Below are 72,089 nucleotides of genomic sequence, written 5' to 3' on the forward strand. Positions count from 1 at the left end.
TATTTCGTAATAACTTGCTACGTTACAGACGCAATGCCGTGCAAAGGGGCCTGGGTTCGATTCCTGACTCTCCGCTCAGGGACTGATTGTTGTGTTGTCCTCATCATCATCATCACATCATCATCGACTCGCAAGTCCCCGAAGTGGCGTCAAATCAAAAGACTTGCACCAGGCGACCGGTCTACCCGACGGGAGGCCCTAGCCACATGACATTTCATTTCATGACGTAAGAAATGCAACGAAGAACGGAATAATCGCCTGGACGAAGAATGCATTCTAAGCAAGAGGATGTTTCCATGACTGCCGACGCTACATAAATTACGGCGTCAGCACCAACGGGCTGACGCTGACGTCACAATGCATCGGCTACCAACAGATAAGTTGCAACGCCAAGCGTTCTCCCCCTATAAAGACTCAGCGCATTTCAAACTGCTTCAGCTGTAATTACTTTGTCTTTTGTAACTAGCACCTCCCTATATTTCCTTTCCTCAAAAATAAAGCTAGTTTCTAGAAAGCGTGTTCGTGAATCAGTGTTGATATTTGTTTATATTGTTTAGCCAATCCTTTAACAGTAATTGTTACTATTATTTTCTCTGTCATATTCATTTGTTTTGTTGTAGTTGTTACTACATGTGTGTTACGGATTATTTTGAAGTGTGTATTTCACGTAAGTGGGCAGTGTTATCTTAGGCGCATTTAAGTGTTTTGGATATGATATTTGCAGGTCTGCACAAGTTGCGGTGTCCGCCATTAAATTCCTGGCGGCGACCAATGACAGCAAAGCATGCTACCGGCGGAAAGTTTAATTTTTACAGCTGTCAACTGCGTAAACTGTTTTTACATTTAATAGGACATCGCATTACGGCATTCTCATTACCAAATGTGAGATTATTTAACTCTTTCAGTTACAACTGAACAAAATTATAGCCATTTCCTTAATTATTTACGAATTTATTTGCTGGACTTTTCGTGTTATATGTTCTTTTGATGTTTGTTGCTATACTGTAACTTGGTTACTTTCGCTAAGTTCACATATGGCTAGGTAACACAGTACGTTGTGGCTTCATTTCGTTACACTACTGAGTCACTTTCCTCACAACGTCCTCGCAATGGTAACAGGTTCGGTCAGCTGCTAGCTCATGCCCGGCTTCCACCAGGTTGCCCCACTTCTGGCCACACGAACTCGCAGCTCATACCCGTATGTGACGCTCCTTGTTTTCCATTTCTCGGTACAGACTCCCTCACGTCTCCGACCAAGGGCGCCCGCAGTGGCCGTGCTGTCGATGGACCACCACACTTCAGGCGACCTCTGGGCAGCGAGTGACCAGCAGTCTCTGGACACGCCTTTTGTAGTGGCCAGATATTCAACGTGCTGTAATTTTCGGCACAGTCTTTATGCTTCCACGACCAGCGTCAATTATTTTGTGCTAACAACTTTCAATGTTTGCAAGAACTACTGGAAAGATAACTTGGAAAATGTCAGTAATTTATTTTTTCCTGATTTAGATGGTTTTGTATCGATCCCTTGTTGTCATATCATGGGTTATAATAGTGTTTTATTACAGACTAGTTTTCTAATCTCTCCCTGTCCATTTTCTCCACCTCCCTCGCTCTTTCCATCTATTTATTCCCCCCCACCCCCACCCCACCCCTCCACCGTCTCCCCATCCATCTCCTCCTTCCCCTTCTGTCCATCCCTTCTCCTACTTTTCCTCTTCATCTTCTTTTGCCTCTCTCCCAGTCTCGTCTTTTCCCCATCTTTCTGTCTATCTCCATCTTCCACCTCTCTCTTGTCCATCTCCTCCTCATCGCTATGTGTTTATCTCCCCCTCCTCCTCTCTATCCATATCCTTCTGCCCACTCACTATCTCCTCGTCCCCCTCCCCCATTCTCTGACCATCTCCTCGTCTGTCATCAATGGAAATAAAATGATTGTTCTATGAACATAATTCTATTCGTAACTAATTAGTTCAAAACACATTGTCTGCTTTAGAAACGGCGACCGTATCCTTTCATTATTTCATCAGTAAATATTATTCAACTATAATCCTAGTTAACAGATCAAACCTGAACTGTACAATTATAATTCCTTCAAGTCTTTACTTAGTACATAAACTGCCCTGCAGTTGATTAGTTGTACACTTTCCCATATCGCTGTGGTCGAAATATTTCGGAAATTATGCCTTTCCGATTCATAAGTACATCTATTCACAAACAAAGTTAAATACGCCAAAATGAAACGATAGAGATCCACATTCTGTATGCACTTGGTGGTTCTGTATGTTAAAAAAAGTTCTGTACTGACATTTGGTGACTAAGACAGATGTCTGTTGTTGTACGGTATATGTGAGTTGAGAGAGGCTGCATACAAAGATATTGTCCAAAGGAAACAACTAACTGAGCCCACTTGTGAATATCAGCTAAACTGGAGGGACAAACCTGCAGGTGTAGATAGGCGGGTGGGGAATATGAGAAACTGACAATGTGACGTATTGGTGGGAGAGAGGGAGAGAGGTGATGGAGATTAATTGCTGGAACATATAAAACGAAACAAGCGTTTCTTTCGGGGAACAACTGGTCCTGAATCAAAGGCAATACAATCCGATTAGTTAAAAGGAATTCCCCGCTTTTCACAGAACAAAACGAGCCATGAGGGTTGTCACTGGGGGCTTATAACTCGATGAATGCTTGACAACCAGAGTGGATTCTCTCTCACCCTCCCCATCCACATGCAGGACACTGAATGTCAAGTGCTCTTCTGTACTCTGTGTTACTGCTGCCAGAAAAATTTCCCACTCTGTGTTCAGTGCTTCCGAACTTTTAATTTGGAAAACGAATGAAGGGCGCTCAAGGGAAATCGCATTTTACTGACAGTTAAGCGTATGAGCTTTTCAAACGAGCTTTTCCGTGAAGCCGTTTCATGTTTATAGGTTGTCTCTTTTGGGTAACAAATAAACACCCTAACGTGCTTCGCTATAATCTAAAGGGAAAAAAACTTGTATATTAACGTCAAATTAATGAAGTTTTTGGGTACGTAATGGTAGTTCAATTGAACGGAGATAAGGAAGGAAATAGGCCGCTATATCAAATATGCTACATTTCAATCATCCCTGACGCGATTTGGGAAAGCTACAGTAAACTACAAATCGGAATACCCGCACCAAGGTATGGTTCCCTGTAGTAACATTCCAGAATTAAACCACTGAACCACTTCACTTGGTTTTATTGTGAAAACAGCGTCTATGAGCAGACCGAAACGATCTACTTAGTCATTCAAGGACCATACTGGTGCTTAAACAGAATATGACGGAGAGAAGACTGAAATACTGCAATAGGTCTTTGGAGAATGTTTCACAGCAGAAGATCATAATGCGGTTCCTTCTTTCAAGCACGAAAGCCGAAATAGCTGATATTGAGATAAGTGATCGCACAACAGAAAATCACCTGAAATCGTCTAATTGTGGAAATTCACAAGCACCGGATGAGACACGTGAGACATTCTAGTCGATGGAACGCTGGAGAAACAAAGGGTACCAAGGTTTTTGGAAAAAAAATACGAGTACGTCATTCGTGTTTTCAGTAAGGGTTGAAGCACTGCTGTTGCATCCTCTCATATTTGACGTTAATTTGATCTAACCTTTTTGGTGTTAAATGAAATAAAATACGTCGGTTTGCACTGAGAGGAAATACCTGTTGTTCAGATCATAACAAACTATGTACCACGAACCAGCTGTCTGCATCGGGAAGCAGAAATCTAACAGGGGTTCGTGACTCAACAGAATCGCAGACCTACCTTTTGGTCCTGCATTTTCGATGTCCATCTGCACATCCTCGACCTGTTAACTTACCTGAGCTTATCTACAGTGCAGCTGCTAGTATATTGCGCTCCAACATATGAACTCTGATGATGAACTATTCTAAGACAACACACTCATAAAAGGATCAAACCTGGTAAAATTTTCAAACATTGTTAAGGATCAACATCTTTCAATGTTGCAAGTGTATCCCCGTTACATTAACTACACAGTGTTATAAGTTCTTTTTTCAGAATTCAAAGAGCTCACGCGACCGCAACTCCTTCCCCTCAGCAGGATACAACCAGTACCAAGTAAAAAGTTATTCACGTATGAATTAACAGTTCTGAGCAGCCATAGCTTGGTGGTAAGGTCTTATGGCACCAAACTGCTGAGGTCATCGGTCCCTAAGCCTACACACTACTTAATCTAACTCAAACTAACTTACGCTAAGGACAAAACATACACCCATGCCCGAGGGAGGACTCGAACCTCCGTCGGAAGAGGGGGTTGGGGGGGGGGGAGCCGCACGGACCATGACAAGGTTCCCTAGATCCTAGAACCTAGACTGCGCGGCTACCCCGCTCGGCTATGCCATACCTCTGCTATGCTGTGCGGCGTATGATTTATGGTGCCTACCTCGTGGGACAGCTTAGGAATTGCTGACAATTACTAATCTGATATTCTCCAGGTCACACGAATAATCTTAACTCACCAACGGGACGAGGTAGCCAATACTGGAATAGTCATTACATCTTACTTACCGACATGTGTTGGAATGTTGGAATATTGCCTGGCTTTGATCATTATCTACCTTCGTGTAATTATGTGTAGATTGTCACAAATCCAAATATACTTCGTCAACACCAATAAAATTCGCTGGCTACGCTACTCCACTTGATTAGACGTTGTTAATTCAACATGAGCGAAAATAAAGCTTAGTATGCCACAGAGATGGAGCTGACGTTGGCCAGACGTCCGAACTCTTCCAACATCAGCAGTGTTTTCCCTACCAATGGCGCGTCACCCCCACAGCTACCCGTCTTGGGCTGCAGTGACGTCAGACCATCCACTTTATGAGCATTAACGGTTCTCATATAATGATACCTTACATCAGTGGCTCCACTGAAGAATGGCACACGACATAGTTTCTCCTGCCTTCTAACTATGACAATGCGTACTTTTGTGGTGGACTGTATTTTCTTTCTCCTTCTGCAATCCTTTGGACTGTAACACCAGGTCGTAGCTGAGAAGTGTCTCTCCCAGCATACTACACCGTATTCTTATTTTGGTCGCTGTTAGTAGTATTAGGCTGGTCTTAGAACATCCAGACGCTTATGCATGAATTCCCACAATGCAGACTTGCGTTTTTGTGTGCATCTTCGCGCTGCACATAGCCAGCTCCCGAGAATTAGGACCATTCATCTCAATTAAAATTAAATGACTCGTGATTCTCCATTCGGATCTCAACGCGATTTTCGCCAATATCACCGTAATAAAATTTTACATACGTCTACATATGCTCCTCTTGATTCATTGTGTCTTTCATCATTTTTAATAAACCAGCATGTGCAGCAGAGGAGTGTGCGCAGTAAGATGATATACCACTGCCACTTCTCAGCGTCGTAGGCCAGTTGTAGGCAATTGTAGCCTATGTTGCTAAAGTCAGTCTTTTGCAAAATTATAGAACATTTTACGCTCACGCAGGATAACTGAAGGGCCACGGAAATTGGTAACCTGCCAAATATCGTGTAGGGCCCCACCGAGCATGCAGAAGTTCCGCAACACAACGTGGCATGGACTCGACTAATGTCTGAAGTAGTGCTGGATGGAACTGACGCCATGAATCCTGCAGAGCTGTGCATAAATCCGTACGAACACGAGGGTTGGAGATCTCTTCCGAACAGCACGTTGCAAGGCATCACAGATAAGCTCAATAATATTCATGTATGTGGAGTTTGGCGGCCAGCGGAACTGTTTAAACTCAGAAGAGTGTTCCTGGAGCCACTCTGTACCAATTTGGGACGTGTGGGTTGTCACATTGTTCTGCCGGCATTGCCCATGTCCGTCGGAATGCACAATGGACACGAAAGGGTTCAGGTATCAGACAGAATGCTTACGTACGTATCATCTGTCAGAGTCGTATGTAGACGTATCAGGGGTCCCATATTACTCCAACTGCAGAAACCCCACACTATTACAGACCCTACACCAGCTTGAACAGACCGCTGCTGACACGCAGGGTCCATCGATTCATGAGCTTGTCTCCAAACCCGTACACGTCCATCTGCTCGATACAATTTGGAACGAGACTCGTCCGACCAGGCAACATGTTTCCAGTCACCAATAGCACAATGTTGGTGTTGATGGGCCCAGGCGAAGCTCCAAAAGCCAATGTCGGTTGTAAGAGGTGTATTGCTCATGCGCTGCCTGCGATATGCAAGGTATAAGAAAATCTCTGACCAGAGAGTAGTGATGACTGCAGTAGGAACTGTGTAGCTGTAGCAGTAAGTTGTGGCTAGTCTGGAGTCTGCTCTGGTCTGGTCTGGTGTATCGTGTTGGCTGGCCCGGTCGCGGTGCAGCGATGTCGGAGCCTGAGTATTATTGTATAAGGTAAAAAGCAGCCTTGCCCATATGTAGTAATGTTATCTCAAGTCGCATGTAATTTTTTTTAAAAAATCTCGTAATAATAATCTTCCTCATAAAAAGTAACTTTTAACAACCATTCATTTCAATTTAAAGAATTTACTAATTTCTCGCATCCATGATCATCCCGATTATTGCAATAGAAAAATCAGTTGCTTCCTTTCATAAATGACAGATAGGTCGGCCAGCATTGCACAGAGCTGTGCCGGAAAAATTCATTATAAAAGCAGATATATCCGGCGACTTCATTGAGGTAAGAATTTTTCCTTTTTTTATTCAGAATGATCTTTAAGGCCCATGACGCAGCACTGCTGTCGTCCAAAATTTACCAGGTTAAATTCACAATGAATTACTGAAAAGTCATAACTGAGCGACAATTTAATTGAGAGGTTAGTTACATTGTTTTATTACCAGGTTACTGAATTTTTTTTTTTTTATTGGGACGTTACACTGAATGTGAACGACATAATTATAATTTTTACTGTTGAGAAGTTTAGGAATTTTGCTGTTTTGAGGTTACACTAAACGTGGATAATATTTATGTTAATATTTTCTGTTTTGAGGTTACGCTAAATGTGAATGAATTTTGACCTTAGATTAAATCAGAAAGAATTTTTGTGGCGAGATTAAATGTGAATGAATTTTGTGGGGAGGTTAAATTATAATCATACTCTTATTATCTAAATATTTATTGTGGGGAGGTTACACTTGGCGACAACCGGCCAGGATCGTATTTTCTTTGTGAATTTCTGAGAAGTAGTCATATATCTGCTCTTATTTACTTAAATGTAGTTTGCATCTGGCGCAACGCATTTACTAATTTGTCACTCTTTCTTTCACAGATCATCGGCAATTTATTGCTCCTTGTTGTAATTGTATTTGTTCCATTTTTGCTTTGTCTTTCTTTCATGTGTTGCTTAATTTTGATTTGTGAAAAATGCCGCGAAAAACTGTTAACAGTACATCGCGATGTGCAATGAGTGAAATAGCCGACTCAAATAATTTGACCGATAATACTTGCGACACTCAGTGTAATAGCGATAATCCTGTAATTACTGATAATCAGTGCGTACCGATCACTAGTATTGAGTTAAATTGTAATGATGGGCAAACAAATTTAATTATGTACACAGTAAATTTAACAATTGATGACGCGGCACGTTCCGATACAATGAACGCTGCCCAGTTTGACACACCCGTTTTGCAAAATTTGAATTGTGAACAGATAAATTTTTCTCACGAAGATGAACAATTTAGTCAGAATACGTCAGATTTATTTGATTCCGGTGTAGTGACCAACAGTGCACATCCAATTGGCGAACCTTTTCAAGAATCAGAAAATGACCGAATGGTTACACAAAACGCGACAAATGCAGATACACCAACACACAGCATAGAAAATGCAGCAGCTAATTTTGGCATGGATCAAGTTACGGCGATATTGCTACAACTTAATGAAAAACTAGACAACAATTCCAAACAATTGAATGAAAAATACGACAACCTTAATGAAAAACTAGACAGCAATTCCAAACAGTCGAAAGATAAACAAGACAACAATTTCAAACAACTTATTGAACAGAACAAACAACTTAGTGAACAGATTACAGCCGTTGTCGTGCAATGTCATGATACTAAAGAACAATTACGTGAGGAAATTAAGGCTTGTGCTAGGAACAGTCGTAAAGAAATTAGATCTTTTGCAGAAGAATTAAGTAATACACATGCAGCCACAACGAAATTACTTAGAGATGAAATTAGTGCAGTCGCTAAACAATGTTCCGAAAACGCAACACAGTTACGCGACGAGTTCAAATTAATGTCAGCACAACTTTCACGCACACTGGATGCGAAAGTAGACACGAAATTTGACCAACAGAACAGTCAAATTGACGAACGTTTTAATCACCACCTACAAAGCAGTGAAACGCGTTACCGTAAATGTATACAGGAACAGATTAAAGTAAAGCAACAAGTCATGGAAACAATTACTGCACAGAGACAGGAAGATAAGCGTAATTTGTTTACGAAAGCAACAACATACGTAGACAACAATATTGCTACAGTATCAGACGAAATCAAACAGTTGAACACCGAATTGCATGATGAAATTTCCGATCTTAAAACAAAAACAGATACACACACATTAGACTTTAAGACAATGACCAACAGACTTGAAAAAATGGAACTAATACAGGATCCCGATGCCATCAAAGCAGACGTTAAAACATTGAACAAAACCACACGTAAAATACAAAAACAAATTAATGCTTGTGATACTAAAAACGATGATCAGGTAAAAGTACTGACTGAAAAATATGATGAATTGGTCAGTCGTATTGACGTTATCGAAAGTAATAATGACACCAAATCAGACGATACGTCACCTGTTTCGTTTAATCGAACATCCGAATTCCAAAATTTACAGCAGACAATCAGTGAGATAGGTTCGTCCAATAATACACTCCTGGAAATGGAAAAAAGAAAACATTGACACCGGTGTGTCAGACCCACCATACTAGCCCCGGACACTGCGAGAGGGCTGTACAAGCAATGATCACACGCACGGCACAGCGGACACACCAGGAACCGCGGTGTTGGCCGTCGATTGGCGCTAGCTGCGCAGCATTTGTGCACCGCCGCCGTCAGTGTCAGCCAGTTTGCCGTGGCATACGGAGCTCCATCGCAGTCTTCAACACTGGTAGCATGCCGCGACAGCGTGGACGTGAACCGTATGTGCAGTTGACGGACTTTGAGCGAGGGCGTATAGTGGGCATGCGGGAGGCCGGGTGGACGTACCGCCGAATTGCTCAACACGTGGGGCGTGAGGTCTCCACAGTACATCGATGTTGTCGCCAGTGGTCGGCGGAAGGTGCACGTGCCCATCGACCTGGGACCGGACCGCAGCGACGCACGGATGCACGCCAAGACCGTAGGATCCTACGCAGTGCCGTAGGGGACCGCACCGCCACTTCCCAGCAAATTAGGGACACTGTTGCTCCTGGGGTATCGGCGAGGACCATTCGCAACCGTCTCCATGAAGCTGGGCTACGGTCCCGCACACCGTTACGCCGTCTTCCGCTCACGCCCCAACATCGTGCAGCCCGCCTCCAGTGGTGTCGCGACAGGCGTGAATGGAGGGACGAATGGAGACGTGTCGTCTTCAGCGATGAGAGTCGCTTCTGCCTTGGTGCCAATGATGGTCGTATGCGTGTTTGGCGCCGTGCAGGTGAGCGCCACAATCAGGATTGCATACGACCGAGGCACACAGGGCCAACACCCGGCATCATGGTGTGGGGAGCGATCTCCTACACTGGCCGTACACCACTGGTGAGCGTGGAGAGAACACTGAATAGTGCACGGTACATCCAAACCGTCATCGAACCCATCGTTCTACCATTCCTAGACCGGCAAGGGAACTTGCTGTTCCAACAGGACAATGCACGTCCGCATGTATCCCGTGCCACCCAACGTGCTCTAGAAGGTGTAAGTCAACTACCCTGGCCAGCAAGATCTCCGGATCTGTCCCCCATTGAGCATGTTTGGGACTGGATGAAGCGTCGTCTCACGCGGTCTGCACGTCCAGCACGAACGCTGGTCCAACTGAGGCGCCAGGTGGAAATGGCATGGCAAGCCGTTCCACAGGACCACATCCAGCATCTCTACGATCGTCTCCATGGGAGAATAGCAGCCTGCATTGCCGCGAAAGGTGGATATACACTGTACTAGTGCCGACATTGTGCATGCTCTGTTGCCTGTGTCTATGTGCCTGTGGTTCTGTCAGTGTGATCATGTGATGTATCTGACCCCAGGAATGTGTCAATAAAGTTTCCCCTTCCTGGGACAATGAATTCACGGTGTTCTTATTTCAATTTCCAGGAGTGTAGTAACGCACAGCAACAAGGAAATCAGTACGTACAGATAACACACCATTTCAACTCATATCGCAATGCGCCGTGTACCAATGATTATCATGACCGACGTAAAAGTAATAAGCACAATTTTCAGCGTACGTTTAATAACAGTCGGTCTTACCAGCAGCAAAATCATCCGCAACAACAGATTATCATGAATGAACCAGACAGTCGGTATCATCCCGAACGTAATACGTCAGCACGAAATAACAGTACAGTACAAATAGTCGAAATGCCACAGCATCCTCCCGCAAATAATAGCACGTCAGAAAGAATTTGACTAGATATAGTCCAGGTTGCATCTTCCAGCAACGCAAGCAATACTTTTGACACACAGAACCTTGTGCACGAAAATGTTATTACTTTTGACGACATTCGAGACACTCTTTTGCAGGAAAAACCAGTTATTCAAAAAACCATTTCCCACCCTGTCATTTAAGTAAAGATTGGATCATCAAAATTTTCAGCAGTATCGATTCTGGATCACCTATGTCAGTTATAAATGAGGAAACTTTCAACGAATGTAACAAAGAGAAAACCTATCCTACATTACCATTAGGCAAAACTAAAGTAAAAGGAGCAGTATTTAGTAAAGGGGTAGATGTAAAATTACAGACACACTTGTTGTTGTTGTGGTCTTCAGTCCTGAGACTGGTTTGATGCAGCTCTCCATGCTACTCTATCCTGTGCAAGCTTCTTCATCTCCCAGTACCTACTGCAACCTACATCCTTCTGAATCTGCTTAGTGTATTCATCTCTTGGTCTCCCTCTACGATTTTTACCCTCCACGCTGCCCTCCAATGCTAAATTTGTGATTCCTTGATGCCTCAAAACATGTCCTACCAACCGATCCCTTCTTCTAGTCAAGTTGTGCCACAAACTTCTCTTCTTCCCAATCCTATTCAATACCTCCTCATTAGTTACGTGATCTACCCACCTTATCTTCAGCATTCTTCTGTAGCACCACATTTCGAAAGCTTCTATTCTCTTCTTGTCCATACTAGTTATCGTCCATGTTTCACTTCCATACATGGCTACACTCCATACAAATACTTTCAGAAACGACTTCCTGACACTTAAATTTATACTCGATGTTAACAGACACACTTATCATTTTGTATTGCAGGTCATACGTTTCACTCAAATTTTTGGATTGTTCCCTTATTGACAACAGACGTTATTTTAGGTACGAATTTTCTAGTACAACACGACGCAATTATTGACTTTCAAAATTCCTATTTAATGTTAAAGGATGAAAATGTACAACTGGCACTAGAATTTCAGCACTCTTTATCTACAGAAGAACAAACAATTAATCGGACAGAGGTCATTTCTGCATCACGTAACATAGACTGTCATTCCACATTGTTCACAGATATGTACGTACACAACTATAATACTCCAGACGAAGCCGACTATGACGTTATACAGATGATTTCTGATAAAGTTAAACAGAGCAATGCAAATACAGACGACGAACGTTCAGAGCTACGCAAAATTCTTTTACAGCAAGCTCCCGTTTTTGGCAACGTCCCTGGTATTATGTCCGGTTTTATGTATGAATTTCAAGTTAAACAGCCCGACACATTTAAAGCCAAACATTATCCCATTCCGTACATTCACAGAGAACAAGTTAAGAAAGAATTGCAAGCTATGCTTGACCAAGGAATTATTGAACCGGCAGTTAGTCCGTACATAAACCCGCTCCATATTGTTAAGAAAAAGGATTGTTCACTTCGCCTCGTACTTGATTCGCGCCACATCAATGACATTATTATTAATGAAACACATCGCCCACAGACACTAGAAGAACTTCTACAGAAATTTCATGGTACTGCTATTTATTCCACATTAGATTTAAAATCGGGATTTTGGCAAATTCAGCTCCATCCGAACTGCAGAAAGTACACGGCTTTTCTCTGTTTTGGTGACTGTTATCAATTTTGTAAATTACCGTTCGGTTTAACTATTTCTTCAGCAGCATTTATTCGCGGTTTGAATACTACACTTCCGACAGAATTAAAAGACAGAATCACAACGTATGTAGACGACATTCTTATTGCAGAAGCTAACTGGTCTGAACACAATCTGATTCTTGAACAACTGTTACGAACTTTTCGTGCACAAGGACTCACAGTTAATCTTAGCAAATCACACTTTGGCAAAACTTCTATAAAATTTCTTGGACATGTAATTTCAGCAGAAGGCATTGCGCCTGACCTGGAAAAACTTCAAGCTTTACGTGACATTACTGTACCTGCGACGAAGAAACAACTACGCAGGTTTTTGGGTTTAATTAACTTTTTTCGCAAATTTATTCATTACTCTGCTTTAGACACCCCTGGATTATGTCAATTGACGGGTAAAAACACTATTTGGTCCTGGGATAGCCAAGCACAGTCTGAATTTGTCAATCTAAAAAATGCCTTGTTGAATGCACCACTTTTATCACACCCAGATCTTACTAGAAATTTTTCCATTGCCACCGACAGTTCTAACACCGCTTTAGGCGTACACGTTTTTCAGGAAATTGAAGAAGATGGTTCTACAGCAATTAAAAACATCGCCTTTGCGAGTCGCATTCTGTCACCTGCTGAGCGCAATTATTCTGTTACAGAACTTGAAACATTATGTGTCGTATGGGCATTTGGGAGATTTAGGCATTTTCTTTATGGAAGACACACTACCGTTTACACGGATCATAGAGCTATACAGTTTTTACTTTCAGCAAAATTTACACATTACTGTACCTACGACGAAGAAACAACTACGCAGGTACACTGCTTTTCTCTGTTTTGCTGACTGTTATCAATTTTGTAAATTACCGTTCGGTTTAACTATTTCTTCAGCAGCATTTATTCGCGGTTTGAATACTATACTTCCGACAGAATTAAAAGACAGAATCACAACGTATGTAGACGACATTCTTATTGCAGAAGCTAACTGGTCTGAACACAATCTGATTCTTGAACAACTGTTACGAACTTTTCGTGCACAAGGACTCACAGTTAATCTTAGCAAACTCTATTTCAGGAATTTAATTTTACAATTGTTCATATTCCCGGTAGGCAAAATATTGTAGCAGACGCACTATCCCGTTCTCTCAGCAACAATCAGCAAGACATCGTAACCAACTTCTGCCAAGCAAATTTCAGCGTCATGTATATTCAACAAGTTGCATTTGAAAATTTCATTTCGGCGTCATTTCGAGATATAGCACAAGAGCAGAGTAAAGACAAGGTATGGAAAGAAATTAAACACCTTTGGCAAGACAGGAATAATGTTACCATCAGAAACCATTACACTGTACGCAATAATATTCTGTTTCGCCGCTCTCACCCTGACAGCAACAATTGGTTATTATGTATTCCTGACGAGGTTGTTAATAAATTAATTTGGTATACTCATTTAAGTTACACACATTACGGAGCAAGAAAATGTTTTCTTATACTGAGACAGAACTGTTATTTTGCGAACATGGAGAAACGTATTCGACGAGTCATGTACAATCTGCCAGAAAGCTAAGTCAGACACGGCTTCACATATTCTTCCGTTACATCCCATTGTACCTGTTAAATTGAGACACATGGCCGCTGTAGCCATTTTTGGTCCGACTCCTAGAACTAATAGAGGTTTTTGCTACATCTTTATCACTGTTGAACTCACTTCAAAATTTGTAACCTTCACTCCATTACGCAACGCTACTGCTAAAACTGTTTCGAAAGCATTTGTAAAACATTTTCTATTTCATGTAGGGCATGTATTGAAAGTAATTTCCGACAATGGACCACAGTTTCGATCTGCTATATGGACACGTATGTTACGAACAAGAAACATTTCTCCGATCTATATATCCAGGTACCACGCTTCTTCGAATCCTTGTGAACGACTGATGAAAGAAATTGGTAAACTGTGTAGAATATACTGCTATAAAAAACATATTGATTGGGATAAACACATACTGTCTTTCCAGGATGTAATTAACTCCATACCAAATGAATCCACTATGCTATCTCCGACTGTTATACTGAAAAAGAATCACCTAACAAAATTAAAGAATTAGTATCCTTTCCTACCTCTCGTCGACTACGACACCATGAAATAATTGACATTACGCTGAAAAACATCAAACGTGCCGCAGAGCGCCGGAGAAGACAGCAAAAACAGGTTTGTACACGCCGTGACTTTCACATTGGACAGAAGATACTAGTACGCACACATTATTTATCCAACAGACGAAAGAGTAGATATAGTAAATTTGAGCTTCTATGCGCAAGTCCATATCGAATTCGCAGCATTCCTCACCCCAATGTAGTACACGTCGAAACTTTGAGAACCAGAAGAAGCAAGGGCAATCACCATGTCTCCAATATTAAACCCTTTATTGAATGAACATACTTTATGATTTATCACACTGTAATGCCATTTCCTGATTTTTATATGACCACTTATGCAATTATATTTATATGAACACTTACTGATGATTATCGTATTTTTTCTTGGCAAGTGCCCGGCAAGGTAAGGTTAGCAGGTCGCTTTTCTTGTCGTTACACATCAGACCGTGCACATTTTTCCAGATAAAGTTACATATTTTATGACCAATTATGCAATTCTATCTAGTGACATATTAATTTTATCAAATTCTTTCTCCATTAAAGTTTTCAACTCTCGCCTCTATCAACTACACAACATACAAGCTGAACACAAAGAAAGGCATTTCTTGTCGTTATATATCAGACCGTGCACATTTTCCATTTTTCGTGTATCTGTGATTGTTTTCCTGTTTTGTTTGTATGCACTACGAAATCTTTAAGGTATAACAAACACCAGTTGACTTTGACATTTTGCCTTATGATATCTCAACATCGTGACTATTTTACATTTTTTTAATACTACATTATGATACTCTGTGTATATTTTTTGCACCTGAACACTCTCTATGTTTTTGACATAATACGTTTTCTGTCATGCTATGCTGTATGCTTAATTATATCACTAGAAACAAGTTTTTATTTAATGGGTATATGATTTAAATGCAAGATATTAATGCTTATTCATCATTTTCAGAAAGCAATAACGTGTAAAAGAAATGAATTAAACAAACCACAGTGGATTACTATGAAATGGGAATTTGACCTTCGGAATGAACGAAAGAAAATGGAATACCTTGTGATGAAGAGTAAATGGATCAGAATTAACAAGCATTAACAAGAATATACTATACACATCGTATGATAGCAGTCTTAACTAATTTTTTTTCTTTCAGAATACGAGGCGATTGATGCAGGCTGTCAGACAGAACTACACATCTTAGTTTTAGTGATGAAATATGCTAGAAATAAGAAACTGTATACTATGAATAGTTGTATGAAGTAAATGGTAATATGAATAATGAATAATGAAGTGTCTTTTTTGCAGATGATAATGAATGATGATGAATAGTTATATGAAGAATATGCTAATATGAATAATGAAGTTTTTCTTTGCAGGTGATGATAGTGATGAATTTTATATGGCCACTTAACGCACCACTTTTAAGTTTTTCTTTGCAGATGAGAATAATGATGAAGTTTATATATTAGTTAAGAGATGCTATGTAGTTATTTAAATATTTGTTGCAGTTTGTTTTGACAGTATGTCTTATGTCGCATGGTATAATGACTGAATGTTTTGGAAAGGACAGCTAGAGTACATACATATTGAGTACACGTTTCATTACCTGTTAATTCGAAGTTCACTACTTTTCAGCATAATATGCGATTCTTCTTTCAGCTGAATAATCCATTTTGTATTTTTTCCAGGAGAAGCTATTCATGAAATTAATGTGCTATAAGCAGTTAGTTATTAAACCTGTTCTAGTACTTGCATTTTTTTACCCATTTGTGTGTCATTCATGAATGTGATCACATATACTCTACTTGTTTCATAACCTTGCTACAGCTGACTCATGACGAATGACATTACTAATCCTTATTTGCAGCAATAAGTCAAAAGCAAATATTTTCATGCCCCAGTAATTAATTATCGATCCCAACGCAATGCATTGCTAGCACAAAAAAATAGACCTTGAGTAATAGTTATAGTGTGTTACATTTTAAATATGTCCTATGTCACTTGAATGATGAGTCCTGAGTAATACTGAATGATGTTTTGTAATAATGCATAAATGCTATGCCAATAATTTCTGTAAATAATATTTTTTGTTATACTCTATAAATGCTATGCCTATAATTAACTCTCATTTTGAATGATGACTTCTGAGTAGTACTGAATAATGTTTTATTCAACTATATGAATAGTTTGTAACTGGCCAATGAATGCCACTGTTTCTTATATTTTAAATTTGTCTTATGTCACTTATATTGCTATTATATATGAATACCAGTAGCTTGATGCTACACTCATTAACTTTTGTTTTGAATGATGACCTTCTGAACTATGCATAAAAATGGTTTGTAACTGGCCAATGAGTGCCAATGATTACTATAATTAGATGAATTATGTAAATACTATGCCACTAATTAACTCTTACTTTGAATGATCACTTCTGAATAATGCATAAAATGGTTTGTAACTGGCCAATGAGTGCCAATGATTACTATAACTAGATGAATTATGTAAATTGTATGCCATTAATTAACTCTTGCTTTGAATGATCACTTCTGAATAATGCATAAAATGGTTTGTAACTGGCCAGTGAGTGCCAATGATTACAATAACTAGATGAATTATGTTAATGCTATGCCATTAATTAACTCTTGCTTTGAATGATGACTTCTGAACAATGCATAAATATGATTTGTAAATGACCAATGAGTGCCAATATTTAGTGTAATCAGATGACTTATGAATACTGTTCTGTAATACTCCATACATAGTACAGAAATGTTTAGTAACTAGGCAATGAGTGCCAACAATTACTCAAATCGGTTGATAGACTAGTGTAATTCTCTATGATGACTAGTATAAGACTTAATGTCCTTCACCTTCTGACCTAAATGCAATATCCGTTTGTCCTGTCCATCCTCATGATCATGGAGCTTGCACTAATTCTACGTTCTGCAGGAGTGTGGTGTTGACACATCATGTGTCCACCACATTGAACGATGGAGATGTTATTATGGTCCCACTGTTTGGTGTACCTAATGTACTACCAAAATGATAACATTGAATATTAATACAACATTTCAGTGTCTTGGCTACAGTGATTAATACTTCAGGGAAGAGAACTTCAGATTGTCTCACTTGGTGTTGTGCTTCTGTAGAAAGATATGGACTTTCAGTGCAGCTACGTGCAACCTACTGTGCTACAACCGTGATGCAATCCTTCCCTTTCCTTTCCTAGTTCTTGTAAAATGGTAGAGATATTAACAGTGCGTGTGGACTTTATATCATTTGTTAATATGTTTTGTACTCATTGCGTATCCTATTTCTTGTAAAATGTTAGGGATATATACAGTGCATGTGCACTTTATGTCATTTGTTAATATGTTTTGTACTCATTGCGTATCCTAGTCCTTGTAAAATGGTAGAGATATATACAGTGCGTGTGCACTTTGTCATTTGTTAATATGTTTTGTACTGATTGCGTATACATTTTGTCATTGCTTGATATGTTCTGTACTCAGTGCATGTGCACTCTATTTCATTTCATATTCTGCACTTATATATATATATATATATATATATATATATATATATATATATATATATATATATATATATGTATATACTCTGTGACTGTCAACTTAGTTAATTAAGTAGATTTTAGAAAAATTTGTTGCTCATGGCAAGTCCAATTGACTCACCATCGCTGCCAAATTTTTGCCCCCCCCCCCCACCCCCCAGTGGAGGGTTATGTAAGAGGTGTATTGCTGATGCGCTGACTGCGATATGCAAGGTATAAGAAAATCTCTGACCAGAGAGCAGTGGTGACTGCAGTAGGAACTGTGTAGCTGTAGCAGTAAGTTGTGGCTAGTCTGGAGTCTGCTCTGGTCTGGTCTGGTGTACCGTGTTGGCTGGCCCGGTCGCGGTGCAGCGATGTCGGAGCCTGAGTATTATTGTATAGGGTAAAAAGCAGCCTCGCCCATATGTACACTCCTAGAAATTGAAATAAGAACACCGTGAATTCATTGTCCCAGGAAGGGGAAACTTTATTGACACATTCCTGGGGTCAGATACATCACATGATCACACTGACAGAACCACAGGCACATAGACACAGGCAACAGAGCATGCACAATGTCGGCACTAGTACAGTGTATATCCACCTTTCGCGGCAATGCAGGCTGCTATTCTCCCATGGAGACGATCGTAGAGATGCTGGATGTAGTCCTGTGGAACGGCTTGCCATGCCATTTCCACCTGGCGCCTCAGTTGGACCAGCGTTCGTGCTGGACGTGCAGACCGCGTGAGACGACGCTTCATCCAGTCCCAAACATGCTCAATGGGGGACAGATCCGGAGATCTTGCTGGCCAGGGTAGTTGACTTACACCTTCTAGAGCACGTTGGGTGGCACGGGATACATGCGGACGTGCATTGTCCTGTTGGAACAGCAAGTTCCCTTGCCGGTCTAGGAATGGTAGAACGATGGGTTCGATGACGGTTTGGATGTACCGTGCACTATTCAGTGTTCTCTCGACGCTCACCAGTGGTGTACGGCCAGTGTAGGAGATCGCTCCCCACACCATGATGCCGGGTGTTGGCCCTGTGTGCCTCGGTCGTATGCAGTCCTGATTGTGGCGCTCACCTGCACGGCGCCAAACACGCATACGACCATCATTGGCACCAAGGCAGAAGCGACTCTCATCGCTGAAGACGACACGTCTCCATTCGTCCCTCCATTCACGCCTGTCGCGACACCACTGGAGGCGGGCTGCACGATGTTGGGGCGTGAGCGGAAGACGGCCTAACGGTGTGCGGGACCGTAGCCCAGCTTCATGGAGACGGTTGCGAATGTTCCTCGCCGATACCCCAGGAGCAACAGTGTCCCTAATTTGCTGGGAAGTGGCGGTGCGGTCCCCTACGGCACTGCGTAGGATCCTACGGTCTTGGCGTGCATCCGTGCGTCGCTGTGGTCTGGTCCCAGGTCGACGGGCACGTGCACCTTCCGCCGACCACTGGCGACAACATCGATGTACTGTGGAGACCTCACGCCCCACGTGTTGAGCAATTCGGCGGTACGTCCACCCGGCCTCCCGCATACCCACTATACGCCCTCGCTCAAAGTCCGTCAACTGCACATACGGTTCACGTCCACGCTGTCGCGGCATGCTACCAGTGTTAAAGACTGCGATGGAGCTCCGTATGCCACAGCAAACTGGCTGACACTGACGGCGGCGGTGCACAAATGCTGCGCAGCTAGCGCCATTCGACGGCCAACACCGCGGTTCCTGGTGTGTCCGCTGTGCCGTGCGTGTGATCATTGCTTGTACAGCCCTCTCGCCGTGTCCGGAGCAAGTATGGTGGGTCTGACACACCGGTGTCAATGTGTTCTTTTTTCCATTTCCAGGAGTGTAGTAATGTTATCTCAAGTCGCATGTAAATGTTTTTAAAAATCTCGTAATAATAATTTTCCTCATAAAAAGTAACTTTTAACAACCATTCATTTCAATTTAAAGAATTTACTAATTTCTCGCATCCATGATCATCCCGATTATTGCAATAGAAAAATCAGTTGCTTCCTTTCATAAATGACAGATAGGTCGGCCAGCATTGCACAGAGCTGTGCCGGAAAAATTCATTATAAGAGCAGATATATCCGGCGACTTCATTGAGGTAAGAATTTTTCCTTTTTTTATTCAGAATCATCTTTCAGGGCCTTGACGCAGCACTGCTGTCGTCCAAAATTTACCAGGTTAAATTCACAGTGAATTATTGAAAAGTCATAACTGAGCGACAATTTAATTGAGAGGTTAGTTACATTGTTTTATTACCAGGTTACTGAATTTATTTTTTTTATTGGGACGTTACACTGAATGTGAACGACATAATTATAATTTTTACTGTTGAGAAGTTTAGGAATTTTGCTGTTTTGAGGTTACACTAAACGTGGATAAGATTTATGTTAATATTTTCTGTTTTGAGGTTACGCTAAATGTGAATGAATTTTGAGCTTAGATTAAATCAGAAAGAATTTTTGTGGCGAGATTAAATGTGAATGAATTTCGTGGGAATGTTAAATGAGAATATTATTCATATTATTTATTTTATTTTGTGGGGAGGTTACACGGTGATGTTTCGCTGAATGATTCGCACTCTGACACTTGCTGATGGCCCAGTTTTGAAATCTCCGCAATATGCGGAACGTCGGAGACTTGATGTTTTACCGGATTCCTGTTATTCACGGTACACTCGTGAAACGGTTATACGAGAAACTCCCCACTGGGTCGCTATCTCGGAGATGTTGTGTCCCATCGCTCATGCACCGACTATGACACCACGTTCAAACCCACTTAAATCTTGGTAACCTGCCATTGTAGCAGCAGTAACCGATCTAACTACTGCGTCAGACGCATGTTGTCCTTTGTAGGCGTTGCCGACCTCAGTTCCGTATTCTGCCTGTTTTCATAACCCTGTATTTGAATTCTCATGCCTATAGCAGTTTCTTTGGCGCTTCATTGTATCTGGTAAAGGAAAACCCTCCTCTACAGAAATCAAAATGTGTTCCACAAACAGAGGTTTTGGGAAGTAGAGTTCACTCTGTTCAAATGGTTCAAATGGCTCTGAGCACTATGGGACTTAACATCTATGGTCATCAGTCCCCTAGAACTTAGAACTACTTAAACCTAACTAACCTAAGGACAGCACACAACACCCAGCCATCACGAGGCAGAGAAAATCCCCGACCCCGCCGGGAATCGAACCCGGGAACCCGGGCGTGGGAAGCGAGAACGCTACCGCACGACCACGAGATGCGGGCCCACTCTGTTCGTCCATGAAATACAGAGCGTCACAGACACCGACACGATAGTTGATTCCTTGTCCCTTATCTTCCAGAAAGAAGACACGAACGAAGATTCATGTTTAACGTCCCATCGACGACAAGGTCATTAGAGAGCTCCGACTGGAGAGGCTCAGTAAAGGAAATCTGTTGTGTCATTCAGAGGAACCACGCCAGCATTCATCTGAAGGATTTGGGGTAGTCACGAATAATGTAAATCGGGGCAGACTGGTGGGGATTTGAAGCCTCGCTCTTCGGAATGGAGTCCAGTGTCTTACCACAACGTCACTCCGTTCAGTTTGACTTCCAGAAGGTATTCGATACTGTTTCGCACTGTCCTCTAAGGAACACAATACGAGCTTGCCCAGCAGCGCAAGAGTTTCAGGACTACCTGGCAGATGTAAATCAAAGTCTTGTTCTCAAAGAGAAGAAATCTACGTATGTAAAGGTAATTTCGGAGCACACCAGGAGAGTGTTGCAGAGCCGCTACAAATTACAGTGTCTGTATAAACGATCCACTGGATAACTTCGGAGTTTCCGTTAGGATGTTCACAGACGATGTTGATGGCGGCAGGGATGTTGCATTTCGAAAAGACTGCAGCGAAATGCAAGATGACCTGCAGCGGACTGATGGGTCTTGCAGGTACTGGAAGTGGACGCTGAAGGTAAACAGATGTGAGATAGTGTGCATATAAAAGCGAAGAGACACAATACTCTGCGATTACGCTATTGGCGAAAAATCGTTGGAAACAGTAAAAACCGTTAACGTACTTAAATGCAACCGTACGGAGCTACCTACAGTGAAATGCAGGAAAAGCAGATCCCGAGCTGAGATGTAAATGCAGTTCGTTCGCGAATGAGCTGGCCTGCAAAACACTAGTTCTGCACACGATCGTTTAGTAAGCGCGAGAATTTTACAAATGGTTCAAATCGCTGTAAGCATCATGGGACTTAACATCTGAGGTCATCATTTCCCTAGACTTAGAACCACTTAAACCTAACTAAGGACATCACACACATCCATGTCCGAGGCAGGATTCGAACCTGCGACCGTAGCAAGCAGTAGCGCGGTTCCAGACTGAAGCGCCTAGAACCGCTCGGCCACAGTGGCCGGCGAGGATGTTACAGAGATGCAATACAAACTCCAGTGGCAGATGCTACAAAATAGGTGTTGCGAATCACGGAGAGGTTTACAGTTGAAATTCCAAGAGCGTACGAGAAAAGAAGAGTCGGGAACGTAGTACGACGAGAAAATCGGAGAAATTAAGAGCTCACAAGGAGGTTTATCTACGGTCATTTCTCTCAGACAAAGTTCGGTCATGGAACAAGGGACGAGGGAAATGATAGTGTCCTTGGAAGCACCCTCCACCACACAACGTAAGGTGCCTCGTCGAACTCGGATGTTGTAGATGTAAATGTTATTTGTGCTGCCGCGATGCAGTTGTTCATTTGCATCGAACACTTATACTGGTATATAAGGCAGTTTTGAGGACCGTGATGTAAGTATACACTACATACTATCGAAATGTTTGGTGTAATAGTGTCATTGATGTTACAAAAAGCAAACTTATTGGAATCACATAGAAACAGGTTTATATCACTGAGTTTATTTTGTTATTTTCTTTATACTGTACAGTCCGTAACGTATGTTTCCATTTGATCCACGATGCGGTTTTGCTGTTTAGAGTGGAGTGTCCTCAGACTCCAAAAAGACAAAGAATGCCAAATGCGAACAATGGGGGTGCTGACAGGTGCAAATCTGGCAGAATCATCTGGTTATTCATAGACTACAGGCTTTCACAGGCGGTGTTTGCGGTATTACTATTATTTGTCTTATAGGCATTAGCCCGTAGTCCAAGGCGTAACTCTCTGAGTATCATTTCACCTTTCTTTCAGTGCTGTACACATCATCAGAGGCTTTAATGACACAGAATGCCGTCACAGACTTAAAGAAGCTCAGTAAGCAGAACCGATTGCTAAAAGTTGTGCTGAATAATTCAGAAAATCTCGGAAAGGCAGAAAATTTTTGTTACTGTGGAGGGAAAATAAAAAGTCAAAGGGAGTCCCACAGGGTTCTATTTTGGGTGTACTTCTATTCCTTATATTTGTAAATGACTTTCCACTTAACATTCAAGAAGCAAAATAGGCACTTTTGGAGGTGATACTAATAAGAAAAACACACTACATTCAATTCTGTACAATAATTGAGGTATCATATGAGAAAGTGTCAGTAAACAGGGTATAATGCTCCCATGTAACAGCCTCCTGACATAGTCTGCATATTTCCGCTCCATAATGTCTTACGAAGTAATTTTCAGGGGTAACTAATAACTTAGAAAGAAAGTATCTATTGGACAAATGCGAGCAGTGAGAGTAATATGTGGTGTTCACGCTCGGGCATCATGTAGGTACCTCTTTAAGGAGGTAGACATTTTAACTGCGCCGTCAGGATACACATATTCGTTAATGAAATTCTTCGAAAATAATCCATCGCAGCCGGCCGCGGTGGTCTCGCGGTTCTAGGCGCTCAGTCCGGAACCGCGCGACTGCTACGGTCGCAGGTTCGAATCCTGCCTTGGGCATGGATGTGTGTGATGTCCTTAGGTTAGTTAGGTTTAATTAGTTCTAAGTTCTAGGGGACTGATGACCACAGACGTTAAGTCCCATAGTGCTCAGAGCCATTTGAACCATTTTGAATCCATCGCAATTTGAGAAACAAATATGTCCACACCCACAATTCTAGAGGAAAAAGTGACCTTCATTACCCACTGTCAAAGCTGTCAGCGGCTGAGAAAGGAGTTCAGTATGAAGCCACAAAAATTTTCGATCATTGGCTCAATAACACAAATTGTCTGATAGGTGGCGAAGCAAGTTTCAAATCTAATTTAAAATCATCTTTCCTGGATACCTCCTTCTATTCCAGTGACGAATTTCTACTTAAAAACTGATAGACAGTATAAAAGTGTAGTTGAATGAGTAGAACTAAAAATAATAATATTTTCGTGAATGTTCACTCTAAACGTGTGTACATATGCTGTAAACTTCCTCGTTCTACATCATTTCCATAAAAGAATCGTCTAAATGATCACTGGAAAACGGAAATAAGTAACTAACTGTTTATAAAGGGTGATTCACCTGTCATGTCCCATATGACAAAGGCAGTTGTAGGGAAGCAGCCTACTCACGATGCAGCAAATTCACATCAGTGTCCATTGTGTGTTAGTCAGTCTGCTAGCTCTGACGTCATAGATGTTGCGCAATACCTTAAAAATCAAGCAAATGACATAAAACTTTCCTAGTATGTCTGGAATAATGATAAACTAATGTGTGTTAAATATCAGCTTGATAACTTCAGCCGTTTCCTTTATTTGGACGTTTTTCTATAAAAATAATTGGCGGCACAGAAAAGAGCTAGAGACTGCAAAATTTGTATTTAGATTCAGCTTTCATAATGATTTAATAAAAATAGTACTTTGGATTTCACAAATTAAGATGTTAGTGTAAATTCATGATTTTGTGGTTTTCATCTCAAAACTAGAGGAAGCAAGATAGATTAAGTGAGCTTATAAATCATACTAGGATGTTTAGATTTTAATAGGTTGGAGGTCCGCTATGATGATGAAGCTGTAAAAAGTTTCTTTCAAATATCTATTAAATTATAGCAATAGCGGATCTCAGAAGGGACAGTTCAGAGCCCATCTGCTGCGTGCAGTGCAATTAAATTAATTCTCTCGCCTAAGTTATTAAAGTTAGCCACGTCAAAAATTTATTATCAATACTTCCCTGCGTGCTGAATGCACAGTTAAATTAGGAGCTTCATCGGCCTTCAGCAAGAGAAGCTAAAATTTATTATGCAACTTGAAGTGGTGCGTTACTAGCACAGCGGCTAGTCGAGACAGCCGATTTGATCGAGCGTTTTCTCAGCGGTCCGCACCCCGGCTTTATATATAAGAGCACTGTGCGAGGAAGCCAAGGCCCCAGTTCTCTCCAGACGCTGAATGACACGCCATCTGTGTCGGGAATCGCGCCGCGCCAGTATCAGTGCTACTAACAGTCTCGGGTGCCGTTTTCTGTTACTCGAGATGCGCGTAACCAGTAAAGCGTTTCAAGTAAAGTGTTAATTCCGGAATGATTTTCATTATCTAGCCTCAGTGTGCGTATTGTCGTATTTTCACGTGCCGTCGCGGGACAGACATTCTACTACTAATATAGCGTGGCGTTTGATGAGATATTTCATCAAATTATGGCGAGCATTCATTTCAACAATTATTTCGGACATTTATAGTTGCATTGGCGCAATAGACTCTGAACTGTTCTGTTAGTTAGGTTGGAGGGATATTTGTGTGTATATTTGTGATTTTGAGAATATACTCAACTATTTTGGAAAGTCGTCTTTGATTAGAAATCCCGAACAACTTCCTGACTCTACAGAGCTACAAGCTGCAGCTATAATTGTAATCTCAAGGAAGTGGGCACTAGGAACTCTATTTACAGGCTTCAGGTTTTGTCAAATCGCTTTCTGGGGGTCTACAAAGTAAATAGAGAGCCAGTGTTGAGAACGGCGAAAGACAGCATAACAACATTCTAAAGCTAGAAACTGACAGCAAGCAAACATTAATGCAGCAGTAATATATTTAACAACCAACATCAAAAAATATTTCTACTCCTCCGCCGCCCCACACAGTGAACGAGAACTCCACCGACAAACTTTCAGAGGTGGTAGTATGGGGCAAAACAGGAAAAAAGTGTCCGTTAAACATGGAGGAGAAGGGAGAAAAATGGTTCAAATGGCTCTGAGCACTATGGGACTTAACTTCTGAGGTAATCAGTCCCCCAGAACTTAGACCTACTTAAACCTAACTAACCTAAGGACATCACACACATCCATGCCCGAGGCAGGCTTCGAACCTGCGACCGTAGCGGTCACGCGGTTGCAGACTGTAGTGCCTAGAACCGCTTCAGCCACTCCGGCCGGCGGAGGAGGGAGAGATTAGTGTTTAACGTTCCGTTGACAACGAGGTCATTAGAGACGAGCACAAGCTCGGATTAAGGAAGGATGGGGAAGGAAATCGGCTGTGCCCTTTCAAAGGAACCGTCCCGTCATTTGCCTGAAGCGACTAAGGGAAATCACGGAAAACCTAAATCAGGATGGCCGGTCGCTGGTTTGAACCGTCGTCCTCCCGAGCGTGAGTCAAGTGAACTGACCACTCGCTCCGTGTACCCTTAAGTGATGCGTTACGAGCTGTGAGCATTCGTTCATCTTTGCTACAGTGAAACACATCTTGTCTACTGAACAAGTGCTCATAGCTGAAGAGTGACACCACTCTGTAGCGTGCTAGGCACGCTGTGGGATTAGTAGTGGTGGTGACAGACTCAGGACATCGCTGTTAACAATTACAAAGAGCTTTATTGAGTTTGGTACATCGCGTAGTGAGGCACGCACACCTGTCCTCGTTGAACCCGGATGGGGCCCATGAACGGGAGGCAGCTTCCGCCTGGTGCTGCTGGGCTGCCACCTCACGCTGCTGAAACCTGCGATCTCTATAGCTCACGGGCGTTGACGTCAGTGGCGCGTGCTATGGTGCCTCGCCTGGGAGACAGCCCCGCAGTGGCGGCGTGTGGAGCATGCTGTGTTCTGCTTGCCTCATTGCCGTGTAGGCCTGGCACTTCGACGAAAACGCAAAGATGGCTATGTGTGGGGTACGGCTCGCCGCCCTCGCACAGTAGTCGGCAGGCAGCTGGCGATGTGGTTCCGAGTCCCGGTAGGAACTCAGTGTCGGAGTCGGAAGGTGCTGACGGTAGACCGGCGGGTCTGAGACACCAAGTCCCATGAAGGACTTAGTACAGACAGCAAGTGCAGCTCTGTTTAGAACCCAAGGCTGCAGCTGTCGCAGATCAGTCGACTTACTGTCTGGCGTTCTGGTGGTATTGCTGGCTTAAGGTGATGACAAGTGATCCCTGCCTAAAAATCCAGACTTATTTATATGCTTCCAGAACCCACCAGGGTAGCAGAGAGCGCTAACGCGCTGCTTCCTGGACTCGGGTAGGCGCGCCAACCCCGGATCGAATCCGCCTGGCAGATTAACGACGAGAGTGGGTGTGCTGGCCAGCCTGGATATGGTTTTTAGGCGGATTTCCACATCCCACTAGGTGAATGCCGGGCTGGTCCCCACGTTCCGCCTTAGTTCCACAGCTCACAGACATCTGAACACATTCGCACTACTCCACGGATTACACTGGACGCAGGTAGTTGGGGTACACTAATTCCTTCCCCAGGGGGTACGGTTTGGCAACAGGAAGGGCATCCAGCCACCCCTGAAAATTAACATGCTGCATCCGATTAACCAGCAGACCCCGCAAGTCGGGATAAATGCTTGGAAAGAGAGAGAGATTTATATGCTTCCAGAGCCCATTTGTTTCACTAAAACCCAGCGCCTAGTCACATTGCCAAAACAAGAGACCGCCCCACTTGCTAGAGGTTACAGTTGTGCAGCTTCGTTTACGATTCAATTCATCTTTCCTCGCTGCGCCATCAAAAATGTTCAAATGTGTGTGAAATCTTATGGGACTTAACTGCTACGGTCATCAGTCCCTAAGCTTACACACTACTTAACCTAAATTATCCTAAGGACAAACACATACACCCATGACCGAGGGATGACTCGAACCTCCGCCGGGACCAGCCGAACAGTCCACGACTGCAGCGGCACCATCCACTGGTGTATCTGTTATTGTAACCGACATGTCACCACGCTTGTTGCTACCAAACCGGGGCTGTTGACACAACACTCTGCGGTGCTTCCATGGAAATTTTCATTACTTTCGTTACAGTCTTATCATTTACTGACCAAATACTGGGTCGTGGACCGAGCGAGGTGGCGTAGCGGTTAGCACACTGGACTCGCTTTCGAGAGGACGACGGGTCAAACGCGCGTCCGGCCATCCTGATTTTCCGTGATTTCGCTAAATCGCTTCAGGCAAATGCCGGGATGGTTCCTTTGAAAGGGCACGGCCTACTTCCTTCCCCATCTTCCCTAATCCGATGGGACCAGTGACTCGCTGTATGGTCCCCTCCCCCAAATCAACAAACCAACTGGGTCGCAGCAGTAGACAGTTCTTAAGGTATTGCATTTTATAGCCCATGTTTACTGGACATTTTTTGCTTGTTTTGGTCCACACTACCACCTCAGAAAGTACGTCGGTGGAATTCTGATTACCCCATATTTCCTATGACCAAGAATTTTGAATTATACTGTAGAGTCCACGCAACGGTCAAGGCGTGACGTAATCAGGCTGCTGTGTAAATTTCGGTGTCGCATCGACGCATGCTGGAGCTTCTTTCGGGTAAGAGTTGGCTCTGTTTGTTTTATTCAGTACTAAGGCCGACAAGTTGTCTAATTTCAATCCTTCTTCTTCCTCACCGGAATTGTTTTTGTGATTTTGTATTTATATGGTCTTTCTGCACACCATACCATATTAATTATTATAACTGGCAGTAGTAGATACTAGTACTGGGGAACCACCGCATTAGTTTTTCTGGCTCTATAGTTTTAGCAAGACTGTTTCAACAGAAAAGAACAAGCATTGAAATTAGACAGGTTGTGGGCATTTGTGCTAAGTAAAAAGACAGTGACAACTCTTCCCCGCAACACGGTCCATAACATATGTCGGTGCGGCTCCGCGATTTACGCATCAATCTGACAGCACGATCCGACCGATACACGGATACATATAAACAGTTGGGCTTGTTGAGCTTCTCTGAGTCTGTTACTGCTTTCTGTGTCGTTAAAGCCTCTGATGATGTCTCCACCACTGGAAGACGAATCGTTAGAGGATTATCCCTTACACCTCGGTCTGCTGCCCATAATACAAATATCAGCCACATGCACAACTGGCCATTAAAATTGCTACACCACGAAGATGACGTGCTACAGACGCGAAATTTAACCGACAGGAAGAAGATGCTGTGATATGCAAATGATTAGCTTTTCAGAGCACTCACACAAGGTTGGCGCCGGTGGCGACACCTACAACGTGCTGACCTGAGCAAAGTTTCCAACCGATTTCTCATACACAAACAGCAGTTGACCCGCGTTGCCTGGTCAAACGTTGCTGTGATGCCTCGTGTGACGAGGAGAAATGTGTAATATCACGTTTCCGACTTTGATAAAGGGACGTTTGCAAGACGACAACCATCTGCACGAACAGTTCGACGACGTTTGCAGCAGCATGGACTATCAGCTCGGAGACCGTGGCTGCGGTTCCCCTTGACGCTGCATCAAAGACAGGAGCGCCTGCGATGGTGTACTCAACGACGAGGCTGGGTGCACGAATGGCAAAACGTCATTTTTTCGGATGAATCCAAGTTCTGTTTACAGCATCATGATGGTCGCATCCGTGTTTGGCGACATCGCGGTGAACGCACATTGGAAGCGTGTATTCGTCATCGCCATACTGGCGTATCACCCGGCGTGATGGTATGGGGTATCATTGGTTACACGTCTCGGTCACCTCTTGTTAGCACTGACGGCACTTTGAACAGTGGACGTTACATTTCAGATGTGTTACGACCCGTGGCTCTTCCCTTCATTCGATCCCTGCGAAACCCTACATTTCAGCAGGATAATGCACAACCGTATGTTGCAGGTCCCGTACGGGCGTTTCTGGATATAAAAAATGTTCGACTGCTGCCCTGGCCAGCACATTCTCCAGATCTCTCACCAACTGAAGACGTCTGGTCAATTGTGGCCGAGCAACTGGCCCGTCACAATACGCCAGTCACTACTCTTGATGAACTGTGGTATCGTGTCTGCATGAGCAGCTGTACCTGTACACGCCATCCAAGCTCTGTTTGCCTCATTGCCCAGGCGTATCAAGGCCGTTACTACGGCCAGAAGTGGTTGTCCTGGGTACTGATGTCTCAGGATCTATGAACGCAAATTGCGTGAAAATGTAATCACATGTCAGTTCTAGTATAATATATTTGTCCAATGAATATCCATTTATCATCTGCATTTCTTCTTGGTGAAGCAATTTTAATGGCCAGTATTGTAGATTTATCGTCACGGTTGCAAAATACTGACATAAATTATTTTCAAAAAGAGTGGAACAACTGGTAGAACCCCATCAAGCGGAAGATCTGTGGTGTCTACAAATCCTCCGTATTCGGTTCGCTAGACAAACGTTCAAACAAATCGTATTAATGAGTTTTATCACAAAAAGAAAATTACGATACTCAACTTTTGCAAGTACACGGATGTGTTGCATGCAAAGGGCGACATATAAAGCAATGAATCTTCTTCAGTATAGACAATCCCAAGTCTGTGCTACATGGAGAGTACAAGCGAAGCTATCTAGCGTTGATGCTGTTATACAAGACACTAGTCTTGAAGCTGCTATTGAACTGGTCTGTAACCAGCCGGTCGCAGCGTTTATCCTCTCCACATAGGGGCCGCTGCTGTCGCATTGTCCTCCTGGAAGTAGGTCCGGTCAGCATGCAGTTGGCTGACGTCTTCTCACAGCCTCCCCTTCCCTGTCGTTCCCGATTGGCGTACTGGCACTTGACTTTACACCGTAACAACATCAGTTTTGGTTCAGGAGAAATCCAGGAATACGAGAGGCAATACTGACCCTACAACTGAAGAAAGTGAAACTTACGTTCATGGCACTGTACGTTTGAGGAAAACTTCGGCTGTGTAGACTGGAATATTGCTTGAAGTATTGCTTGTGACAAGGACAAAACACCGAGAACTAAAGATTAACAGCACTTGTACGTACGCCATATTGCAGTTACAAGAGTCTAATGGCATGAACAGGAAGCTGTATTTGGGACGGGAATGAGACAGGGGAATAGCCTATGCCTGATCTTATTCGATCTGTGAAGAAGTTTAGGAAGGAGAATAAACCAAGACTCAGGGTTCCTGATTGACTTTGTAATTCTATCAGGGACAGCAAAGACCTTGGAAGATCAGTTAAATGGAACAGATATTACGTTAACAAAAATAATACAGGGTTAATGGAATGCAGTCGAAAGACATCAAGCTATTCTGGAGGAGATAGGTAGGAAATGAGGCACTGAAAGTATGAGGGGCACTCAAATGAAAGCCGAACACCTACCACATTGGGACCATGGAATGGTTCCTTTTAAAAGTGACCACCACAAGCGTGAAGACATTTATCCCACTGGGAGACGACATGATGGTTCAAATGGCTCTGAGCACTATGGGACTTAACAGCTATGGTCATCAGTCCCCTAGAACTTAGAACTACTTAAACCTAACTAACCTAAGGACATCACACAATACCCAGCCATCACGAGGCAGAGAAAATCCCTGACGCCGCCGGGAATCGAACCCGGGAACCCGCGCGTGGGAAGCGAGAACGCTACCGCACGACCACGAGATGCGGGCACGACATGATGAATTCCTACTTCGTAGAATGCGGTCAGCCGCCGACGGATCCACAACCGCACCAGTTCTTGTACTTCCTCATCCAACTGAAGCTAATGTCCATGCATGTGTTTCTCCACGTAACCAAAGATATGAAAATCACCCGGTGTGCAGAGGACGTTGCAGTGATTCTCAACCATTTTGCTGAAGTGTACCCTCCCTCCTTGGCGGTGTGGGGGGCAAGACGAAGGCAAGGGTTCTCATTCGACGGTTCCCAAAAATGGCTTTGTTTTGCGAAAGTACCATGCCAGCCAGTACCCTGGGAAGACGGTCGAAACCCTTGAGATTTGCCTACATTCGTGGTTAATTTAAAATACTGAGCTAATTCTATTTTAATAACTATAGGTTGCTGTACTAATAACCAGAATTTATTTTTCTTGAAGAGTTCAATGTTTGTTCAAAAATTTAATTTCATGCTGTCGTTCATAGAACTAAGCAGAGTTCTTTGTTATTCAAGTACTATTTTTTAACGACGTAATAATTTTTCGAGGAATTTATTCTTTGAAGAAGGGGTTACCCCAAGTTTTGATAAATTAAATGTGTTTCATAGTCTTCTTAAGTATCCCCTGTCCCTTTGAAGTTATGCCAACCGCAGGGTTATGCCAACTAGCCACATATCTGGGACTAATTAAACAGTTGCAAGCTTTTATGGCGAGTAGTATCGGAGTTACATAAACATGTATTTAATTAAGGAGTCGTACGTGATTTTCTAGTCAAAAAGTTAAGCTATCCGCTACATTCATTAGAATCTCTCCAAGTATTGCACAAAAAAGCAGAAAAAAAACCGACAATCTATGCCAAATAGCCCTGGTCTCCCCTACCGCGCGGTAAATCCTTTGTTTTGGAAGTTTTATGATCGATGGAAAGTCATCGAAACTTGGTGAAAATTAGCACCGAGTATCCTCCATTTTTACAAAGTAAGAAATTGAGCGGGTAAATTGAAGCGAGGTCACTTTTGCATGTAGACGACTGATGCTAGGCAAGATGACGCGATGTCTTAAAAGACACATGCAGTAATATGCTGACACAGATTGCGCCGTGGCACCTATTGGGCTCCTGCCGGTACATGCCGGGCTAGTTACCGATATCAGAGACACTTCAACCAGGAGAATACGTGACACTTGCGGCAGCAACAGACCAACAACCAATTCTCTTTGGCGCGCATAAAAACTGACCGTCCCGCCAGGCAGGACATCGAATCGATGAGTCATCGAGTGAGCTTCTGGCTACCCGAGGTCACACCACGTCTTGGACGCAATGAGTGCGACAACTGCCGTTGACCTGCTACGACACTTCGCAGCCGGTCCTTGGACTGGGGCCCAGCTTCCAGCTCCGCCAGATGTGAGCTTGAACTTGTGGTACGAGGTACTGGAGTAATGGAGTAATGGAGGCATTGTACTGCCTTCGAATGACTTCTGACTCAACTTATGAATTCATCCTCTACACACACACACGCACACACACACACACACACACACTCCAACGCGAAGGACGCCCGAAAATTGCAACCAGCACTGGAAACGTCCGTCATGTGCACAATATAATAGTGGATGATTGGCAGTTAAAGGTGTTGAAAACAGCTAACGCCAAAGGCCTATGCAAAAAAAGAAAAACGTTTCGTGTGTTTTACCTAAAGAATTAACTGTGAGAAGATATTTGTGCAAAAGTGGATACCGCACATATCGATTGCCTACCAAAAGCAAATAAGAAGACGAAATGCAGAAGAATTTTTGGACTGTTTTAACAACCATCCAATTCGTCGAAGGCGCATCCATCGAGGAATATCGATGAGCACGTCTCTGCCACTTACGAGGAAAAAGTTATGACTATCTACAGACAGAACTAGTGTCTCACCACAGCGCACAGAGAGACATATCATTTCAGTGTAAGTTTGCAGAAAGGCGGAACATGCAATGGATACTGCGTAGTTTAAAAGTGTATCTAGAGTCATCTGTCGTGAAATCTCAAAATGATTTCGCGCCATTCGCTGCTCTTCTGTAAACAGATAATGCCTGGTTCTCAATGCTCCCTGTACTTTCATTCCGTCATGGTTTTCTTTCTTTCCACGTTACTAGCTAACATTTAAAAGCTATTAATAATACAAATACAGAACGAATCTGCGTGTATCTGAACACTGTAACATACCAGCCTAAATATATTGCAGCAGTTACCACCGTACGTGGTGTTATTCAATACTTAAAATTCTTATTGATATTTAATTTCGTTTATTCGTATTTGCATACATCGGTTTGTTGTAAAATATTACGGAAACCTGATACTCTGAGCAGGAATTAATTAGTCTACGGTTTTATTTGACATTCTCTGGATTTCGATCTTTGAAATTAATTCATGGCCAAAAATTGTACATTATACGTGCTGTTCGCAACATTATATTACTCCTAATGCTCAAAAGGTCAGAGTATTGGTTCACATAACAAAAAGTCTACAGCTGAACACGAATTTTACTGACGCTTGCAGCCAGCCTATTGTACGTATAATCAGACAAAATCGCTTGTGTGGCATGAGTAATACGACATCTTGCTTCGCTACAAGCCTGACACAGAATAACATGTTAAAATCTTGTACTAACCATACTCTCTTGGTTAAGTGTACTGCGTGTAGCATGTACCTATTATAAAATAGTAAGTTTGGTGATTAATAACCACAGTTTTTCAGTATATTTTAGTCGTATTTTGTAAGAAATTATGCACTGTGTCCTCACTTTTCACCCTTTCGCGAAACTAAAATACGTTTCTTACTGCCATACATTCTTACATGTAACTTCATTTGTAGGTTGAATAGTTTTGATATCAGTAAGGAGTTTATTGTGGCAGCATGTCGACATATCGCTGACCTTGAAGAGTCGCAACTGAAGGATGGAATCTATTCATCGGAAAAACATTGTCCAAATTTTCGATTACTCATGGAAAACGTGCCTTTTGATCTCCATAAACGTTCAATCACAGCCAGGTGAAGAACTTTTTTCCGTTTCTTCATGATCATATAGCTCAAATAATTCGAAATACAAACTGGAAACAGGCTACATCTCTGCGAAGAGGAAGCTGAAGAACTCGCCACCGGTGATGCTTTCACAATAAAATCATAACGCGTTTGGCGAAACAGAAGGTGTTTATTCGCCACACAAAATAAAAAAAAAAAAACATAGCTGCTGGGAAGGTATCATTATCAGTCGTGAAAAAATCGATAAGTCTGACAGCAGAAAGTATTCTCCGCTTATAAAATATGATTTAGGTTATGCTACATAACTTTCATGAAGCTCATTTTTATGGATACCACCAGAAAGCTACTAAATTTGTTACTGTGCTGCAACTAATTTCGACAATATATCATTATATGTCAGAATTTGGAATTTTATAGTTGTGTATCCCACATGATCATAATTTGAAAAAATTATATATGTCTGTTAACTGACGTGGAACTTATTGGTATTGGCGTTCACCACGACGTCAGCTAGCGCAGAACACAGTTCCAGTTCCCCGTCTTGTTCGAGTCCAAGACAGCGGTTCTTAGAAACGTAGCTCAGAGCGGAGGTGAAACATTAATGGCTTCGGCGTAAATCTCAGCGGAATATTAACTGCTTCGTCGGAAGTCTCAGATCTCAAAGGGAGAATGATGAAAAAGGGAGAGAGTAATGAAGACCTTCTCCGCTATTTCTCGGTATTTTGCCCGCTGCTGTTAACAGCATAAAGTTTGTTACTGAAGTGGCGCCGGAGAGGAAGCAGAATTCAGTACTGTGACAATCTAACGAGAAGCGTTATTGCGCCTCGGAGAACTTGTAAGCTTGCCGTGCGTTTGAAAAGCGTGTACTACTGTCACAGGTAGTGAAATAAGTACTGATATCTTAATGATATGCAGAACAGAAATATACAATCCCCAAGAGAACAAAGTCGTCGATATCTGATTCTTGATATACATAAAAGATAGTCATCCACAACATACTTACATAAATTTGATAAAACTTAAATTCTATCCACCTACCTTTCTGAAATTAGAAAAATAGTAAACTCACTCAAAAGTAAAAGATAGCAAGGAACTGATGGTGTCTCCAACAGAATACTAAAAGCTTATTCCCAACAGTGGGTTTCTCAGCCGCACACACTGATCAGCCAGATCATTATGAACACCGATATAGTATCGATATAAAGTCGTCTGGGCAATAGCAGCGTCACCTGGCGAGGAATGACTGCTAGTCACACACATGCACGGTGCATGTGGTACCAGTGAGCGTGCTGTCCGTGTGTACAACGGGAAAGGCACGCAATCTGTCTGAGTTTGACCGAGGGCAGATTGTTGATAGCCCGGAGGCTCAGCACGAACATTTCAAAAACTGCACGTCTTATCGAGTGTTCGAGGAGTACCGTGGTGAGTGCCATAAACATGTGGAGAAACCAGGGTGAAAGCACGTCCAGAGTTTGCTGGGTTGGACGGCCACCCCTCATTACAGATGTTGGACGTCGTAGGCTGAGCAGACTGGTAAAACAGGACCGGCAGCGAACTTCGGTGGAACTAACATCAGTCTTCAATACTGGTCAGAGTGTGAGTCCGCAAACAGAGATCATGTGAAACTCAGCTCGCCCTATTTGCCCAAGAAATTCACAGTGCCGTAGACACTGGCGAGCAGATTGATGCCGTATTCCTGGACTTCAGGAAGGCATTTGATACGGTTCCGCACTTACGTTTAGTGAAAAAAATACGAGCTTACGGAATATCGGACCAGGTTTGTGATTGGATTCAGGATTTCCTAGAAGAAAGAACACAACATGTCATTCTTAACGGTTCAAAATCTGCAGATGTAGAGGTAATTTCGGGAGTACCGCAAGGAAGCGTGATAGGACCTTTATTGTTTACAATATACATAAATGACTTAGTTGACAACATCGGTAGCTCCGTGAGGCTATTTGCAGATGACACGGTTGTCTACAAGAAAGTAGCAACATCAGAAGACTCGTACGTACTCCAGGAAGATCTGCAGAGGATTAATGAATGGTGCGACAGCTGGCAGCTTTCCCTAAACGTAGGTAAATGTAATATAATGCGCATACATAGGGGCAGAAATCCATTCCAGTACGATTATGCCATAGGTGGTAAATCACTGGAAGCGGTAACGACCGTAAAATACTTAGGAGTTACTATCCGGAGCGATCTGAAGTGGAATGATCACATAAAACAAATAGTGGGAAAAGCAGGCGCCAGGTTGAGATTCATAGGAAGAATTCTACGAAAATGTGACTCATCGACGAAAGAAGTAGCTTACAAAACGCTTGTTCGTCCGATTCTTGAGTATTGCTCATCAGTATGGGACCCTTACCAGGTTGGATTAATAGAAGAGATAGACATGATCCAGCGAAAAGCAGCGCGATTCGTCATGGGGACATTTAGTCAGCGCGAGAGCGTTACGGAGATGCTGAACAAGCTCCAGTGGCGGACACTTCAAGAAAGGCGTTACGCAATACGGAGAGGTTTATTATCGAAATTACGGGAGAGCACATTCCGGGAAGAGATGGGCAACATATTACTACCGCCCACATATATCTCGCGTAATGATCACAACGAAAAGATCCGAGAAATTAGAGCAAATACGGAGACTTACAAGCAGTCGTTCTTCCCACGCACAATTCGTGAATGGAACAGGGAAGGGGGGATCAGATAGTGGTACAATAAGTACCCTCCGCCACACACCGTAAGGTGGCTCGCGGAGTATAGATGTAGATGTAGATGTAGATGTGTGTCTAAGCAGACAGAGCACCGAACACTCCTAACGATAAGCATCCGCCGCCATCGACCCATGTGTGTGCCAATGTTAATACCACGACATCGGCAACTACGACTGAAATGAGCAAGTGACCATAGGTAATGGACATTGGCGCAGTGGCAGAGCGTTGTATGGTATGACGAATCCCGATTCCTTCTCCTTCATGCCGACGGGAGGGCGCGAATCTGTCGTCTTCCAGGGGAACGGCTCCTTGATACCTGTACTGCAGAACGGAGACAAGCAGGCGGCGGCTCCAATATGCTCTGGGTAACATTGGAGTGGGATTCCATGGGTCCAGTGTAGCTCGTGGAAGGCACCGTGATGCCCAAGGAGTATCGTACACTAGTTGCATACCACGTACACCTCTTCATGACGATAATGTTTCCCGACGGTAGTGGCATTTTTCAGCAAGATAATGCGCCATGTCACAAGGTCATAAGTGTCATGGGGTCATTCGAGGAACACAGTGGCGAGTTACAATTGATGTGCTGGCACTACCAACTCGCCAGATCTGAACCCTATCGAACACATCTGGGATGTTACTGAACGTGGCGTCAGAGTTCATCACCCCCACTCCCCAGAAGGAATTAGGTGACCTGTGTATACAGATGTGGTGCTAACTCCCTCCAGCTACAGATGTGGTGCTAACTCCCTCCAGCGATCTACCAAGGCCTCATTGCTTCCATGCCACGACACGTCGCCGCTGTTATCCGTGCCAAAGGTGAGCATACTGGCTTATAGGGAGGTAGTCATAATGCTCTAACTGGTCAGTATATATCATACCTCACTGAAACGGGGCATTTTTTCTGGTAGACCGGAATTTGCTATTGTTAAACCATTGTATAAAAAAGGGGAGAGATCTGATGCCAACAACTACTGACCAGTCTCACTTTGACAGCTTTATTCAAAATTCTTCAGTAAGCCAGGTATTTGGGGGAAACTTCACATATTTGTAAAAATAAAGTACTAAAAGAATATCAGTTTTGTTTTTGGACAGGCTTTTCAACAGAAAATGCCACATATACTGTCACTGATCAAATATTAAATGCTCCAAATACCTGAATATAACCAACTGGGATTTTTTGAGATCTCTCAAAGCTTTTGAGTGTATAAATCATGGAACTGAAGTTCTTCAAGATGCTAGTAAGCTGAAGTATTATAGTATCAGTGGGACACTGCACAAGAGGTTTAATTTCTATTTAACTGGAAGAGTACAGAAGATTGTAAAACAGTTCATGTAAAGTACAAAAATCAGCCGATTTCTGAAACTGGAGAAGTATCAAGGATGTGGTCCCACAGGGTTCTGTCTAGGATCCCTTATTGTTCTTAATAAATATTAATGACATGCCACCCTGTACTCACGAAGGTACAAAGCTAGTTCTTTTTGTTGATGATACAAATATAGTAATCACACCCAACAAACAAGAATCAGGTGAGGAAATTGTAAATATGGCGTTTCATACAACAATTAAGTGCTTGTCTGTAAACGGACTTTCATTAAATTTTGGTAAACCACAGTATACACGCTACTGTACAGTATATGACGCAGCACCATTAATACATGTAGATTTTCAATGGAAGCTTATAGCTGAGGCAAAATATTCAAAATTTGTGGTTGTGTGCATTGATGAGAGACTGAATTGGAAAAACACATTAATGATCTGCTGGGACGGTTGGGTTCAGTTACTTATGCCATTAGCGTTATTGCAAATTTTGGCGATAAACATATCAGTAAATTAGCTTACTACGCCAGTTTTCATTCACTGATGTGTTATGGCATCGTATTTGGGAGTAATTCATCATGAAGGTAATTCACAGTAGAGTCACAATATATAGGCTGAATCATCTAAAACTTGTACCTCATATTTACGGAAGTGGAAAGTGCTATTGATGTGCCGTTTTCGTAAAATGATATGGTAGTCAGGAAGAAAGATTGTGTTTAACGTCTGGTCGACATCGGGGTCATCACACACGAAGCACAAGCTCGGATCGGGTCAAGGACAGGGAAGGAAATCGGCTGCGTCCTTTCGAAGGAATCATCCAGCCATTTTCCTGGAGCGAATTAGGGAAATTACGGGAAATCTAAATCTGAATGGCCGTATACGAGTTTGAACTGTCGTCCTCCCGAATCCGAGTCCAGTGTGCTAACTACCGCATCATCTCGCTCGTTTCAGGGGTTCGTATTGTTAGCGGATCATCAGACTGTAATAATACTTAGAGAGTGTATTTTTTGTGCAAGCGCACACTTATTTTAATCAAACATTGCCTATTGACATAAACAAACTAAAATTATAGTACACAGTGTTCTAACAAGTTTGCTGTATAAATTTTATAGTCAATCACATGTACGTTTCTGATAGTTGAAATGAGTGTCAAGAAAGAGAGTTATTAAGAAATACCTTGCTAACTTATCTAGGTGTGAGAACTTTATGAAAAGATGTATTGTTGTCATAGTTTAATGAAGTGTAGTTTAACTTGGAATCTTGTTGTCTTAATTTTTAGGTCTTTAAGATTAGTCCCCCATTTTCATTTACTTTCATGACTATGTTTGCATGTTTACTAAGACGCATTTTTGTGAAACTTGCTAAGATACTGTCTAGCACCGCACATCGCAGTTACGTTAAATGAAATTCGATTGACAGTCTCATCATTACTCTAATAGTGACAGGCTGTAGAGCAGACGAGCATCCCGTGCTGACAGGCATGTCAATAAATGTAATTACCTTCAAAATCCGTGTCCATTGTAAGCCACAGTGATTGTCTGAGCGTTTTTGTGATAATATCAGTATCAGTTCTGAGACTTAATATGAGTAAAAGATTTCAGTGAAGTGATATCTTGTGAATCTTCATGCAGTTTCTACCAGAAAGTCAGACACGTTAATTTTTGTGTTCGTTTGCTGTATAATTACAATATATTCAGGGTCAACATTTCTATCTGAATCGTTTTGTTTTGCTATCAGATAGGAGATGTTAATTTCACTGAAACCAGATTCCTTTCTTGCAGACAAATCGTTTGATGTACTGGCTTGTTTGGGATACACGTAGTGTAGCTGAGCTCCATATATTTCCGTCCAAAAATTAAATTTTACGCAGCTCTGTTGCCCTGTACCGAATTTTACACATTTCGATATCAACATACGCTTTACATTTTTCTCAGATACCAACCACACACAATCTTGCCCGCGAAAGGCAAAGGTCCCGAGTTCGAGTCTCGGTCCGGCACACAGATTTAATCTGCCAGGAAGTTTCAACTACAGCTATGTTAATATGCAAAATTACAATTTATGTGATAAATGTTCATTGGAAGGAGAGAGTATTTAGTGCAAAAATTAATAATTTTATGAAAAATAAAATATAGAAATGAATGTAAGTTATAAAGAGAAGATAAAGAGCAAAAGAATACAATGGGTGGGCCATGTAGCCTGTATACCAGATGGAAAACAGGCGAAGATGGCTCTAAGGGGGAAACCCAAACACCAAACGCCCCACTGGACGGCCAAGACAGCGCTGGATGCTGGATGGACGGCCTGGCGAAGGATCTAGCAGCCCTGGGAATTGAAGACTCCTGGAGGAACCGGGCACAAAACAGGAAGGAATGGAGGCGGTTTGTGGAATCAGCGTGTGGTGTGCAGGGCCTGTAATCTCTAAATATCTATCTATTTATGTAAGTTATAAATGTACTGACTGCAACATTTTAAGGTTATTAGAACATGTAATTCACTTTTAAAAAATGAAATCATTAAGATAGGGAATGCACTATGGGTTTTCCACCACCAGTCTTTTGGATGATCTTGGTGCGAGCACTGCAAGGGAGGAAAAAAACGAAAACCAGAAGCAGCTCCAGTCGAGCCTAGGCAGTGTGTGTATCGTGACATGTCATGTCTGGTGATGAATAGTAGAAAATTCGGTGTGAAAGTGATTAATATTTGGTGTGGCAGTGGCTTATAGTTCCTGAATTCGTCCCCAGTTTATACTGTGTTAGAAAAAAAGGATATGGAGCTGCTGATACAGCAAGTTAACATGGCTATGGTACCACATGTGTGCGCTAATTATAAATTAATGTCATCACTGGAGACGTGAAGAGCCTACCAAGAATGTCATATAGCAGGCGACAACTTCAACACTGATACGTCTGCAAGCAACAAGGCATGACATTTTCGTAGTAACCACATTTAGCAGTGTATCAAGATGATAGAGGCAACTTTACAGTTTGCCGAAGTTCTTATACAGTTTTGTTAAAAGAATTTGTTAGAATCTTTGTCCCTAACTCATATATCGATACAAGGTTCCATGTCCATTATGTTAAATGTATATTTTGTATCATTCTGTATGGTCAAGAGATCGTAAGATCATAATTAATTAATTTTGTTGTTATGACAGTCTTGCAGTGTCAAGAATAATTGTTTACTATCAATCTGAAATACGAAAAGTGTGGTCCCTTTGATATGTCATTCTAAAGTTAAATTTTATGAGATTTCTTATCTTTCAATTAGCTTTCTGGTTTGAGTCCCGTCACAGTCGCCATATGTAACCAAACCCACTGATTCCATAAGTGAACGATTCGTCTTTGTATTTTAAATGTCTGAATCACATGTAATAGAACCATTTTTAACGTCTCATAGCAGAGAAAGAAAAGCTTCTTAACTACCAACTTAACAATATGTAGCCATACTACTCGCTAATATTGCTTACAATGGAGGTAAAAATGTGCAGAATACTCTCCAGAAGTGAAAATAGGGTGTGGTCGCGCTATGGAAAGTGAATCCGGTTGGCGGTCGGGTTTACGATACCCCGCACCCGCACATGTATCGCTACCTGCCGGGAATGCCTCACAAACAAATAAAAAAAACCTTCATCCCTCTTCCTCCACTGACTGTAAGCCGCTTCTCAGAAAAATACAGCTTTTAGTAAGCCTAGTAGAGAATCTTCATTAAAACTGCACAGCATTACTCTGTTTTTACTGATATTGACAATCTCTAAAACAAATTTTAACACATGTTCCTAACAGAATATTATAATTATCATGGCACCTATTTATGATTTAAACTTCTCTCCGAAGCAACGTGTCGATAATTGGGTTCGATTTTCAGGGTTGGTACGTCACACAAGTTATTACACACGCAACACTTTATAGAGCCTACCTGGTACCGATTTTATCTGCACCGCTGTAGAAAAGAGCTACCAGCTGTGCAGGCTTACCTTAACGACATTACTGAAAGAAAACTGTATCTATGAAGATGTTTTGGTCACCAGCTCTGAAGGAGTAATTTCAGTACTTTATTCCAATTTATATTCCTTTAAATGTGCCAGAAATATATTTATGACAGTGATTTTTGTGGCAACAATTTTACTTGTAAACAAGATGGAGGCAGACTGAGATGTTCTTACGTCACCTAATAGCTGTTACTTTGAATAATTATGTGAAATTGAACCTTACAATGACTTATCAAAGCGACCACACTTTTCGTCTCTTCAAATTGATAGTAAACAATTACTCTTGGAATTTACTTTTATATGACACTGCAAGACTGTCCTAACAACAAAATTAATTAACTACGATCTTTTGACCACACACATAACACAAAATTTACATTTAACAAAAAGGACAGGGAGGATCAGTATATGCGTCTGGTACAATATTCTAACAAATACGTTTAACAAAACTATACTGAAACTATGGGGTTGACTGTAACATCCTGATACGCAGGAAAATGTGGTTAATACGAAAATGTCATGCCTTGTTGATTGCAGACGTGTCAGTGTTGAAGTTGTCGCTTGCTATATGACAATCTTAGCAGGCTCTTCGCGTCTCCAGTGATGACATTAATTTATAACTAGCGCACACATGTGGTAGCTGTATCAATGGCTCCATATTCCATCATATAAAACGAGTCGGATCTTCTTGCTTTCCAACACAAAACAAACTGGAGACAAATTGAGGAACTACAATCCACTGCTACACCAAATATTAAGCACTTTCACACAGAATTTTTTACTGTTTAAGCCTCACATCGCCAGATGTGGCACTGTCAGGGCTCGACCGCAACTATCTCTGATTTTCCGTTCTTCTTCTCCCTTGCGGTGCTCGATCCAAGATCATTCAAAATACTGGCGGTCGAAAAAGTATAGTGCATTCCCTACCTTTATGACTTCATACTGTTTAAATTAATTACAAGTTCTAATACCCTTACACCCTTACAATGTTACAATCAGTACATTTATAACTCACATTCAATTCAATATTTTGTTTTTCATAAAATTATTAATGTTTTCACAAAACACTCCCTCCTTCATTCATCACAGAAATTACACTGCTGGATACTGACAGTTATAGAAGTTTCCTTAACCCTAACCTTTAGTACCTCCCCCCATGAACGATGGACCTTGCCGTTGGTGGGGAGGCTTGCGTGCCTCAGCGTTACAGATAGCCGTACCGTAGGTGCAACCTCAGCGGAGGGGTATTTGTTGATAGGCCAGACAAACGTGTGGTTCCTGAAGAGGGGCAGCAGCGGTTTCAGTAGTTGCAGGGGCAACAGTCTGGATGATTGACTGACCTGGCCTTGTAACACTAACCAAAACGGCCTTGCTGTGCTGGTACTGCGAACGGTTGAAAGCAAGGGGAAACTACAGCCGTAATTTTTCCCGAGGGCATGCAGCTTTACTGTATGGTTAATGATGATGGCGTCCTCTTGGGTAAACTATTCCGGAGGTAAAATAGTCCCCCATTCGGATCTCCGGGAGGGGACTACTCAGGAGGACGTCGTTATCAGGAGAAAGAAAACTGACGTCCTACGGATCGGAGCGTGGAATATCAGATCCCTTAATCGGGCAGGTAGGTTAGAAAATTTCAAAAGGGAAATGGATAGGTCAAAGTTAGATATAAAGGGAATTAGCGAAGTTCGGTGGCAGGAGGAACAAGACTTTTGGTCAGGCGAATACAGGGTTATAAATACAAAGTCAAATAGGGGTAATGCAGGAGTAGGTTTAATAATGAATAAAAAAATAGGAATGCGGGTAAGCTACTACAAACAGCATAGTGAACGCATTATTGTGGCCAAGATAGACACGAAGCTTACGCCTACTACAGTAGTACAAGTTGATATACCAACTAGCTCTGCAGATGACGAAGAAATTGAAGAAATGTATGATGAAATAAAAGAAATTATTCAGATAGTGAAGGGAGACGAAAATTTAATAGTCATGGGTGACTGGAATTCAGTAGTAGGAAAAGGGAGAGAAGGAAACGTAGTAGGTGAATATGTATTGGGGTAAGAAATGAAAGAGGAAGCCGCCTGGTAGAATTTTGCACAGAGCACAACTTAATCATAGCTAACACTTGGTTCAAGAATCATAAAAGAAGGTTGTATACATGGAAGAACCCTGGAGATAATAAAAGGTTTCAGATAGATGATATAATGGTAAGATAGAAATTTAGGAGCCAGGTTTTAAATTGTAAAACATTTCCAGGGGCAGATGTTGCTCTGGCCACAATCTATTGGTTATGAACTGTATAGTAAAACTGAAGAAACTGCAAAAAGGTGGGAATTTAAGGAGATTGGATAAACTGACTAAACCAGAAGTTGTACAGAGTTTCAGGGAGAGCATAAGGGAACAATTGACAGGAATGGGGGAAAGAAATACAGTAGAAGAAGAATGGGTAGCTTTGAGTGATGAAATAGTGAAGGCAGCAGAGGATCAAGTAGGTAAAAAGACGAGGGCTAGTAGAAATCCTTGGGTAACAGAAGAAATATTGAATTTAATTGATGAAAGGAGAAAATATAAAAATGCAGTAAATGAAGCAGGTAAAAAGGAATACAAATGTCTCAAAAATGAGATCGTCAGGAAGTGCAAAATGGCTAAGCAGGGATGGCTAGAGGACAAATGTAAGGATGTAGAGGCTTATCTCACTAGAGGTAAGATAGATACTGCCTACAGGAAAATTAAAGAGACCTTTGGAGAAAAGAGAACCACTTGTACGAATATCAAGAGCTCAGATGGAAACTCAGTTCTAAGCAAAGAAGGGAAAGCAGAAAGGTGGAAGGAGTATATAGAGGGTCTATACAAGGGCGAAGTACTTGAGGACAATATTATGGAAATAGAAGAGGATGTAGATGAAGATGAAATGGGAGATATGATACTGCGTGAAGAGTTTGACAGAACACTGAAAGACCTGAGTCGAAACAAGGTCCCGGGAGTAGATAACATTTCATTAGAACTACTGACGGCCTTGGGAGAGCCAGTCCTGACAAAACTCTACCATCTGGTGAGCAAGATGTATGAGACAGGCGAAATTCCCTCAGACTTCAAGAAGAATATAATAATTCCAATCCCAAAGAAAGCAGGTGTTGACAGATGTGAAAATTATCGAACTATCAGTTTAATAAGTCACGGCTGCAAAATATTAACGCGAATTCTTTACAGACGAATGGAAAAAATAGTAGAAGCCGACATCGGGGAAGATCAGTTTGGATTCCGTAGAAATATTGGAACACGTGAGGCAATAATGACCCTACGACTTATCTTAGAAGCTAGATTAAGGAAAGCCAAACCTACGTTTCTAGCGTTTGTAGACTTAGAGAAAGCTTTTGACAATGTTGACTGGAATACTCTCTTTCAAATTCTGAAGGTGGCAGGGGTAAAATACAGGGAGCGAAAGGCTATTTACAATTTGTATAGAAACCAAATAGCAATTATAAGAGTTGAGGGGCATGAAAGGGAAGCAGTGGTTGGGAAGGGAGTGAGACAGGGTTGTAGCCTGTCCCTGATGTCATTCAATCTGTATATTGAGCAAGCAATGAAGGAAACAAAAGAAAAATTCGGAGTAGGTATTAAAATCCATGGAGAAGAAATAAAAACTTTGAGGTTCGCCGATGACATTGTAATTCTGTCAGAGACAGCAAAGGACTTGGAAGAGCAGTTGAACGGAATGGACAGTGTCTTGAAAGGAGGATATAAGATGAACATCAACAAAAGCAAAACGAGGACAATGGAATGTAGTCGAATTAAGTCGGGTGATGCTGAGGGTATTAGATTAGGAAATGAGACACTTAACGTAGTAAAGGAGTTTTGCTATTTGGGGAGCAAAATAACTGATGATGGTCGAAGTAGAGAAGATATAAAATGTGGACTGGCAATGGCAAGGAAAGCGTTTCTGAAGAAGAGAAATGGACGATAAATAATTTGGACAAGAAGAGTATAGAAGCTTTTGAAATGTGGTGCTACAGATGAATGCTGAAGATTAAATGGGTAGATCACATAACTAATGAGGAGGTATTGAATAGGATTGGGGAGAAGAGGAGTTTGTGGCACAACTTGACTAGAAGATGGGATCGGTTGGTAGGACATGTTCTGAGGCATCAAGGGATCACCAATTTAGTATTGGAGGGCAGTGCGGAGGGTAAAAATCGTAGAGGGAGACCAAGAGATGAATGCACCAAGTTGATTCAGAAGGATATAGGTTGCAGTAGGTACTGGGAGATGAAGAAGCTTGCACAGGATAGAGTAGCATGGAGAGCTGCATCAAACCAGTCTCAGGACTGAAGACCACAACAACAACAACAACCCTTAGTATAAGTTCAATTAATTTACACATTCGATTTTCACTCAATACTGTTTAACTGAAAAGAATTTGTAGACACTGCAATTGCAGTTTAACTATATCAAAACATATGCGCCCACATTTCGTTGAATCATCCCAAAAGAATGGGCTTGGAGAAATGTTTCTTTGGGCAAAAAACGTTCCTTATAGACTTATAAGATACCTCCAAAAAATTAAAGGGTTTTCCATCAGGATAACACACACTGAAAAAGCAGCTTTCCCGTGCACAAATATATAATGAAAATTCCTATTTGACAACATCTTTTCAGTTTCAACTTAAACTTCTTTACCTGCATAGTATACATTTATCACAATATAAATTGTTTATCATTTTCTTTCAGAAACCAATGACTCAACACTTATTATAACATTAATCTTTTGTATTTACTACTGAAAACTAAGACTTCTATGAACTACCACAATAAAGTTACCAATGCGCATTGTAGTTTCTCTTGATCACTTCCTTTTCATTTGTTTCCTTATATTTGTGGAGAACTAAGTGATTCAGTCCCATGGTTTCCACTATATGACTCAATTGTGAGTCCTTTCTCGCACCTCATCGCTTACTATTTTACTCATTTCCAAGGTCCCAATATAGCAGTTATGCTCTTTCTACAATATCTTAATATAACGTTTGGTTTCCTTGAAACTTGGAAAATTACTTTACATATTGTACACTATTATTAACATATATAGACCTGTACATAACTTTGCAATACTTTAATTAATTACAGTACTGTTTTTGTACTCCTTCCTCTTTTTTTCCAAACTATATATCATATTTGACCACTGTCATTTTGAACCTGTGGTTCGTACCTTTTCAGATCGAACACATACCGAAACTCTTTCTTTTTACATTTTTTTTATTCTAAGTTACAAGCATTGATGTGTGGTATATTTACTATCCTTATGGACCGTTATGCACAGATTTAAATTTGCTTATCTCATAGTTAATCTGATTCGATTTCTCCTAAGATTTCATGAGAACCGAAACACCGTCCTTTATATTTGCTTTGTCGGAATATTAACTTCACGTTATTATTCAAAGTAGAGATGGCAGCCATTAAGCCACTTAAGAATATCACAGTGTGCCTTCAAATTGTTTCCAAGTAAAACTGTTGCCACAAATGACATTAACGAAAATTTGCTTCTGGCACATTTAAAGAAAAATAACATGAAATATAGTACTGAAATTGCTCTTTTAGAGCTGGCAACCAAAACATCTTCTTAAAGATAGTTTTATTCCAGTACTGTCGTTAAGGTAAGGCTGCATAGGTACAAGCTATTTGCTACAGGGGTGCAGATAAAACCAATCCTGAAAATCGAGCCCCATTGCTTTGCACAGAAATGTAAATCATAAATAGGTGCCATGCTAACTGTAGTATTCTGTTAAGTAACACGTGTCAAAATTTGTGTTAGAGATAGTTGTTAATGTCAGTAAAAACAGTGTAACGTGCAGATTTAATAGAAATTCTCTACTGGTCGTACTAAAAGTTGTATTTTTATCAGAAGCGACGTGTAATCAGTGCAGGAGGAATGAACACGTTCGTAGTTAAAAATCATTCCTTTCCCTGCTACGAAACGTTAAAAAAGGTTCGGTTACACGTGATTCGGACATTTAAAATACAAAGACGAATGGGTCATACGTGGAATCAGCGGGTTTGGTTAAAACGGACTTTAAGGTCCCAAACAAAGACGGATTTTTTATGGATAACAATGCGCCTTGTCACGGGGCCATAATTGTTTGTGACTGGTAGAGGAATATTCTATACAATTCGAGCAGCATTCAACCGACATGAAACATAATTGAGAGGTCAGTTCGTGAAGAAAATCCTGCACCGCCAACACTTCTGCAATTACGGACGGCTACAGAGGCACCAAGGCTCAATATTTCTGGAGGAGACTTCGCCGACTTGTGGAGTCTATTCCACGTCGAGCTCCAGGCAAAAGGAGGCAGACACGATATTAGGAGGTATCCCATGACGTTTGTCACCTCACTGTAGACACATTGTTTCATAGCACTACACGACTATCAACTGACGTCAGGATCATTTTATATGCCACAAATTCTCAGTTGCTAGCCCGAAAAAACACTGAGTCGACATCCCTCTATAACAAGTGGGATGTTAAGCTCAGACAGTGGATAAGGTGTTACTATTATGCATCGCATAGGTTAGGGAGTAAGTTACTCCATAAAAGAAAAAGGAGGAAAAAATGTAGTGTGAAAGAGTTATGTGGAAAGACAGATACTTTTATCGTTATTATTATATATTTGTGCTACATTTTTGACCAAACCCCTACTCCGTGTTATCTAAGTAACCCAATCTACGGAATGTATTGCTTAACAGGTGCTTTTTAACCGTCTTTTTAAATAAATTTGTTTTATTATTTCCTTTTACCTCCTCCAGCAGTATATTTTACGGTTTTATTCCTCGATAGAAAATGCTGTTTTGAATTTTTTCTTTATTCTTTCTTGGTAAATGTAAGTTCGGTAGAAAATTGCAAACTGCTAAGGTTACGTTACTTACTATTTACATTGAAAGAGAACTGATTAAAATTAAAATAAACAAATGAAGCAGTTAGTTATAAAGTGCTACTGCAGTGATATTTCGTAAATATTATGGTATACATTGGAACAAAAGAAAATCATAAGGGTCAGACATACATAAATGAATGTTACAACTATGGACATATTATGGTATATGTTGAAAGCACAGTAAATGGGTTGGGATGGATGTGCGTACATAAATATTACAAATATTATAAAAGTGAACTTTTTCATTTTTACTTTAAATTCGGAAGCAGGTGAATGAAATTTTTTTAGAATTTGGCATTGGCTAACTTGGTTTGTTCATTGAGGAGATTCTGTGGTGATCTGCTTTTACATATATATATATTTCAATATCCTCAAGCACATCATAAGGCTACCTCTCTCAGTATGATGCAATACTTGTACGTGGTCTTCTATGCTCTTTATTCCATGACTGTTGGTTGTTGCGTGCATAGCAAATGTGGATTTTGAAATGTTGTCCAAACGTGTGGCATCTATATGCTCTCTGAACTGCGTCTCAATACTTCTTCCAGTTTGTCCTATATAGGACAAACTGGAAGAAGCATTGAGACACGACTGTTCAGCAATATGGCTTCTCTGTCGACTTCATCAAAACAACATACGATTTCGAAAGTATTTTTCCAATTTACGACACGAACCAGACTAGATGTAGCACTCTAAAGTACCGTAATGTAACAGCAAATTTTCTTCACACTATGAAGCCATATGGCTTGCAAATAGCCAATGAACGATTTTGGCTGAAAGCCAACCTATTCTCCAATACTGATGCAGCAGCTCAGCAAAGACTTTGCAAACGAAAGTGTCTTTATCGATATATATTGGAACTGGTTAGTGCAAGATCTAAAAAATTGTAATAACATGAATATTACACTTCACAAAAGATACAACATACTGTGACTAACGGCCACCTTTGAAACTGATCGCTTTAAATGTCTTTTTTCTACGGATGTAGCGCAATTATCATCGTTATTTGATTTTCAAACAGCTGAGCAAAACTGAACGTACTCAGACATTTCTCTCTTTACTTATTGTGATCATCACTGAACTGACACACAATATTTTTAGCGCAACGAAATCTGACTTTAAATAATCCCTACAAAAAGAATGGCCCTGACTAACAATAAACTATACCTTTCATGAATCACTTACCTCACAACAATCTTCGTTACTCGAACTACTGCAATGCAGAGAGCGCCAATACTGCCAGCTAAATGAAAGATTCTAACTATTGAAGTCACTAACTACTGATAGGCATATAGTCATCAAATGAAAGATTTTTATAGAGAACACACAATGTATTTATCTTAATAGTGTTCAAAAGTCATAATATATATTTATAATTTGTGACATCCAGTTTGGCAATGTTCCTTTTTATGACGGACCCACATCCAGATCGTCTGCTCATATTAACATCTCAAAACTCTGGCTTCTCTCTCTCCACACCCACCACTGTTGGCGGCTCACTTCCAACTGCACAACGCTACGCGCTGTTCACATCCAACTGCCCGACACTACAATAGCGAATATTCCCACAATCCCAACCAGCCACAGACTGCACACAGCACAGTCAGTGATTTTTATACAGAGCGCAACGTGGCGTTACCAACATAAAAACCTAAACAACATACTTACAAATTAGAACATTTACATAAAATTAATGAAACACTGCAACATAGGTCCTCCCGCTGCTAAAGCTGAATTACAACTTCTCCAGATTAGCGCACACAAATCTATCACGCTTACAGAATGCGCGATCGTCCTCTTTTCTGATTAGCTGGAGCATACAGGATCGTAATTTCCCTTCTGGACCAATTTCCATCTCCGAATTTACTTTTATCATTTTCCTAAGTTGTGTTTTCCGGAAATCACATAAACTCAAAGTACCACTACCGTTAAAAAATTTGAATCCGATCTTTACTTATTTTAAGGACAGAAGTAAAGAATTCGTTTCCAGAAACCTTAAACTGGCTATTTTACATCAAGTATATCGAATAATGTACGTGAGAAACTGTAAGAGTACACAATATCATTCAAATACTCATTCATCACTAACTATTAACAAAATCCATGCTGCATACACACACTCACGTACTCTGGTAGCATAATAAATGAAAATAATAATGTCCAACAAATGAAGTGTTAGGTTTAAAATGAAACTATTGTTTTTTTCCGCTGTGCTAATATTGGGTTATAGTACTGCCATTATCTTGCATTACGTGGTCAACACCGATTTGTTATCTATTCTTTAACTATTGTTTGTTTTCAAAACGTGAGGATTTATTATTTATGATGAGCTTTATAAATTGCTAGTGAGGGAGACATTTTGTTACTTCCCCTTCTTTATGTCTTTACGTAAACTGTACTTTCTAACGCGCACTGTGACAGTGTTCATTCGGTATTTCACCTGTTCTGTAAGCAAATACAAGTTCTTCTTCTGTAACATCCAAACATGTTTCGATGGGGATCATCATCCTCATTGGGTTTTCTTGTGAATATCTACTAAACAGTGACGAGAAACTTGTCCTGACTCGGGATGGAAACATATTTACATAACTATGTATGAGGCTGTTGGACCGTAAGCATAAGCTAGCGTAAGAAAAGTGCCCCAGACTGTGACTAAGGACTTACACATGTTTTTCAAATTCTTTTGCTTCATTTCATTTATTTTGACTGAAAACTCAGTCTCTGTGTTATATTAAAGCAAGTATGTTTCATTAATCCACTAATATTGGTTTGATACACATTAATTAAAATTAAGAATTATATTATTGATATAATAGTATAATTATAATAACATTCATGGTATCTTGCTGGAGTTGTAGCGGAAATAACTATTCCCTTTAGGATTAGGTTTTTTGGAGACCGTACCAATCATAATGCTTTTTTTATTTGCTTAAATTATTTAATGTTGTGACATGTATCGCCATATATAGGAAAATACGAAGATAGGAAAACACTTAGAGTAAAAAGACATGGATTTTAATGTACTTGTATTCTGTCTTGAGTTGCGCTATGGCTTGCCTACGGAGAAAAGGAACTGACTCATGTATGAGCACGATTACGTCGTTCGGTGGTCCGCTGCTAACACAAAACGTAATTAGTTCCTCACTCTGTTCATAACAAATGACCATATTCTTGCGACACATTCACTTTCACTGAAGAAGCTATTGGGAGAGAATGAATATTATTTATTCAAAACAATTTTAAATTTTAGAGTAATATAGCTACATAACTGCGACGAAGGCAGTATGAATTGCAATGGGAGTTTCTCCAAGTCACTTTATACAATAAAAGGTGTTTTGACGCACAACGATCAGCGCACTTTCACTGAAGAAGCTATTGGGAGAGAATGAATATTATTTATTCAAAACAATTTTAAATTTTAGAGTAATATAGCTACATAACTGCCACGAAGGCAGTATGAATTGCAATGTGAGTTTCTCCAAGTTACTTTATACAATAAAAGGTGTTTTGACGCACAACGATCAGCGCATCAAACTACAGTGGTCCACAATTACTGTCAGTCGTGTACAGATGACAAGCAAGCCGAAGTAACCAATGAGTTCCACTTAGTTTTCTTTCAGCGATAAACGCATGAGCATTTATTGATTGATTTCTGCACACTTGCTCGTTATTCGTTCTGGAGAAATTGACCCAGTGGGATGGCACAGTGGTAGCCTAAGACACTGAACGCATATTCGGAAGGACGCCGGTTGAAATCCCTGCCGGGCCCATCGCTGACGGGACAATAACCTCTATTCTACCTTCCATCCTTTTCAACGATATATCATATGCCATTACACCACCAGAGTCGAATCTATTGCGGGTTATACCCTGCAGCGCCAAAGAAATTGGTACAGGCATGCGTGTTCAAACACAGAGATATGTAAGCAGGTAGAATAGGGCGTTGCGGTCGGCAACGCCTGTATAAGACAACAAGTATCTGAAGCAGTCGTTAGATTGGTTACTGATTCCTACAACGGCAGGTTATCAAGATTTAAGTGAGTTTGAACGTGGTGTTGTAGTCGGCATACGAGCGATGGGACACAGCATCTTCGAGGTAGCGATAAAGTGGGGATTTTCTCGTACGACAATTTCACGAATGTGCCGTAAATATCAGGAATTCGCTAAAACACTGAATGATCCATATCGTCTTTTACTACTGCAAGATCAGCTATACAAAATATCTCTTCACTGATTCTGTAATTCCCAAATGGTTCAAATGGCTGTGAGCACTATGGGACTAATATCTGAAGTCATTAGTCCCCTAGAACTTATAACTACTTAAATCTAACTAACCTAAGGACATCACACACATCCATGCCCGAAGCAGGATTCGTACCTGCGACCGTAGTAGTCGCGCGGTTCCGAACTGAAGCGCCTAGAACCGCTCAGCCACCGCGGCCGGCTCTAATTCCCAAGAAAGACTCTGCAAGTAGAGGTTACGTTTGCTTGCCTGCAGCAAGTACTTAACACAAAGTTTCTGATTAGTGGGCCAAATTCATTTAAATATTAATTAATGAAACTGATGAAAAGGCGCTACCTCACAGATCTTTTTGATGATTTAATAAAATACCAATCCAATAATCACGATACATTTTATTGAAATATTGCTAGGATCCTGACTATGGAGCGGAATGGCGCTGTGAGACGTAATACCAAAGAATTTAACAATAATTCACATTTATTTTCTCATTAACAGTAACACACACACACACACAGAGAAATTAAAATACAGTTACTTGGGATGCTAGGGCGTGCACCGACACATGGCACATTATACAGCGCAGCATATGGACCGACATATGTGGGGCAACACGAGAGGTGTTTACGTCGAACTGGAGTCTCATGGTGTACAAAGAAACACACGTGGTGCACCAGAATACAGGCTTTTAAGTCCGTGGGAATGTAATACAAACTGGACGGTAAATTAAATAAAATTTAGCATAATCATTCCACAAAGCACACAATACATTCATACACAATACGCTAAACTAAGTAAAGCTGTACAACATGTGGTGGCACCGTTAGCCCACGCCAAGTTACATTTGCACAAAATATTACATCGAATAAACTGAATATTACCGAAATTAACACCGTTCACTGATTGAATTAGTTGGTGCTGCATGATTATCAATGCCACGCACCAGAGTGACTACCGGGAACTCAAACAAAGCTCTCACACATTTCAACTCAGCAGACAGAGATGCTACTCAGAGCATCCGTACTCACCGGCGTCCTAGGAAAGACTAACCTAATCGTCTCTCCCGTCCAGGATCCACACACGATGGCCGGAAGGGTCCAGAAAGCGTAAGGGGTTTCTACCCGTACCAACCTCACAATGGGTGCTGACCAGTGGCCACTAATGCCTCTCTGATCCAACGTAGCCGTATTCGAAGCTCTACACAATGGTTGGCTACACTGATCTTAACGTTTATAGAAACACGGACACGTTACAACATCAGATCGGAAAGATTCTGCAAGAAAGGGACCAACTACGTCTGAAGAGTATAGTTCATCGAGACAGATGTGCAACCCTTCCGCAAATTGCTGCAGATTTCAATGCTGGGCCATCAACAAGTGTCAGCGGCCGAACCATTCAACTAAACATCATCGATTTGGGCTTTCGGTGCCGAAGGCCCACTCGTGTACCCTTGATGACAGCACGACACAAAGCTTTACGCTTCGTCTGGGCCCGTCAACACCGACATTGGACTTTTGATAAGTGGAAACATGTTGCCTGGTCGGACGAGTCTCGTTTCAAATTATATCTAGCCGATGGACGTTTACGGCTATGGAGACAACCGCATGATTTCATGGACCCTGCTTGTCAGCATGGGTCAAGCTGGTGGAAGTTCTGTAATGGTGTGGGGCGTGTGCAGTTGTAGTGATATGGGACCCCTGATACGTATAGATGCGACTCTGACAGGAGACATGTACGTAAGCATACTGTCCGATCAGTTACATCAATTCATGTGCATTGTGCACTCCGACGGACTTGGGCAATTCCAGCACGACAATGCGACACCCCACACGTCCAGAATTGCTACAGAGTCGCTCCAGGATAACTCTTCTAAGTTTAAACACTTCCGCTGGCCACAAAACTCCCCAGGCATGAACGTTATTGAGGATATCTGGAATTCCTTGCAACGTGCTCTTCACAAGAGATCTCCACCTCCGGATTTATGGACAGTCGTGCAGGATTCAGGATGTCAGTTCCCTCCTGTACTACTTCAGACATTAGTCGAGTCCATGCCACGTCCTGTTACGGCACTTCTGCGGGGGCCCTACACGATATTAGGCATGTGTACCAGTTTCTTTGGCTTTTCAGTGTTGATGAACACAACATTCCTATCTCTGGAATACCTACATTACGAAAACATACATTTCACTTAGTCTGTGATGAACCTACATTTCAGCTTGAGAACTGTTGTTTGTCGCTCGAAATTTGGAAGCCTTTCCACAGTAAAGAAATTAGGATACTTCCCTTTGTTTGCTGTAGACTAATAATTCATCTTCCAGAAACTTATGGGACACCCTCGCAACAGATCTACGAGTGAAATAAGATCGCACAACCAATTATGTGTAAACTGCTAGCAAAAGACAGTTGCACATAGCATCGAAACAAATTTCAGTTTATGCTTTGACGTAAACAGTGACTTGCAAAAGCTCGTGGTAGCGGAATAAAACATCCGTGTCAGCCGTAATGCAGGTGTATTCGAGTGAAATTTGTATCAACATTACGTGTGGAATAAGTCTTATATTTTCCTGCTTATCTGCTTATGTTGCCGAAAGCTTTTGCACACCACTACATTACAGTATCCATACATATTATAAAAATGGACGTATGTATTTGTCTATACATAAGAGGGTTGCCCAGAAAGTAATGCACCGCATTTTTTTCTGAGCCGAAAACAATGCTACGAATACGAAACGTTACTTTTGTTATTTGAAGTCTCCTAAGTGAGAACGTCAAGTTTCCGTCACTTCCGATAGGTAGCGTAGGTGCTGGACAGTTTCATGTTGTCGTCTGTACAAGCAACGTGCCCTCACAGAATTTCTCACTGCAGAGAAAGAAAGAAATTGTGGGGAATATTCACAAATGCTTGTGCAAATGCTATGGAGTATCAGCTGTAGACAGTAGTACAGCGGTCGGGGAGACCATCCATGGCTGTCACACCTGAAAGCCCTAACCTAGTCCCCCTCGGACTTCCACTTGTTTGGGCCATTAAAGGACGCCATTCGTGGAAGACATTTTGAGGACGATGAGGCGGTGACTCACACAGTGAAGCACTGGCTCCGCCTCTAGGACAAGGACTGGTACCAACAGGGCACACAAGCCCTTGTTTCGCGCTTGAGGAAGGCCGTAGAACGGGTTGGAGATTACGTGGAAAAATAGGGTGTGCGGATGAAACACCACTATTTCGTGTGTGTAATTATCATTATGTTCAATAAAGAATTGTTGAAGAAAAAGAATCTGTGCATTACTTTCTGGGTGACGCTCGTATGTTCCCCATCTCCTCCTAAACCACCGGGCCAATTTCAAGAAAACATGGTACACATATCACTTACTGTCAAGCAACAATCACTGCGGAGGTAAGAACCACCTAGCCATTATAGTCGTCATAAAGAATGAAAGGCGTGGAAAACTGCAGCATGATGCATGACGTTTAAATCTATTACTTTTATGCTACTAACTCTATTCGCAATAAATTTCAAAGCTAATATCTGCACATGACGCTGAATGCACCTACAAAATTACATCGTGGTATCACACATAGTTCAAGAGTTATGACGCCATAGGCACTGAAACACGTGAAAAACACTCACAGGGTGAGTGACGTTTTAATTTATTGCTTCTTTTCCACTAGTGCAAGACATTTTGCAGAGTGCATACACATCTGCTGTTGAATGTACTTACAAAATTATTTCATTGTATGACACATAAATCAGGAGATATGACGCCATAAACACTGATATACGTTAAAAACTGCTGCATCATGCGTGACGTTTAAATTTATTACTTCTTCGTTACTAAATTTATTCGCAACATATTTCGCTGACAGTATCCACACATGCCATTGAATCTACCTACACAAATATATCATTCTAAGGAACGTAGTTCGAGAGATATGTCGTCAGAAACACTGAGATACATGAAAAATGCATCAACACACATGACGTTTTAATACATTTACTGTTTACTACTAAGGCACTCCTACAGTCGAGTCAAGAAAATCCCTGACACCAGGCAGTGCTTTTGACAGCTTTCAACTGCAAGCGGCAAAAGGCGAAAACGATAGCCGTCAACAGACTTATGAAGAGGCATTGCCATAGAAACGTTCCCTATATCGCCTTGTAGACAAGCGAAGCATCTGAGCCCGGTGTACAGAAACTGTTTCGTAATTTGTATACTGTTTGCCTACATTTGTACAAATGTAATCTAGGTTGAAAATAATGTTCCCTACCCATATTTCATCTGTCTGCTAGTGGGGGTCAGTCAAATTACAACAAGGCAGGCAATAACTGCTATGCGTGAAATTACAACAATGTAGGCGTCACTTCATGAAAATACTGCATATGATCGTGTTGTTTTGCTGTTGGTTCTGGCAAATGCTACGACATGTGACCGTGTACTGTTTTGCTACCATGGTGATACTGTTGTAAACATCTGTGTTACAAGTCGCATGCAAGCAGATACACTATTGAAGAACGTCCTCTTAGCGTAAGGGTGCATGAAAAGAAACGAACGGGCGAGTATATGCTGAAATTAGGTAGAAATTTTTAAATCGTTTCGGGAAAAGAGCCCCAACGGAGGAAACTGGAAATGAAGTCTTTTGCAACTGGGTGTGGGCCAGAAGCAACAGGCGCTGGAAGACCCAGAAAATACGACAACGATAATGGATTCACTAAGCGCTTAAATGCATTACGGCTTCGCTCACAAGCAAAATCGACAAGGAAGCTGTCGGCAGAGATGAACTTTCTCAGAACCTTCATGCGTCGTTGGATGAAGAAAGAGGGTTACCTTTCATTTCGACCTGGCTGCGTCAATGAATTAACTGATCATGATACGAATACGCGACGTGATTTGTGTGAAAACTTACCTGCAACTATTCCAACATTAGCGGCTCGCCGTAACGTTACGATGACAGATGAATGTGCTGTGTATCTTAGCTCCCGATATCGTAATATTTATATCTGGGCGAAAGACAACCCCAACAACGTCCAACTGGGCGGCAGAGGTAGCCGAGCGGTTCTAGGCGCTTCAGTCTGGAACCGCGCGACTACTACGGTCGCAGGTTCGAATCCTGCCTCGGGCATGAATGTGTGTGATGTCCTTCGGTTAGTCAGGTTTACGTAGTTCTAAGTTCTAGGGGACTGATGACCTCAGATGTTAAGTCCCATAGTGCTCAGAGCCATTTGAACCATTTTTTTTTAAACATCCAACTCTGCACAGAGAATGATAGCGTACAGATAGAATTTGAAATATGTAAGTGGTGCATAAGAGTATTCGTTCGTGTGTTATTATATTCTTGCAGGTGTCTTCTTCTGTTAAACAAAGTTTCTGCTAGATCCAGGGAGTCGTTTCATGTTGCTATTTGTCTTTCATATTGCTTATTGTTTCAGTACAATAACATTAAACATTCCCGATCATGACTTCTGGCCCAATCCACACGAATGAAATCGAAAGCATTTTTGATGTTTTCAACTCAAAGTCTGTATTGCGTGACTCATTTCAGTGAATATAACATCGGCAACTACGTTATACGAATATGTTGCGCAGTTAGGTACGGCACTATGCCAACTGTTATTCCCGGACGCCACCGCTGCATCCTGTGGCCGTTGGGGAGTTCACTATCGACTCGCGACATTGCGACACGTTCTTCGCGGAATCTTCTGCCGCCGGAAACGTCAGCAGCTTCTTGCGTCGATGGAATGCAGCAGAGTATCCTCATCCGCCTACGGCCGAGAATAACGATTATTGTCTCGTGTTCTAGAAGACACACAGTAGTTACGGGCAGCAAATAGAGAAAAAAATCAGCAATAGTTAATTCAATGGTTGCGTGTCTTGTTAAAGGCCACCTCTTTATGTCGTATTCTTATTGCTGTTATTATCAATATAATTATTACACTAAAATATACTACTGAACATTAAATCAAGAAGCCTATCATGATTTGTAGAGATAATTTCATTGGAACTGGCAATGATAAATATTACAGAGAATTTAATCTGAAAACACATTTTGCCTTCGTAGACTTCAAAAAAGCTTTTGATAAAGTCAACGGAAACAAGTTCTCACACATTCTGGCAGATTATCGTGTTCCCCAGCAAAGTATAGAAAATACACTCCTGGAAATTGAAATAAGAACACCGTGAATTCATTGTCCCAGGAAGGGGAAACCTTATTGACACATTCCTGGGGTCAGATACATCACATGATCACACTGACAGAACCACAGGCACATAGACACAGGCAACAGAGCATGCACAATGTCGGCACTAGTACAGTGTATATCCACCTTTCGCAGCAATGCAGGCTGCTATTCTCCCATGGAGACGATCGTAGAGATGCTGGATGTAGTCCTATGGAACGGCTTGCCATGCCATTTCCACCTGGCGCCTCAGTTGGACCAGCGTTCGTGCTGGACTTGCAGACCGCGTGAGACGACGCTTCATCCAGTCCCAAACATGCTCAATGGGGGACAGATCCGGAGATCTTGCTGGCCAGGGTAGTTGACTTACACCTTCTAGAGCACGTTGGGTGGCACGGGATACATGCGGACGTGCATTGTCCTGTTGGAACAGCAAGTTCCCTTGCCGGTCTAGGAATGGTAGAACGATGGGTTCGATGACGGTTTGGATGTACCGTGCAGTATTCAGTGTCCCCTCGACGATCACCAGTGGTGTACGGCCAGTGTAGGAGATCGCTCCCCACACCATGATGCCGGGTGTTGGCCCTGTGTGCCTCGGTCGTATGCAGTCCTGATTGTAGCGCTCACCTGCACGGCGCCAAACACGCATACGACCATCATTGGCACCAAGGCAGAAGCGACTCTCATCGCTGAAGACGACACGTCTCCATTCGTCCCTCCATTCACGCCTGTCGCGACACCACTGGAGGAGGGCTGCACGATGTTGGGGCGTGAGCGGAAGACGGCCTAACGGTGTGCGGGACCGTAGCCCAGCTTCATGGAGACGGTTGCGAATGGTCCTCGCCGATACCCCAGGAGCAACAGTGTCCCTAATTTGCTGCGAAGTGGCGGTGCGGTCCCCTACGGCACTGCGTAGGATCCTACGGTCTTGGCGTGCATCCGTGCGTCGCTGCGGTCCGGTCCCAGGTCGACGGGCACGTGCACCTTCCGCCGACCACTGGCGACAACATCGATGTACTGTGGAGACCTCACGCCCCACGTGTTGAGCAATTCGGCGGTACGTCCACCCGGCCTCCCGCATGCCCACTATACGCCCTCGCTCAAAGTCCGTCAACTGCACATACGGTTCACGTCTACGCTGTCGCGGCATGCTACCAGTGTTAAAGACTGCGATGGAGCTCCGTATGCCACGGCAAACTGGCTGACACTGACGGCGGCGGTGCACAAATGCTGCGCAGCTAGCGCCATTCGACGGCCAACACCGCGGTTCCTGGTGTGTCCGCTGTGCCGTGCGTGTGATCATTGCTTGTACAGCCCTCTCGCAGTGTCCGGAGCAAGTATGGTGGGTCTGACACACCGGTGTCAATGTGTTCTTTTTTCCATTTCCAGGAGTGTATATACATAATTCACAGAACAAATTTAATCTGTACGAAGTAAGAGAACGAATAATCAGAATGGTGCAGAATCCTTGCTGGAGAACGACAGGATTTGATACTTACACCACACTTGTTTATTATTTATATAACTAAAATCATCAAGGAGTGGAGATAAATGTCACACGTCTTCATTCAACTCAAAAGAAACACAAAGCTGCATGCTTTACTTTTTGCAGATGATTTAGCGTATGTGGAGAATGACCTGTGCACAATTTATAGATTACATCCGAGAAATGCAGCCATGGACATCGACGCTGAAAAAAAGAATAGAGAAGGAAAGCCACGTATTTCTGTGGAAAATAACCAGTACGAAGAAAGATCTGTTTGTAAAATAAAATTTTGAAAGAGTGAACACCTTCACATTCAAAAACCCAGCAGATATAAAAAAACAATGCGTGTCATTAATACTATACTGAAACCTTCCGTAGTCCGGAAACACACCAGAATACGCCTTTGTAGGACCTTAGCAAGATCAGTGTAGCGTTATAGCAGCGAAGCCTGGACAATAAAGGCAAAAGATGCAAAGAGACTAGAAATGAAATTCTTGAGGCGAACAGCTGGTAACACCACAAGTGGTCACAAAAGAAATGAAGATATGTTGAAGAAACTTAAAGCTGAAGCAATAACATATTATATATACAACTACCAAAACAACAGGAGAAATCTTCTACAATAAGTAACTCAAAGATGATCCCAATACCCATGGTACAGTGCCACCCCAACGGTGTAATATCGATATGTCGACCATTGCAAGAACCACGAGAACTAGACGAGACCTTAACTTCGTAAGAGGCCAAACACATGGAAGGAGAAAGAAGATATTGTAATGCTGGCTGAGAGTTTATTTCTACTGTATTTGAAAGCGACATAATATAGCGTCCCTGCGTACTTCGCGTGAGTGTTGTGAACCATTGTAATTCACTAACATTACGTGTGAATGTCTTTGATCATACAGTAGGTGCCAACTAGGGATGGCGGTCTTCAATGAAACAACAGGTTTTCCATTATACCGACGTTTTTTTTCATCTCCGTTTTAACCTGATGGTTAAAACTTCTTAAAGTAAGCGCTTATTTAAATAATCAATTTTCGGTTTTCTATTTACGTTATTTTCGGTAATGAACGTATACATCGAACAAATACTGAAAAATTCTAAGACTCGCACAGACTTAAGCATTAGAAGTTTGAATATGCATAAAATCAAATTATCTAGTAGAGTAAGTGAATGAATGAGATCTTAATCCTCCCACTGTTCGCTGCTTTTCTCAAAAAGTAGATGCGTTGGAAAACTCAAAAAATTCACCAAAACCCTCCTACTTGTTCTAATTATTTAAATCTCTGCCCAAAGGTCATGTTGTAATCGAGGATCGACGACAGTCAATGCGAAACGGTGAAGACTGAGGTTGGAGAACTCTATTTCTCGCGTTAAATTGTACATTTCCAATGCTACAAGAAGATAAAGGCATCTTATGTAGACACAGGTAGCGGGTCAGCTACTTTCTATTTTTACTGTAAACTATGAATCAATTGTTAAGTTCTTAATTCAATATTGTTGCCATAACTTACTCTTTTCTTCTTTCATAGGAATGGCAGACGAATAATTAGCTTCTGCGTAAAATTTATTGCGTTCTTTTTCCTTAATTATTTCGAATGAAAAACCTGTTTTTGGTCAAATACTCCCTTTGTCATGAAAGTTTCAGGACAAGTTTTTCTTGTTTCTCAGTTTGCAACACTAAATAGGGACAATTGCTTTTCTTTGTGTTACCTGCTACGTATGCGTCCTTGAAATGATCTTGTCCATACTTCCGCGCCAACTCGCAAGGTGGCAGTAGTGTGCTTAGCAACAAACTGTTCGGGTTTTCGGCGCATTAGTTACGGTGAGACAATGGATGTTAAACGAATGCATGGTGTCTGTTCTTTGTGCGGATGCACAAATACGTCCGACACTCTGTGGAGAATCTCAGAGTAGCGAACTGGAGTAAAATGGACAAAGAATGCGGGTAGGTGGCGCTCGGTGGGAGTGTGGACCGGGATAGTGCAGTTGCTATGGCATGGTGTCCGAGATGGCGCAGTGACTACCGCACCTACCTAGTAAGCAAGAGATCCCTGGTTCGAATCCTGGTGCGGTACACATTTTCTCTCGTCGCCGCCGATTCGGCGTAATGTCGCGCTGCAGCTGCAGTGATCCCCCTTCAATTTACATACAATGGATGTTGAGCGAAGAATGTACATTAAGTTCTGTGCTAAGCTCGGGAAAACACCTTGTGAAACGTGGACCGTGTTTAACGAAACATTGGCAGGAGAGGCACTTTCAAAAAGTCACGTTTTCGGGGGGGACAAAAGGTTTCGTGAAAGCAGAGATTCAGTGCAAGCCGATGCTTGGTTGGTCGCCCATCTACAGCACATACCGACGCAGATGTGGAGCGTGTAAGGAAGTTATTGCACGAAGACTGTCACGTAACTGTGCGTGCGACATCAGAAGAACATAATTTGAATCGTGATGTGAGTCATAAGATATTAGGTGAGGATTTAGGGAGACTATGCAGAACTCGTCCCTCACACAATAACCGATGAACAGAGAGAGGAAAGGCGAAGAGATCCCTCCAGACGAGATCCCACATATCTGTGAAAAATTATTGCTGGTTCGAAAGTTGTTGCTACCAGTATGACCCACACGAAGCGTCAAAGTGCTGAATGGCGGAGTCCTGTATCACCAGCCTCGAAAAAAGTCAAACGGCAACCTTGGAGGACAAAGACAATGTTGAGCGCATTCTTTGGTAGTAAAGAATTAGTCCACCACGATTGTGTTCCTCCAGGTCAGATAGTGAACCAAACTTTTTACAACGCAGTCTTGTAACGTTTGCGACAACCATTTCCACGTCGGCACCTGTATTTGAGGCAATGTCGGGACTGATTCTTAATGCATGACAAAACAAATTCTGCTGTATCTGTTACTGAGTAACTGGCCAGACATTCTGTTGTTACTATACCACATCCGACATATTCGTCCGACCATTCGCCCTGCGATTTTTTTCCTTATTTCCGCGAGTGAAAGGGCGACAGAAAGGAAAGCTTCATCAAGATATCGCAGACATCCAATGGGCTATGACAAATAAGCTTACAAGCAGGGCATTTAACAATTTCCTCGCTGGCTTCCAAGGCCTCAAGAAACGTTGGCAACTGTGTAAAGATAGCCACGATGTCTAATTCGATAGGAGCTACGATCATTACTCGGTAAGTGCAATTAAAAAAAAAACTTGTCCTGGAACATTTCTGGCAGAAAGTATATATATATGTTTACTTTTTTATGGTAATGGGAATACAGTTCATTTTTTGCTGACGAAACCAAAAATTCAAATGAACAATTTAGACAGTATGCAAAATATTAGTTGGCGCGTAAGGTTGTAGAGTTTTTCCATAAGTTTATTGAACACAAAAGTTACCTATAACAGAGGCAATAGTCATCAGTAACACATTCTCCTTCATTACTTACAACCGAGTGCCAACGCTGGGTAACTTTACTCTTCTGCGACTGTAAGAATCAAGTGGTTTTCAGGCGAAGAACTCGTCGAGCCATGTTTGGAGCGCACTTTCATCCGGAAAAGAAGTTCCTAGAAGACTGTTCGATAGAGACCGGAAAAGATGAAAATCTGAGGGCGCAACATCAGGTGAATAAGGTTGGTGTGGAATCACTTCCGCCAACCTAACTCCACCATAGGGTTTTTTGTCAGTCTAGCAGACTGCGGGCGGGCGATGCCGTGAAGTATCACTTCACGCAATCTTCATGGCCGTCATTCTTCGATTGCGTCTGCAAGACGTCTCAGTTCTTGACAATAAATGTAAGCTGTGATGGATACACCTCTGGGGAGCAATTCGTAACTCACCAAACCGCTGCTGTGCCACCAAAGCAAAATACACTACTGTCCATTAAAATTGAAACGTCCCCTTTGAACAATTGTACATGGCTGTCCTTAAACTGACACACAATATTTTTTAGCGCAACGCAATCTGACTTTCAATAATCCCTACAAAAGAATGGCCCTGACTAACATTAACCTATACCTTTCACAAATCACTTACCTCACAAAAATCTTCGTTACTCGAACTACTGCAACACAGCGAGCGCCACTACTGCCAGCTAAATAAAAGATTCAAACTACTGAAGGCACTAACTACTGATAGGCATAGTTAGCAAATGAATGATTTTAATAAAGAACAAACAATGTATTTACCTTAATAGTGTTGAAAAATCATAATATACATAGCAGTTCATGACATCCAGTCTTACAAATTTCAAAACTCGGCCATCTCTCTCCCCACATCCACCACTGCTGGCAGCGCACCTCCAACTGCGCAACGCTACGCGCTGTTCACATCCAGCTGCCCAACACTACAATGGCAGACAACAATGCAAACTAGCCACAGACTGCACACAGCACAGCCAGGGATTTTCATACAGAGCGCTACGTAACGTTGCCAATAAGAAAACATAAACAGCCTACTTACATAGCCCCCATGCTCCCCACAAAATGTTTTACAAATACAGATTTGAAAGAAAATTTCATAATTACAATAACAAAGAAATCAAATGCACACACTTATTGATACAATGTTGGTCAAAAGCTAAAATTTTCTCACAGACCATAAAGACAGTCCTGATCGTTCATCACAGTAAAATTGCAGCGTTTTTCTCAAAGTCTGAGCAGCAAAAGAGAATGCACACGGAAGTAGTGGATTTCCATGAAGTCTTGAATAAGTAGTGTTGTCCTTCCAACGGAAAGACAGTGCTGACTCTTGACATGCAGACAGGTAATGGGCCACAACAGAGGAAACCCACAGCAGAGTCATTCGACGTTTTGAAGAATATTGGTAGGTAGGTCATCACAGAGTAGGCCCACTGTAGTCCTGGTAGAAATGCAGACCCACTATAGTCCTTGTAGAGATAATGGTATTGATGGATCATTAAAGGTGTAGACCCACTGTAATCCTTGTAGAGATGGCCAGCAGCCATCTGCTGCGACTGTGCAGGTGCACAATCACCATCGAAGAGTCTTGCAGACAATATAGCAAGTCCATAACCACCACCTGTGCACTCACAAAGTTTTTGGAATTGTCCTTAGAACCAGCAATGCTGTTATCCAGTCCCTTGCTGAATTTTTAACACACGTGCAAACACTTACAGTCCCTACTTCTCACATATTGTCCATATACTATGACCAACAGAAACGTGTGCAGTGAAATGGAACTTACAAGTTACTTAATTTGATGAACTGGTGTCAATTACAATTTTATGACATAAGAATACAATTACAAAGGTACAAAATACATCATTAAAGAACATAACAATACAGATAACATTTGTAGTACAGGCTTTACAAAAGAATCGAAATAACATAAACATCAGTGTTACAGGAATTATAACATGAGTACATACATAAAAGATCAGAATAACTTTCGAAACACCAACTTCACACATGAGCATTAAAACAAAACAGAATAAACAATGTCTAAGCATATTTACAAGGTAAATAACATATTATTAATGCCAATTATAGTTGAGGATAACAGTATTCCTCATCATAGTGAATGTAGCTTAGTATTAGAAGAAGAAAAAATTCTATGAAACTACACAGAGACAGGAAGAAAACAAATACACAAGGGTACACAAACACATAGTGGAATAACACAAAAGGAAAGGACAGGGTTTGTTTTCTGTGTAACATTTGGTACTGCTGTCCAACCCAAAACTTCATTCCATAGATCGTTCCTCTTATTTCGACATTTGCTCCAGCCAAAAAAAAAAAAAAATCCTATCCAAGCATGCTTTCTGTATTCTGTTCACATCCTTTTTAAAAAATAGTTTTTCTCCACTGTACACTACTTTTTTTGGCCAAACCATTTTCTTATAGCTTCTCAATGCATTTCTTCAATCCATCATAGTTAGTTTCTTATATAGTCTACCCCCTCTTAAGCTAACTTAAATCTACTGAGCTCAGATATATATACCAATGGACGAGGAAATGCAGCAGCACATAACAAATTAACACAAACCACAAGGACAAAAAAATGCAAATTTGCAAAGCAAGCTACACTAAATCTAAATTACCAAGCAAATACAACATTACAACTAATATGAGCCAATGTGCAGCAACAAGAAAAATAAATCAGTAGTGAAACTAGCTTAACAGAGTAATACAAAGTGAAATTTAGTAGCACTATGCCTGGCAAACAGCAGCAGCAAATGCAATAACTTATATCTAAACATGACAAAGCTCAAGCAGAAAGAATATTACAGTAAAGATGGCCATGTCTAATACCTATGTCACATCTTAACACTAGGGTGATGATTCACCTTAACTTACACTACTAAATAAGTTACCCAGTCATTGACAAAAATTATGTATGCAATTCCTGTGAAGGGAAATGTCTTTTTGTGATCCCTCGTTTTTTTGAAGTAGACTATGAAGTTATTATTTACTGGATCTGTAGGCATAAAATATTTATATTAGTACATCTATAAAATTTTATTTTAAGCAATGCTGCAGTGCAGCTAGAAACTAGATATTAAACAAAATGAGCAATCTCTCAACTGCAAAGACAATAGATGTAAAATGTTTCTCATCATTTCATTAGGAATTTTAGTAAATATCATAAATTAAGAGGTCCACAGTGTAATCATATGTTTTCAAGTTTGAGCGTGTCATATTTGCGATGCTTTCTACAAAGGAATGTCAGTAGCGAGGATAATGGCCCCTTTTTTTTACCTGTGCCTCTGAAAGGCAAACACTAATGGATTGTTCTCAAGGTGGCTGGCACACCTGGCCCCTCACAACGCATTACGTCATGGTCACTTAACTTTCTTACCGAAATATTTACGACAGCAGTTTCCGCTACAGGGGCAGTCTCATACAAAAAAATTTCACAGATTGAGAATTTGCGTTGCAAGGGGGTAGAAACAAAATCCTATGAATATAACAGTGCCCAAAAAATTTTTGCCTGCATTGTGATACATTAACGCATTTACACACATTTCATAACTCTTAATGTACGATTCTTGGTTTCCAACATCCTTTTCATAAGTCTGAGTCCCTAACCACTACTCATTATTCTTTACCTTATTACACATATACATATTCGTCGACACTTCTTCAATATTTCATCATAATAAATACGTAGCATAATCAAATTCCTCATATATGGTAGCATCATCTTATTGACCATAAACATACCTCAGCAGCATAATACACATCGTCGTCGTAATAATAACATCATAACACCTCAGTCAAATCTTGAAAACGTCGTAGCTTTCTGCAATAATTTCAAAACCTAAAGAAAATTCTCTGCTCATTTAAATAGTGTCGTCTACCTCAAACGTACTATAAAAATCATGATCCCATACCAAATACACCATTCAAAGCTCTCATCGTATCACAACAGTTCCGAAAAAATACGAACAGTTCACAAAGTACAGACAAAATACAATTTCATAAGTGTGAAGTTAACCAATCTGTGTAATTGCGTAAACATGTGTCATTGATGTAGTAAAAAAATGTTTGTTTCTCTGTTAAATAATCAGATAGCTGTGTAATTTATGTGTTAGAGAAATAAGGTACCGAAGTGTAAAGTTGTATAAGCAAATACCATATTAGCTATGGCTCCTTGTGCTTGCCAAACGCATGGTACATGAAGTAAGCGTGTACCCCCCAGGGATTAATGTAATTATACCCTCAGGTGTTACAGATTACAGCAATGGAACGAAATGTATCACAGAAAACCTTTGTATCATTGTACTTCAAACATCCTTAAAAATAAATGTTTTAAGTACAAAATTAATCACTCAAATGCGTGTCCTGTAGCGCTAAATGTGTGTCTTGTTGTAAGATAATCTCTGTGGAAGTGTCGTAGTTATCGTCCTCCGAAAGCTAAGTTCTGCAGAAGTCAATGTACTTACCTCATGATAAACAAAAGTGAAATGCTTTGCGTATAAATATCTTAGTTATTACGCTTATTGTCGTGATGAAGAAAGTACTGTCCTGTAACGTATTGTTGTGCTACAGAAAAGGTGTCTCCTTGTAACTACACCACAAAAGTTACTACTAAAACATGTTTTACTTTCCAGAAGAATTCAGAAAACTGTGCAGATATAAAACAGATACACCGCAAAAGCAACATTGGAAATTGTCACTCATTAGTAGCGTCGTGATAAAATCGTGTAGCTGTCACATAAACTAACCACTGTGTCATCTGGTATCTCACAGAAAGTACTTTAAATCCAGAATGTATTTTCCAGTAAACCAAAATGTTGCATTAAAATCTCATTAGCAGTACTGGTAAATGTTTTAAGTATGTGAATCTTATAGTCGTTACGTAATCGTGCAACTAACAAGCAAGAATGTACACACACAATAACACTGTGTCGTCTGTTCACAATAACAATGCATTCGTAATTTCTGTTTAAATAAGTTCTCTTGGTTCTTGACTGGATATTTAACTTCAAACATTGTTGCATATTAACAGATTCTAAGTCTGACAAAGCATACTAGTAATGTAAAGAGAAAAGTTATATGGCAAAGACAAAGTTAAAAAGCAGATTATCTTTCAACAAACAGTTTTACATGTGAAATGTGGTGTAAACCTTTACTCTTCCTGGTACGCAGAGTTTGTACTTCAACGCAATTATCATGTGGTATACGTCGGTAAGGAACACTGGAATTTTCCTCAAGGTTAGCTTATGTTATTTTTCTCAAGCCCAGCCGGCGCACGTGGCTGCCTGCCGGTGCGAGTCATGGTCTGTTTCTTTGTTGGTGCGCATCGTTATTGCGATTAGGGGACCTAACTTCTACAAATTCACCTTGTCGAAAGTGCCCTGCTCTGTTTGAATCCCGCCAGTTCTGATGGAATTCAGGTCTGTCGTTTTGTCGGAAGTTTACATATTTTCTTGTTTGTCGGTCATGTGGTGGAGAATTTCACCCAGAATCATAACTGCGCGCTGAACTGTTGCGTCTGAAGTTATTCTGTCTCCCTTGATAATAATTGTTTTTGTTCCCATATTGTCTGTTTCTATGGTAATCTCTGTCATATTCATTACTACGGAAATGCGCTCTTTCTCTGTAACTATTATTATTCTGCCAACGGTTGTTATATGGGTGTTGTCTGTTATGGTCACGATTTGCGTTGTAAAATAGACTTGTCGTGTCCAGTTATTGTTTCTGTCGTCACGGAATTGTGACGGATGTGACCTGTAGTGATTGTTTTCCTAATTTCGCATCCTGCGACTGTCAGTGTCAATTTCTAATTCTTGTAAGAGTCCCTGAAAAGCTTCAATGTCGTCTTTGCAACGTCCTGCCAAAATAATATTTATTAAATGTTCAGGCAATTTCATTAAGCAAATCTGGATGAGTTCTGAAGGGCTGTATGGGTTTGAAAGATATTGATTCTTATGCAACATGTCTTCAAAATATTTGACAAGACTGGAAAATTCAGATTGTTCAAAGTGTTTCATCATTATGATGCTATGTTTTACTCGGTCTTGTGTAGCTTGAGACCAATATGCTGAGAGGAAGGCATGATAAAATTTTCCTTCACTGTGACAATCGTGAATGACCGATCGCATTCTTACAGCTGGTTCATTCTCTAAGTAGCCACACATAAATTCTAATCTGTGCTGCAATGACCAGTTGGGAGGAAAACAAAGAGAGAATTGATGAAGCCATGTTCGTGGATGAATGTCGTTGCCAGAATTCTTAAATGTTTTGAATTTACGTGTAGTAATGAACAACTAATAGTCAAAATCATCATGTCGGCGAGTCGCATGTCGGTTGTTGTTACGTTGTTTCGGCGGTTCCATCTCAAAATTCGGTGTACCTTGCCATTTCTTTCATAATTTCCGAAGTGTCCAGTGTTATTATTTTTTGGTTGTTCCATATTTCTATGTCCCTCTTCCCGTATTGGAGCGCGAGTGTCCTCTGAAATATGTAATTCTTGTATTACTTGTGCCAACTGATCTTGTACTTCCCGGATTTCTCTTTTGTACTGTGTATTGATTTGATTTTGATTTTGTTTGAATTTTCTAATTTGTTCATACTCTTCAGTGTCAGTGAAGGCTACAGGTCTTGTGTCATTCAGATCATCATCTACCTTTGTAGATAAGTTAGTGAACTGATCTGAAAGTTCGGCTACTTTATCCGATAGTGAAATTATATCCTGTGTGTGTTTTTCTGAACCAAGTTTCAGAGTGTCCATTTGTGTTGAAATCGTATCTACTATGTCCTTTAAGTTTTCCTGAGTTTTTCAAGTTGCGTAACCGAATCGGTAGATGCAACTGAGTCAATTTTAGCTTGCAAGGTCTCATGATTTTCATGAAAAATAATTTGCAGTTCTTTTATGGCTGCTTCGTGATTTTGTAATGCATTTTCATGCCGCGAAAAAATAGGTTGAAAATGTTCACAAATTTGTGTTTTTACGTCATTACAGGCTTTTTGACATTTCGATTCAATGTTATGTAACTCAGTAGTTAAATCTTCACGTGTTTGTTCCATTGTGTCTAACTGTTGCTGTGTTTGTCTCTGGTGTTGTTCCATTGTGTCTAACTTT

This window comes from Schistocerca nitens, chromosome 4 (genome assembly GCF_023898315.1).
Source record: "Schistocerca nitens isolate TAMUIC-IGC-003100 chromosome 4, iqSchNite1.1, whole genome shotgun sequence".
In the NCBI taxonomy this organism is placed as follows: Eukaryota; Metazoa; Arthropoda; class Insecta; order Orthoptera; family Acrididae; genus Schistocerca; species Schistocerca nitens.